The sequence below is a fragment of the Molothrus aeneus genome, chromosome 7, assembly GCF_037042795.1.
Source record: "Molothrus aeneus isolate 106 chromosome 7, BPBGC_Maene_1.0, whole genome shotgun sequence".
Taxonomy (NCBI): domain Eukaryota; kingdom Metazoa; phylum Chordata; class Aves; order Passeriformes; family Icteridae; genus Molothrus; species Molothrus aeneus.
This window is the reverse complement of record NC_089652.1, coordinates 16,855,333-16,927,421: the sequence shown is the minus strand read 5'-3', so window position 1 is coordinate 16,927,421 and position 72,089 is coordinate 16,855,333. Positions and strand designations below refer to the sequence as shown.

Below are 72,089 nucleotides of genomic sequence, written 5' to 3'. Positions count from 1 at the left end.
ATCCAGTGAACCATTAGAGAAGAACTTAACTCTACCCCAGGTGAAACCAGGGCACGTCTAAGCCTGTGGGTTTGGGCCTGCTTCCAAGTTTAGCTTCCAGCCATATTTTGGGGCATACATCCCAATAATTGTTCAAAAAAATCAACCCACACCAAAGGATATCCTTTGGATTCTATGAAGACATTGTCCCAGTCTTGCGAGTCTTCTTCGTGCTTGCAGTAATTCTTTGTAGTATCTTAGACACATGCATCATGCTTGGAAATAGATTTATAAACATACATTACAACTTTAACCAATGATTTGGGTAACCAGCTTTGGAGAACTGTAAATAACCTAATTTCCAAATTTGCTCTTCATCGCATGAACCCACCCCAAGGGGTCATGTTGAATGCTCAACTTGGACAACAAAAACAAAGGATCAGTAATTCTGCAGAGTTAAGGTCATAATCTATGGGCAAATATAGGGCAAATTCCAAAGCCTTCAAATAATACAAAACTCACCACCACTTTGTTTCAACAAGCACATCAGAATTTTATTACTTATATTAAAAAGATGTACAGGAGGTACCTGTTGCAACATGATCTTACATTTTCAGAGTATACTAAAAAAAGTGTTTCCCCTTGTAGAAAAATGATGCGATTAAAAAATTACACATTTGAGGATCACGTTTTGCAAGCAAAAAAATGGCAGCGTTCCTCAATTAAGATTCACAAAATATGGTCCTGATTGATTTGTAGAACAATAAACATAGCCATGGCTACAATTAGTGCCAAAGTCTTCTGTTGATTTGTTTCTTTCTCTCCTTTGGGATTTCTCCTTTTCATAATACACTTGCAAGAAACAATAACTCTTCAAAATGTCTGCATGGAGTTAATTCTAAACAATAAAGCAATCCAGTCCAGAAAGCAGCTAAGATTGAGCTCATGTCAACAGGTAGAATTTACAGTCCCACAAAAAGAAATGTTTAACAGTCAACTATTTAGTTGTAATAAATTAGACTTTCACTGTGTTCTTCTTATCACTGCAATCTATAGATGAAAAGCAGTATATAGTAGTTAATTTTTAATTTTATTTATTACCACAGGCAAGATTTTCTAGTAGTATTCTGTTTCTTAATGTGGAGTTAGGGATCAAAACTTTATGATTACCTGAAGCTGATTTCTTAACAGTTTTGATTTCCTGCTCTTCATAAGTCACCATAAATCATGTTTTCCTCCTCAAAACTTCAGATGTTTCTAACTTCTTATCTATCAGCCTCTAAAGTGCTTCCAGACTCCCACAAATGTTTTAGCAGACTCCACAGGCTTGCTTGCCACCCTGCTAAATGTCAGGCCATACATCTCCTTAGGGGAGTTCCCCACTGAAGAAGCCATACCCTGGGAAAAACATGTAAGCAGGGAGGACTCAGAGACACCCCAGCCGTGGCTGTACGTGAAGTCTGAACCCAGTGAGGTCTGAACCCATGCTGTCATCCCTCCCTGGCACACAAACTGCTTGGAGAAGACTGCTTAAATTCCCCAGGCTAAAGCAGGACACAGGCTCCAGCAATTGCCTGTGCCTGCCAGGCTCAGGCAAGGCTGTGCCCCCACCCTCAGCAGCTCCTCCTCTGCACTGGCACCGCACTGCTCTCCGCAGGAACGCGCCAGCCCTGCGCATGACCGCGCTGGGCTCTACCCAACACACCACCACGTGAGTTTCCAGCCTTCAAACTGCTTAATATAGGAGGGATGGGGACTGAGGAAGGACAGCACAGACACTGGAGAGCAGGGTGGTGAGGAAGCAAAAGGAGTTTACAAAAACATGCTTCATAATGGCTTAAGCATTTGAGAACTAGAATAATAGAAAAGTATTTTGGATCTGCCATATCTTTGTTTTTTTACAGATCACAGCCACCAGAAGAGGCCAAGGGAACAGACACTGTTCTGTTCTAACTGACCTTGATACTTGGTTGAATGCCTTTCCACGGTTTTCAAACCAGGATTTTTTTTCCCCAGATTCACTATGATCTGTCAGGAATTGTCATATTTCTAGGGAAACAACAGGGCAAAGTCAAAAGAGAGGACAGGGAATTTAAAATGTATACATAGCTGTAAGAGCTGCTTCTGTGGTACAAAATGCTAACAGCAGTGGAGCTCAGCAAAGACATTCTTTTACCCAAAAGTAATCTTTAAAAAAACCCCCAAAAGCCATGTAATAAAGGATATCCTGATACTGAAAAACAAGCAGCGTAACATGAAAGGACAGTATGGTATAGAATAAGAAATCTTGTGTGACACACTGGCTCCTCATGTGAAAAATGGTCTAAGATGCCATTCATTACTTTGGGCTGCAGTTCTTAAAGAATACAAAGTGAATATAGAAAAGGCTTCTCTTCTTCGACAGCAGTATCCTTTCAAGGGTGGTTGTACGTTTGATTAATATCCAGCAACCTAAGGAATAAGGTGTCACTTCTCTGTTGCATGAAATGACAGTGGACTCATTGTCATGCTTCCTGATGGTGTTTTCATGTTCAATTATGTTTGTCTTTAAGCTGTTTGTTTTGCTTCTGCTGCTTGCATGGGCTTATGTGAATAGTTTTGGGTCACACTGCTTTTGTCACACGTGGCAGAGCTTATTGTATTTTATACCTACATAAGTAGGTAGTGAGAATATCCTGCCTTAGCACTGCACTTGTCTCCCAGATGCAGCATTCACAGAAGAAATTCTCTTGGCGAAGAGCTGAATGTCAACAGATGTGTCTGACAGAATTAGCTTTTCTGCTTCAAACTCTTTCCAAATCACATTTCTCTTACTAAAATGAGGGAGAGGTCATAAAATGGGAATCCATGTTTGATGTGAAACTCAATGCTAAGAAATATCATCATGTTGTGAAACAGAAAAAAAAGTGAAGTTATGTGATGTCATTGGAGACCATTATTTACCTCTACAAAATTAGAGGGGAAAAAGGAAAATCAATAGCATCCCTGTTTATTTAGCTTTTCCCACATCTAGGGCACCCTGTCTGTCAGATGTTCCACTAATGCAAGAAAAACAGACTATTTTTCCCGAGGAAAACCAGATACTTTTTAATGGGCATTAAAAAAAATGAAAATTAAGTGACCATTCTGTTCCACCTTCTGCCTTGTCACCAGGTGCCAGGGCTTCCTACTCTTGTCTCTGCTCCCTTTTCAACCTCAGGCAATGGGAATCTGCTGGGAAGCATAGGAATGAATCAATGTTCTCAGGATTTCTTCTCTCCCCACACACCCTCATGCAGCTCTTCCTGCTGATGTAAAGAGTTGCACTGACAGTTATAAAATTACTCTTCTGATTCCAATTATTTTTCCAGGCAGATGCTGCTAGGTTACATTCTATTTGGATGCATTCTTATTATTTACTCATTCACATTTCTCAAGGGCAGGACCTGCCTAGTATTAGCAAAGAGCAGAAACTCTACATCTGTTCTCAAGCACCTCCCCTCAATTGCTGCATGCTCCTTCCCCCTCTCCTAGATCTTCCTTGCCTTAATATTTTTGTCCACTTTGCCAAGTCCCTCAAACATCTGCTTCCTCCACCCCTGCTCTTGGGCTCAAGAATGTATCTGGCAAAAACCTGGAATGCCTTTCCTCATCAGAAACCTATTCTTCCCTCTTTCAGTCACACCCCAGCAGAACACCTCTCCCAGCACAAAGAAGTCTCTGGACTGCAGTTTTTAGTGATACCAATCTTCTTTGCCTTCCTCTGCTTTCCTTTTCACTGCACAGGGCTGTGGCAATCTCTCAACAGCAGCTTAACAGAGCATGACTTGATCTCTCATCAGTTTACCTTTGCTGTCAGTGATTGCTCCCAAGTCCCTTCCACGTGGTCTCTACTGCAGGTGTGCAAATTTCTCATCTTTTTTCCTCCAGCCAGTCCCTGACCACCTCCTGAACCTCCCCCTCAGGCTCTGCTGCATTCTTTTTTACTCTTTTCTTTTAAAATGGAAATACAGAACAAACGCTTCCTCCAGAAACACATACACAAAATCCAACCACACAAAACCACAGCAACCAACTTCTTCCATCTCTTGGCTCATTCTGTGATGTCAATACCATTGCATAGTTGTTTTTTTTTCCACACCGCTTCCTCTTTAGTGTGACTTTCCCCCTCACATTTCAATAAATATGCTGTCATTAGAGTTTCAAGGGACTGTTTCCTAGACAAATCTCACAATCATTTACTCAATTTTCATTCCCTCCATGTATCAATATTTTTAACACTCTCCAGTGCATATGTTCAAATAAATATTTACATCCTCATACCCCCTTAGTTTCAATGATAACCTCATATACCAAGCACCTTCTTTCTTCTACTGGTCCTTTAGAAGGACTCTCCCCTTCTTCTCCCACAGTTCCTGTGGGACTTCTGCTTTGTACCACACAAAATGTTACCCTTTAGATTGTTTTGGCCTAATTTGAAGACTAGAGACTTGTTTGTTGACTCTCCAGGCTCACAGCAGCAATCTCCATCAGCATCACTGAAACCTGATGGATACAGAACCAGCAGCTAAGGCCCAGTACAACTTCAGGATATTCTTCCTCCTTCCTCCACTCTAAGCACCTCCCACCCATCTCTTGATCTCAACCACAATGAGCTACACCACATGATCACTAGCCTGCTTGTGTTATAAATTTGGGACGATTCTTATTGTCTTGAGCTCTCTAGTCTTTGCATTCAGACCAGGTCTAATTTTCTCAGCTGAAATTCCCCATAGTTCTCATCTTTTTGTAGCTTGGCTGAAAATTCCTCTTTCTCCATCTAACTGAAGTAGCTTTGCCTCATCAAAAGCAAAGCACAAAAATCCTTTTTAGATTTAGCTCTGGGCCTTCTTTTAAGCATCTTTTGAGGCATCACTCCTTCCTTACTGCAATTTCTTTTTGAATTTTCTAATGGAACAAATACAGTACTGATTTGCTTTCTCAGGGTTTAGGAACATAGAGATTAAAACAAACATGGAAAACCAGACCAGAATTACTCACCCCTCTCCTCTTCCCCTTAAGTGAGCAGAGCTCCTGCACTAGGCAGGAAGGGGTAAAATAGCTTTGGAGACCAAGGCAGCTGGTCTCATCAGACAACCGCACCCAGCTGTTTTATATATGGAACAGGAAGAGGAAATTAGAAGCTAGAGTGGGAGGATAATTCCCTGTTCAGAACCTTAATGTGAAAAGACTGTTGTATTAAAGGCTGTATTTGCCACATAAAGATTTGAACAAATAGGAAGTATAGTCAATGTTGCATGGAAAAAAGAGGAAAGCATTTTTATTTATTTCTCCTATGGCTTATGCCTTTTTTTCCTTAACATGACAGCTTTTCCTTGAATATGTTTTACCAGGATACTGAAAATTGAAGCTGGTTTTGTTGGATTTACCTTTCCAATTTTTTGCTACATTCATACGTGTTTTTCTTTATGCATTCATTTGTCATAAATGACAAACGATGAAAATTAATATATTTTATTTTATCATTTCTAAGAAAGTTTTAGCCTTGAATCTGTGCCAATTTAAACAGTTCTCCCAGTACTAACTTTACCCCCAGGATGCATGTTTGGTGTCCAAAATAATCGTATCAAATTCCTATGGCCTATCAAACAGCTGGTTTCAACTATTAAAGGTCATTGGAGCAAGCAGGGGTTTCTGCTTCTTCTTTCAGTTTGTGAAACATTTTGGGAAAATACTGTAAATAAATTTAACTTTTAACCCACATATTATCAGAATATGCAAAAAGAATGACATACCTGTTCTTCCCTTGCTCTTACTCTCTGAATAATTCATATATTTATTACAGTGGTAATATCTTTCTTTTAATACCTAAGTTAATTCATTAGTTTATGACATGAAGCCCTGCTCGTAAGGATAGAGAGGAATACTGAGTCTCAAAAACACAGCTTTTGTTTACATCATTTTTCTCATTAGGCATGGTTTGTATTACAAGCAATACACAACACAACTTAGACTTACCAGTCTTTTAATAATTTCCATGAGAACTACTTTAAAATGAAGCAAACATATTTCTAAACTTCATCACAATCTATATCTTCATTCTTATTTTTCCTTTCATTAATAAAAAGACACAGTCCATATCACATTTCCTATGAATCAGTGAAGACTAATGAAATCATACTTTACACACTTGAAAAGAGAACTAAGTAAAAAATAAATATGGAAAACAGTATAATGTATTTAGAAATTTACCATTACTGCAGTAAAAACTCCAGCAACATAATAAAAAAGACCCATAATGACTGCAGATCTATTTCATGGACTCATAGTTTCCCTTTTCATCATCAACTATAACTTCTAAAAATGAAAAGTCTAATTTCTTGGGTTTAGTTACTAAACTGTTGCATAATGTGTTTATTGCATAATGACAAAGTTTTAATACTAAGACCATTTGGCTTATGTGAGCAACAAGCATCACTATTTTTACCTCGTTCTCATAATCATTGAGTTCAATGGATGAAAATTCCCATATTTTTCTCTTTTAATTCATTGTCATCCTTAAAGAACATATTGTGAAGAAAAAAATATCCCTGCTGACAGTGGATATTGCTAGAATGTTTTCAGTTCCAGAACATTTGTGGACTGGGGTTTTCTTCAGCTGCAGGTGCCATCTGTAGTGATGATGTTTCTCTCAAGTTTGGGAATACCAAACAGCACACTAAGTGGCTCTAGTTATCTAGAGAAGTCACTTGCTGCAAACACCTCACAGTGGCTCCACACCAGCTGAGTGTTGGTGGCCTTCCCCCTTCTGTAGGAAGACTTAGGCATATGGTAGATTCCCAGATTTAATCTCAACTTGTCTCAAAGCACAGAACCCTGTGCTTGGAATCCCAATATTTTCCTGCCAGTGTTTTTTATACTACATCACTACAATGCCAAAGAAGTGCATTACTTCCAAGTGTTTGGCATCCCTGGAATATAAATGGAGCAAGTGAGTTGCAAATGAGTTTTTTTCCACATAAAAGATTGACTTCTCCGAGTAACCCTGCTGAAACCACTTGAATGACTTGTTTTCTAAGATTTCCAGAGGCTTACATACATAGTAGAAAGTAGAAACTTACTTACATAGTGTAAGTAGAAACTTACACTAAATATTCTTCAGATTATTGATCTCTGATGAATACATATTAAATATGGGACAAGGAAGAAAAATCATTACAGTCACTTTAGCCACCAATGCCTATTATGATATTAAAATAGATACTCGCACTGATTTTTGCATGCAAAAATACAAAGGCTTAAAACCTGAAGCAACGTTCTTAAATGCGACTTCATGGAGCAGCCACAGCTTTGTGCAAGAGCACCTCGGCAGTGTTACAGACTTTCCTCTGGGAATGAGTGGGAATCCATACAGGCCTCTGAAGGGGATGGGAAGAAATGTACTCCATTACACCTTCATTGCAAACTTCCAATAATATTTATCTTCTTTTGGCAAACGTCAGTAGAAAGAAAATTTCTTTGCCCAAATATATAAATTAGCATGTTGACTTTGCTATGCTGCTTTTCCTGCCTCTTTTTAACATGGAAAAATACTGGAACAGATGGGCTATTTAATGAAGAATGCAGGAAACTGTTAATATTCTAGATATATGTGTGTAAAATTCAGTAAAAAAAAGGTTAACTCTAACAGAACCTACGTTCCAGGCACCCATGTGTTGTATCTTCAATCTAAAAACCAGAGTTAAGTTGTAAAGTGGAAGCAAACAGAATCTATATTAAAAACTAATGATGTAAAAAATGTCTTCAGTAATAATAATTTAAAATGTGAGTAACCTCAGACATTCTGCCTTATTCCATTATGGAAATTTAAAATATATTTTCTCAATTCAACTGTATTCCACACTGTTAGCAGTACCTCCTTATCCTATTACATAAAGCAAACCTTGTCATGTGCAATGTGGAGCTGCTGCCTATGCAATAAAGATGTATTTGTTTGTCTTTATGACAGAATTTTCTCAATTTATCTTCATTCAGATTTGTTAAATATTCATTTATTCATTGCAGAATATTGTGTATTTCCTTACTCTGCACTCAGTCAAAGTGTTAATAAGGGACCTTAACTACAACCCGTATTTTCTGTCATTTGGTTGTTTCTAAATATACCAGGAAGCACTTCAGTATACACTAAATATACCAGAAAGCACAGCTTGATGGAGGCATTTTCTCACTTGTCCTTTCTAATACTGACACAAAACAGCCAATTTCATAAAAATGGGTCTGATGCTTTGTGTTACTTACTCTGCTGTCTTTCTGATTCTGGACACAAGGCCATTACTGAGCAGCAGGAATGGAAATTAATTTTTATGTAGCTTTTTCTATATCATTAGGTGGTTATTTCTCATTATTCCTTTTAAAATGAAGACTCCCTGTCTGAGGGACCCTCTCCATACCCTTTATATGGTTCAGGGCTAAACAGTTTAGGGAATATGGTGTCATGCAAATTCACACAGATCAAGTTATTTCTGTGAAACACTCTGCTGCTACAGAAGCAGAAGACAGAGGGGAAAAAAAATGCCCATCATGTTTGATGCTGGAGCCCCTGTGTGAGTGGAAAACACATGCTTTAGCAGCTGCCTCTTTGTAGGAGCTGAGGCAGGCCAGTTCCGGCTGGCAGGCAACTCAGAATTTGGACATGTTTGTTAATGTAAGGAAAAGCTCTCAAAAATTTCATGAGTGGGGGTAGGATCAGAACTGAGCCACAAGCATGCATCTCATCAGACTTTAACACGGCAACGATTCATGTTTAAGTCCTAGTATTCCTCTGCTGTCTCACGCATGGCCTCAGTTCCCCAAGGAGGCCTCTCTCCTTTGGTCTGAGAGCTGTTCTCATCTCTGGGTTACATCACATAACCAGGACTCAGCAATTATTGATTAACCTGAACCCTTGTAACTGGAGGGAGACAAGGAAAGGCCCAGCCTATCTGAGCCCTACTCAGTGGCTGGTAGGACACCCAGGACATCTTGTCATGTGCCACTTGTGAACCTCTTCATGAGGTCCTCATCCCCTCTTTGCGGTCTTGGCTCAGTGAATATTTGTGTAGATGGTTCCAAGGATAAGGGAGGTTGGACTGCTGCATTCCTACACATTGGATTTTACCTGTGGTTTTCAAAAAGGTTATGTCACTTTTTTGGAAAAAATCTTTTATTCAAAACAACACATAGAATTCCTTCCCACTCACATGAAACACAGAGTTAGTAGATGGGAACCACGGATGAAAACAATTGTAAATATCCCAGAATAGCTGGGAAACAAATGGAATAAAGTAGGAAAAAAAAAACAAGCAACACAGCCCATTTGAAGCCTCCTTAATCCTGTAAGGGTTTTTGTATGAATGAACTGCAATTGCTTTAGGAATACAGGTGATGCCAAGATCTTTGCCAGCCTTAAGTAAAATTATGAGAAATTAATGGGAAGGGACTGGAAAGTTGGGTGTAGTTTGGAAAATTTCCCTGGTGCCCACAGTCTGAGTTATTTTGAAGCCTCTGGTAAGTCTGCTGAGCCACTGAAGTCGTGTGGAGGACTGCTCAAGCCCCCACTCCCCTGAGTCACTGGAGGGGCCAGGCCACTGCTTGGACTCACTCCACAGCCCCTCCATCTAGAACCCCTGCCTGTCAGCACACATACCCTGCACTGGAATCTGCAAGGTCTCTACAAAGCGTACTCCACATTCTCTACATCAAAGGAATCCTTTTGCTGCAGAACTGGGACTTTTACAACTCCATCCCGCTACATTAAAAGGACTGTATTGAGGATCTTCGTCATTTGTGCAAAAGACTTCCTTCTTGTGTGCTTACTTGGGGTTAAGCAAACAACTTATTTTTATATGGCTCTCAAAACCAGCTTGAAAGCGCCAGAAAATCAGCTGCAGCAAGCTGTGTTCTGCTACCAGCAGCAAAACAGAGGGAGACTTCAACATCTGTGATTTTATTTACAACAACTGTGCCTAGGACAATGACAATTACTACAACTGCTGGATGACAAGCACAGAAATCTCATTTGCCTGTTCAAATTCAGTTCAGCAGTCCAAAAGGACTGGTGTGATCATCGGATGGTCACCCACATAAACGAGGTGTGCAGCTCTAACAGAGACTCTCCACCACGCAGACTGCTGTCACCAGTACATCCTTCCTGGCTGTGTGGGTAGCAGGGAGCATCCCTGCCACAGCTGCAGGGCTTTTTCCTTTGGGATGGACACACCTTGGGTGATTACTCACAACACTGCTTTATTTTGTTTATTTATTCCACAGCTAAATTCACCAACAAGGTTGGGAATAGTATTCATAAGAAAGAAAACAACTCCCTGATGAACTCCAACCTCATCTGTCTAGTAGAGAAACATATGTTCTTGGGGATGGGGATTGGCTTCAATATGTCCCCCTTTGCAGCAGCAGAAAGATCTCTTTTGTTCTTTAGGTCTTAATTGATGTCAGGCTATGACACAAACTGCACACCACAGGTTTTGGGACCCAACACCTCTTCTATACCAGGATTTAGAATGTTTATAAAACATGGGATTGCTCATTCCTAAAATCAAGGATATTAGTAGAACTTTTAAATGCGAAAGATTAACTAAAACATAAAAAAGAAAGAAAAACCTTGTATTCATTAACTCCTTCTGGTGTTTGTTTGATGTCTTTCCCAAGACCTGTTCTGGCTGTCTGTGCTTTCTGATTCATGTTAAGCAGCAAAGACACTCAGTCTAGATGCCCAAGGTTAGCAGGCTGAGGGTCACCAACTCCAGTTTAACAGTCTTGGTTTTCTAAAGAATTTTTTGAGTTGCAGATATTCCAGCTAAATTCTACCTGGAACTGGCGAATTCCCAACTTTGGATGAGAAGTGCAGGTTTTGCACTTTGCTTTGCAGGGCAAAGCCATGAGAATGATTTAAACCTGTCTAGAAATGATTGTTTCACACTTGTCAGCAATCTGCAGCCAGGGTAGACTGGACTGAGTGAGTGTGCCTGGGTGTGTGTTCAAGGTGGAAAAACCACACAAAACACAACTGGCTCCCAAAGTGTCCCTGCTGCTGTTCTCATGGACTGACAAAGCTTCTTGCATCAGTGCTGCCACTATTGATGGATGCTGGCTTGTCATTTGAACTGCAACATTTTTAAAGCTGAATTTACACAGCTCTTGGCTGTGATGAGGAGTCTTCCAAAGGCCCCCTCAGTCCAAAGGGGGTTTGCAGAGCTCTTGAAATGCCTTGTTTTATTAGACAGATACAAGATACTGCTCCCTGTAAACTCAGGCAAGTGCCATAATCAGCTCTTTAGGAAAGTTCATAGACTAGGGAGGAAAGGAGATGGGCACAAAAGGAACACGTTCTTGTTTATGTTGTAGTAACAAACTGCCAGTAGTTCCTTTTACAACTTGCTAAGGCATCACAGACCAGCAGCCCTGCAGGGCTTGGCTGGTGACAGCTGTGGCTGTGTAATGACCTACTAGGGCATGAATGAGGGGCTGCATTTTGCTCCCCTCCACCTTAGTTCTGGAGGAAAGTGTTAAATCCAAGAATCTCTCCCATCTCTGTTCTTTAATGGCAGCAGCAGCACCCCCAGAGGAAAAAAAATCCTACATAGCAGAGATGGGAACCTGCCTCAAAAGGCTGCTTGAGCTGAAATATGAGATTTGCTGTGGGTGTTCAGCAACTTTCACAAAATCACAGAATTTCAGAAAAAGACAGTATCTTACTCTTCCATATACCCTCATTCAGATCGAATAATTTTCCTGTAGCAGCCCAAAAACTTGATTCTGTGCTGTTTTTCATTGAGTCTGCCTTTCAAAATCAACAGCCTGTGTCAGAGCAGTACTGGGCCCTCTACTTGCCTAAGGCATTGAGCATCTTTCACCTCGGCACACACTTGTCATGACAAATCATTCTTATTACAAGCTTCTCATCTCCTAATCTGCATTCTTCTCCACTTTCTTTTATTAAGTGTTCAGACTACTCCTGCACACAGGAGGGGCTCCAAGTGGTGGTGCCAGAGGGATCCATCTCAAGAGGGCCTGCTGCTGAATGGTGGCCCTGACCAGAAGGGCTCCTGGCATATTCCTGGAGAGGGATCACCCTGTGTGACATGGATTGCTGTGACAGACCCAGCCCGGGCTCCTTGTCCCTCCTTGTCCCCCTTGCAGTGGAGTGTCCCCGGTGGGGGAGTGTTACCCCGGCACTTGGGATTGCCCGGGGGATGGGAAACATCTCCATCTGGAACCAGATGATGCCATCAAACGTGTACATGGACACCGTGGCCTAAATCAATCTCCAGGGACAAAATCCAGGGATAAAGGGGAGGAAGGCATAAGTTCCATGATGAAAAATGTCCCTCAATGTGACCTGTCCCTAAAAAGGGACCAGGAATGGGTGTCCATTTCCACAGCTCTGACTTCCCCATAAACCCGACTCCAGGTTTAAGGAGGGATAAAACCCAAAGGCACCTGCACTGGGCATTTGTACCTTACACCACCTCCAACATCCTCCCTGAATGTCAGGCAGCTCAGCCTGATCGGCCTTTTCTACAGCTGCAAAACCTCGACAAACCATTGTTCAGCATTCTTATCACTTTTCTGTCCCTAATTTGATTTTCTCTTTGCCCCGAAATTCAATTTTACAGCAAATTATCCCAGCTGCTTGCAAACATCTCCGAGCCCTGGCAACGAGGTGCGTTCCTTTGTGGCACACGCCGCTCAGCGAGGAGCGACGGACACGCGGCGGCGGGGCCGCCCTGTCTGCGAGGGAGCTGCTACACTGGGCCCGGCGGCAGCCGACCAGGGCCACCCGAGGGCGGCAGCGCCGGGGCCGCTCGGGCCCCGGAGGGTGCGATCCGGGCCGGGCAGCGCCGCGCCTGAAGAAGCCGCGGGGCCGGGCGGAGCCGCGCAAGATGGCGGCGGCCTCCCCGCACCGCCCCGGCTTTGTACCGCGCTCCGCCGCCCGGCAACAGCGACACCCAGCGGCGCCTCAGCGCCACCGCCGCCGCGCCCGTGCCTCACACCGCGCGTGACGTCACGGCCGGGCCCCGTGCGGGGTCTGGGGCGGGCCCGGCAGCCGCCCGTGAGGGCCGCGGGAGAGCGGCCGGCAGTGCGGGGCTGCGGGCCCGACACCGGGCACCGGGCACCGGAGAAGGGCCCGTCGTCACCGGGGCGCTGGGCGTTTGGTTGGAAGGGAGCTTTAAAGCCCCTCGAGCCCAACCCCCGTGCAGTTTCCACTAGACCAGCGTGACCACCCTGAATGTTTCCAGGGATGGGACGTTCAGCACCTCTCTGGCCAACCTGTTCTAGTGCTTCACCACCCTCATCATAAAAACGTCCTTATATCTAATCTAGATCGACCCTCCTTTTGAACCATTATCCTTTGTTCCTTTGTTCTTCACTACAACAGGCCCTGCTAAAAAGTTTGGCCCATCACAATCTGCTGCTTTGAAGTGCAGTAGGTGGTGGCCTATGACAATGTGACAAGCACGTGATTATTTTCTGTGCTTTTTACAATTCTGTTCCTTCCACTGACAGTTTTGGAATTCTCTATATTTGAAAGCCTAAGACCTTTGATAGGAGGACTATATTCTTTCATATGTTTAGGTATTTGCATATTTTGCCCAACAAAAATATGTTTACAGTTGCATATTTCTAACACTGCACATTTCATGTTTGCATTTGCCTGACCCTATTTGTGTAACATAAAATGAAGACCAGTGCTGTAATACAAGTCGATCTAATGGATCAGGTCAGGGATAATAACCATTGAAGGCTGATGAGTCTGCAGAGAGTATTAAGAGGATGTTGCAAGAAAATTAAAGGATCACTTATATAGCAATTACTGTAAAAAATACACATCTTCAATTTCCAGGAAACTCAGAATCCCCATGAAGTATAGTACCAGCTCTCATTCCAGGATGAGATGGATTTGACAGCACTGAGTTTGACTGAAGAGTTTGCTTTGCTGTCTCAGCCTCCATTTTACAAGTCCCCAGTGTCTAATAATGCAGCTAGTCTGGGTTTCTGTTTTCTGTTGGAAAAAGTGTCCTCAGGTGACAGCTCCATGCATGCTCTGAAACTCAGTTGTTCTAAATACAGATCAAGCTCTGATTCTGTGTGCTTTTCAATAAGGTCTTTATTGGCACCTTTTCCTACTGAAGTATTAGTGTGGGAACTTTATTGTCATCAGCTGCAATATTGTCTCTGTCATGCCAGAGACTTTACTTGGAATTTTAGTTTTTATCTTCTCACATGTGTCCCGCCAATGGCTCCACACACATTTTCCTGGACTGGCACCTCCCTTATCGTCTGCTGCTCGTGTCAGAGCAATCACTCCTGTAAAATTGCCTTTGGATGAAGTGTTCTCTTTTTCTTCATGATAAATTATAATTTAAAACATTTAAATAATTTTTGTACTGTTCCACTGAGATTTTTGTTCCAATTCACAACGTTGAAGTCTTACCAGTGACTCACCCCAATTAGTCTTCTGTACCAAATCGCCACAAACTTTTGCAACAAACCTTTTTCATTCCCCTCAGAGGTATGCACAGTCTGAAGGAAACCAGTTTTCCCTTCAGCCCGTGCTAGGTCCTCTGTTACACAGGCAAATCTCCAGCATATGTTTGCTTCTGCAACATCCAGCACCCTGAGCTGAGGCACTAAGGTGGACCCATGGCATGGCAGTAATGGATGAGGTTCCACAACTGCAGCACAGGGATGCAGGATAGGGATTAATGGAGGGGAGTGATGGAGGCCATCATGTCACATGGTGAATCCATGACTGATTTTTATAACACTTTCTTCTTATGATATCCTTATGAAAAATTGTAGCCTGTGTCCTGGTCTCTTGGTGGAGTGTGCAGTCTTCACTGTCTGTCTGTGTGGGTCATAATTAGCCGTCTTCACCTAGAGTGAAAGGAAAGCTGTTAAGAGTATAGGAGACCAAACTCAGAAATAAAGCCAGCCTGTCTTCCCTGTACTAGCAGAGAAAATTTACTCTGTTTCAGTAAATTTGCATGTGTGGGGAGATGCTCATTGCTCCAGTGCTTCAAGCTGAACGCTTTTCTTAATTCCCTTTTACTCGTGTAACCATGGCTATTTAAGCCCAACTGACAGCAGTCTTTACACCCCTTGGTTTCATGGGGAATAAACCCCCAGCCCTGTTGGAAGGCTGAGGTGTGACCTGTGGGTGGTTTGCTGCAGCCTCACTCTCAGTGCCAGGTTCCCACTGCAGTGGTGGGGAATTGCTGGGATCACAGGCTCGGGGCAGCTCACCCTGTACCCCTGAGTGCTCATCACCCCTCTGCACAGCACAGCACAGCACAGCTCCTGCAGCTCCTCCTCAGCCCAGAGCCTGCTCCAGCCTTGCTGCCAACACTGAGAGTGAGGGATAACAGTGTCTAGTTCTGGTAACTGGTGCTAGCTCTCTAAAAACTATTTTAGTACAATGGGACTTGATGCTACTGCAACTTGATAATAATAGAAACCAGTGATACATGCAAGTGCTTGAATTATAGGAATTATTTCAGAACAGTAGGACAGAAATGGTCCTTTTCTCAGCCCCTCCAGCTTATTGAAACTGGGTGTCTTTTCTGGCTTTTCTTAGTACACCATAACTGCTATTTACATATAATTTATTATAAGCACATGTTGAGTAATAGACCATCAAGCTTTTGGAGCTTCTATTTTCAGTTACATTGTACCGCTGCTGAATAAGAAATGCAACTGCTGAAATTTGTTTTCAATGGTATGTTGATTAAAAGCTGCTTGAGTTTAAAATTTCCAACCATCAAAAATGAGAACCCTTCATATGCTTCATGTCCCTGGCGAGCCAGAGAGTTTATTTCCTACAGTGTATAAATTATGGATTTTGCTGTTTATATGTATCCATCATCAAACTAGGTTAAATTCTCAATTGGCAGTGTGAATTGTCATGCAGTGAAGCTAACTAGCTGGAACTAATTTTGAAATGGGTATAGTGCATAATTATGGTAACCTAGTGTACAGGGACTGATCTACCTGAATCAGTCATGTCTGATGAAGAAAAACATGAATAAAAATTGCATTGAAAACATAGTTGCCTGCTTATAAACTAAATCATTTTTTTTTAGGGATTTAAATTCCTTTACTAGCAGAAAACAAGTGTCAAAGTCGAATATATTTCACAGGTTCTTCAGTGAACACTTTAAGCAAAACCATTGGCAGCAGTTTATGGATAATTTTGCCTCTGGAGAGGGGAAAAAGATGTCCATGGAAAAAGTGAAAACCTTTGAACAAACTTCATGGTTTTAAAATTGAGTTGGTCAATTCTTTATTCTTGGTTATTCTTTAAATAATTTAGGTTTCCAGTACTGGGGAAATATTTAGCGGGAAAGAAAGTAGCAATGTTGATTTCCATAATGGGGAAGTTTTTGATAGAAAGGAGGTTGCCAGCAGAAGGATTCAGCAAGGATGAACTTAGCAGCGAAGCACTGGAAGGAAATAGGTGAAAGACATAGAAGGAAGTATGAAGGGGAAGATAATTTAAGGGGATTAAATACAGAGAGATTTGCCAGTCGTGCTGGAGTTTGTGGATATCTGAACTAGGGAGGGACTGGGGGAAGGGATGAAGCCTTTGAACACAGAGAAATTTATGGACCTCTGAAAGCAGAGATAAAGATAAGACCTTTCAGAGATGGCTGAAGATGAAAGATACACAATTAATCTAACTTTGGGAGATATATCTAGCTAAGGGAGCTGCAAGATTTAAAACTTCTGCTGCTGCTGCATGACACGTGTTACGGCGTTGTGTCTCCCTGGGAAACACTCTGTGGCTAGAAGAAGAAGGATTCCAGTTACCTTCCAGCTCCATGCTTTGCCAGGTTCATACTGTTTTTCCAGTGTTATTGGCCAACTATGAGCTTTCTGACAAACCAGAGTAGTCAGGCTTTGCTATACTGTTATTTTTTCACCTTAAAAAGAAAGGAAGAAGCACTTGCATCTAATATTTACCACGAATGTAGCTCATCAAGAGCCCAGTCACTGAAAGGCTCTGTAGGTGTCTGACTGCTGGTTTGTTATTTGCAGGCAGTGGTAAGACAGGTGCTGAGACTTTCACTGGCCCTCAAGTAACAAAAGTACTTCTCTAACAGCAGCTCCTGTTTATTTTCATTTTATGAATGCCAGGGTAGCAAACAGCATGGGAAGAAACACAAATCAGAATGTAACAACTGTACAAATATGCTGAAATCATCTTGGGGAAGAGGGAATTACAGACTGCACATGGCTTGGCTGAGCTGGAATGGATAGGAGTTCAAAGTTTTGCTCTTGTGGGTACATAGGTTTCTTAAGGAATTCTTCAAGTTTGTGTTTGAAAGCCACAAGTAAAAGCCATATTCCTCTCCTACAGAGGAAATTATTCCTCACATTATGATAATTCATGATCAGTAGGCATTTCTTGATACTCAGTATATGTTTTTGCTTCTCAGTTGCTCTCTGAACTCTGATGTTCCATGAGAATACTGCTGAAAAATGCCTTTCCTTCACCGGTGGTCTTCTTCAAATATTAGTAGGCTGTCATCATGTCCCCCATTAATCATTTCTTAGCCAAGCAATTTATATTTTTAACTCTTCTAATGTCTCCTCATAAATCAATCCTCTTAGTCTTTGGATCATGTTTGGTGCACTTCTCTGAACTCTCAAATTTGTCAATATCCACAAATGTGTATGATATTCCAGATGGAGCTGTACCAGCAGCATGCAGAAAGTGGTATTTGTTCCTTTCTCAGTGATATGACACTATTTACCCTGTCCCATACTGTTCTGGCCTTTTCACACCACAGCACGTTACCAATTCACGTCATCTAGAATGAGCTATCTCCCTACATCTCTTTCATCATTATTGCATTTGAGATTTGATCATTTGATCTTCCTGTAATTCCTTCTCAGATGCATTCCCAGGCTGCATTATTTTTTAAGTTGAGTCTCCTTTGATTATTTTGTTTCCATGGTTCTATCTTTAGGAAATTCTCTATTATTTTCTTTGTACACTGTCTTTCACACTCATACCTGTGAGTTTCATCAAAGTGCTGTGCATTCTCTTTTCCAGATCATTAATAAAGAAGTCCAACAGTCTGTTCCTAGCAGTCATCCACATGGCAGCCAGGAGACAGTTCCCACCACCTTGCTACATTGCAGCTTATTTCCTGTCATTTCATTACCTCAGCAACTTGAAAGCCACATGGAAATGGCTGAGCCAATGTGAATTACTTTTTGAGCTACAACATTGTGCCCCTATTAAAGCTCATCTGCACTAGGATAGTCCTCTGTCCTTGCTCAAGGCCCTGCACCCAAGGCTCACTGAAGACAGAGTGACCATTAGGGACAGAAACTGGATTTACAAGTCTGTCTGCAGTACCCTTGCTGTTGGTTAAGGTGGTAATGTTAATATTTCCCTCTACTTTAATTTTTCAGTTATTTGTCTTGTGAAGATGAAGGAGTTTAGCTAATTCTTTAAAGTCCTGTAGAATGCATGTTGTCTAGGTTTTTTACTTTGTTCACATTTCCCCAATGTGTTTCCCTATATGTCCTTCATTAGTTGTTGCAGTTTCTTTCACAGGATCCTCATCCCACTCTCCCTCAGTGATTCTGGATTTCTCCCTTTTTCTTTCCCACTGAGGAAATACTTGAAAAGGAACTGAATGTCAGAGCCATTTCTTAATCTTTAATTTACTCTTCTCATGTGTGAAAGGATCTGTTCTCACTAGCATTCCTTTTCTTCAAAGAATAGTTATTATAGCCTTTGAAAGAACCAAGGTCAATCTCCTTGAACTCTTTGCATAACATGAGATTTTTGTAATATGTTTTTTTCAATTGGTTTGGGAGGGCTGAAGATTTTGGGAAAGGGTGTCTTTTGGGTTTGGGATTGTGTTTAAGGTGTGTTTATATTTGACTAGCAATTCTTGATTGATCAGATAGAAGAGAAAAATTTGTCTTTTTATTTAGCTCCACTGTTTTTGTGAGGAAAATTAAATTCATGTTGTGAACAAACTTTTGCTCCATAACTTGATAGCAGTATTACTTTTCTGAAGCACTGGTGAACTTACATGGTTTGAAATTAGCATAACCGACCCAGATTTCTTAGACTAGACCCTGAAAGTGGATTAGAGTATATCTAGGTTTTCTTCATTTCATAATTTCCATGTATAATTACAGTTAGTGATCTCCAGAATAAGATGAAATTGAATGATTTTGCACTCTTTAAATTACACAGCTAAAAAAAATCATTAGAAACATAGCCTTGGATGACAGTAACTGCTTCAAATAATTGATGAGAGAGGGAGTAGAACATGATAGCTATCAGAAACGAGTCTTGGCTCTCAACACAAAAAGGAAGTAAGAAACACAGTGAAAGGCAAATTTATGTCTCATATTGCCTCTGTGACACTTCTTTCAGTTTGAAAGATTTTGGTAAGTGATAAGTAATCAGCATAAATGTCTTAAGGAGTAGACAGGTATTACTATGTCTCCTATTAAAGGTGGGAAAGCAAAGGGATGGCAGTGAGGCAAACTGACCACGTGGCATGAACAAGACCTATAGTGAGGTAAAAAAAAATCTCTTTCTTATTCTGTTTACCCAAAATTCTTTGCTACTTAGTGTGATATATTTAAAATAAAACAAGCACACAAAAGAACTAGGAAATAATATTGCAGGAGATTCTCCTGCTGTCAGGAGAAATGCATGAGACTGATCTAATAATTCACATTTCCAATACTTAAAATTCTGAGTTATATGCCTGGATAGAGCAATTTTTTTGAAATGCTGTCTGGTTCTATCAACATCTAAGTTTAAGTTGTTAGGAATATTCTTACAGTGACTAATTTGATCACAGGTAGGGCTTATTCTCTCAGAAGTTCATGGAACATGCTGCAATGATTGCCTGTAGTCCTCCCAGATGTGGTAGCAGTGCACTGTAGCTGGGTTAATTGACAGAACCATTGTTTCAGCCCAATGCATGTTGTCCTTTTCCCATACTGCTGGATGCAGCTCAAGTTCAATACTGTCTATGCAAAGTCTGCTCTTGATTTCAGTGTGCTATGAATCCACTCTGCTTAGGCAGAAGGGACTCAGAGCAGCATGTTTATTCTAAGTGTCTCATCTGATGTTCTGCTACAGCTTTGTGCCTTAAATGTGAATCTTACCAAAGAAATTGATAAAAAGTGTGAAAAGTACCACATTGAGCAGGTCAGGTCTCTGGCATTCATTTGATTCCTTTTAAACAGAGGAATGTCTAATTTTATATGGAATGCAGTAAATAGCAATGTTGAGTTAGAAATACAATTAAAAAAAAGTATTCTTGTCTTACTCAGAGATGAGAAGGAAAGAGATGTTAATAGTAGTTAAGAGCCTACATGTAATGAATGGCTAATTTCAGTAATGTTGTTAGAAAATAGGTGACTTCCTTATAAAACTTTATCATAGTTGGCACTCTTTCTCTTATTGGAAAGAAACAAAAGAATGGTCTGGCATGAAGCCTATGCTGCATTTTGCCTTTAATGGAGATCTCTTCAGATCTAACTTTTAGGCAGACTCGTGAGTTATATTGCAGCAAACTTCCATTTTTATTGCTTGTTATGAATGTGAGTTTTATGGAAAACAGGACTCTAGCTAACAGCTTTTTGATCTTATAAAAATTTAAATTTTTTTTTAAACCTAGGACTAGCAGAGTATTATTTTCTCACAGTGTGCAAGCTTGAGAAATTAAAGCACCTGAAGAACAGCCTGCATTTAGGTGACTAACAGCAAATGTGTGTGGTCTGAAGGTGGAGCAGGCAACATTTAGGTGTTGGCTGTTTTGCTGGCTGCCTTCATTCGGAATAGGTGTTGTGGGGGGCTCCTCTGCCTTTCCCCTGCACAGCTGCTCAGGAGATGCCATTGGTGTGTACATAGCCATAAAGGTTTAATGCCTCCCAGTTGTGGACTGCTCGAACCTCATGGTTGATTGGTGCCAGCAGCAATATTTCAGCCTTGTTCTCTGCTGGGTTGGGGTTGGTGGTGGCTGTGGGCATGAGGAGCAGCTGGGGGCAGAGCGAAGGGGTCCTGCCTGGCCCCAGCCCAGCAGCACAGCTCTCATGGAGGTGTGCCAAGCTGATTTTGTAGGTCTGCAGTGGCTCTTCTCTTCTAGTCTTCATACAGTTGCCTATGAGTTATCTGAATTTATTGTTAGAAAAACCCCTCTGTTACTTGAAACATGTTCTTCATGCTTTCTGATGTTTTTTCATTACGCTGGAAAGGAATGTGGTTATATTAACATTTGATTATCTCTGGTGGTTTGCCTTTCTGTAGCCATCGCATTTCTGTAGCCGATGTTTTCCTTTTTTGGGCTGAAACGCTTTTCCCCTGGTTGTGCGGCCGCTGTCCCTCGCTGTCTGTGCAGTAACCCCTGGCAACACGCGGGACCTCAGCACAAACACGACGGCTGGAGCTGCCCGCGCTCCAGCGCACGTCTGCGGCGCCCGTCCGGCTGGGACACCGCTCTGGGCTGTGTGGCCTGACACGCTCCCTCACGAGCTGCCAGGAGCCCTTGTCCCTGGCTGGGCTCTGTTCCTCAGCAGCAATGCAGCCAATGAAGGTGCTGTGAGGCTCTTCGTGGTTCACACCATGTGTGGTTTTCAGACTCGTCCATCACTGGGCTTATTTTGTTTCAGCAGGTTTTGCTGACATCAATAATGACACAATGAGGTCAGCACTGAATTCTTCTGCAAATCTGTCCTCTAAGGAATTTGTTTTTCTCCAGTAAACCAGTAAATAAATAATCTGGTACTCTACAGTGATTTAGCTTCTTGAGACACTTCAGCTCAGCAGTGCTGTGTGGCTTTCAGAGAAGATCTGGTTTTGCCTGGTTGGGTGGCTGGGTTGGCAGAGGAGCAGCAAAGTTTGGCCATCTGTCAAAGGGCTTCACCAGGAAAAGGATGGATTTGAGTTGGACCCAAGCATGTCCTGGATCTGCAAATCCAATTCAGTGAGAAGCATTATTTTGCTTTTCCCCTTATGCTTACGCATCCAGAATGTACTGAAGAGCCATGCTGGTTTCCACTAATGCTTCTGATAGTGAGGCAAGGAAAAATGTGGTGATCTTAAGGAAGGGTGGGTGGTGATTTCTGTTGTTGTCTATGTCTGTGCAGAGACAACTCGAATTAGTGGAAACCCCTGGGAGTGTCTGAAGACAAAAGTTGACCCACTGAGTATTTTGCCATCTGCTTTCTTTTGGAAGAAATATTCCAGAGAAAGTTGGGAAAAAGTCATGAGTGCTTTAGAGCTAGCATTGTGATATTATTTCCTGAAGATTTATTGCCTTTTGATGGCAGTCTTTCAGCAGAAACCCATGAGTAGTTATGTTGTGAAGGAATTAGGAACTTTTGTGGCTTGTCTTTAATTTACAAATCAGCAAGAGTATATCTCTCTGAGGTGACATGTGATCTTGAGTAATTTACATTATATGACACGGCAACTTTCTCCTGTGTGCAAATTGCCTTCCAGGAACGTGACAAAATGGCAGTCACTCACATTTAAATGTTGGCTTATAGCACAAAATTTAGAGCCAACTCAAAAGTTTTTTGGACTAGTGAGTGGTCCCATTAGAAAAGAAGAGATCCAAAAACTGAATTTGAATCAAACTGGAGTATCGTCTGTAATTTCAATTTGTTTGCTCATCTTGTCTTTCAATACAACTTATATTTTAAAAGGCCTTTTTGTGTTCAGCATTTCTTTGTTTAGAAGCACCCTTTTGCATATTTATATCCTTCCATATGTCTGTGCACATTTAATTTTTGTTACATTTTTTGTCTTATTTTATTTTCCTTCAGGATTGGAACAATATGTTAAATATGCATATTCGTGCTGTTTCTCTCTACCCTTATTGCCTAATTAGGAGAATATTTTCCTATTTGTGCCTGGAAATAGAAGATTTCTAAAACAATTCAATAGATCTAGACTTACTGTTAGGTTCTTTTTTGGAAGGAATTATTCTCCTGATGAAAATACAACCATTGTATCAATTTATTATTCAGTCTAACTCCCTGAATCCAATGTTTATGGCAAAGGATCAAGTCAATAAGGCTTTATGACTTTGTCACAGTAGAGTCCTTTCCTCATTCAAGGAATAAATCCCAGGCCACACAGAAACCCATTATGTATTCTTGATATGTAAACCATTTCAGAATAAAATTTAATAACAGTAATGAAACTAAATCAACGTGACAAATTTCAAATAATGCAGTGGAACATTTTTTTATCCTCCAGCTGTTAAGACTAACTGAAATGGCAGAATTATGATGTGCAGAGTCCTGCAGAAAAACGCTATGGATTTTGCTGCTGCTTCTGCAACAAGAAACAACCTTTATCAAGAAAACATCTGCTGAGTTCCTGTTGCAGTCACTGGCAGCTGAAACTACTGCACAGTAAATTATTCTCCCTGTTCCATCAGCGCTGTTCTTTATTCCTCTGATAGAGCATGCAGTGCACCACCAGTAGTTGTTAGAATATCTGTGGTGCATATATGCTTGCTCTTATAAATAGAGGTAAACAACAACAGGCAAAAGTCCACATCCATAAGGTTTCTGTTTCCTGCTCCTTGCATATGTTTAAAAGGAGATAAAACCTAGATTTTAGCTGTATCAATATAATTTTAATTGTGAAGATAATCTGCCTCAGATTCTATGGCAAGAAAGATCATCTCTATAATAAGCAAATATTTTTGGACACATTTTTGATTGGTTCAAATCAGTTTATAGTTTGGACCTGGCTTAGTTTTGGTAAGTTCTTTCTTGTCTATTGTTGTTGGCAATTTTGTGAAAGGTGTAGATCTCCACCGGTGTATGCTACTGGAGAGTGAGCTAACAAAGCCTGTGTTAACTAACAAATCATGCTCCCAGAGCTGTGGAGGTTGCTGACATGATGGATGGTGCTGCAGTGTCAGGTAGGGCCCTGCTTAGCCCCCCTTCAGGGGCTCCTGAGACTTTGGAAGGCATTGGTTCCATGTCAGGACTTCCTATAAAGTCAAGTCAATCCCAGTATGACCGGCCCATAAAAAGAGCCAATTGAAGCACAGCCTTCCCCTTGCTGTCAGATAATCTGCTCCAATCAGACCTGGCTGCTGTTGCAGAGGGCTGGTACATGTGGCTGGGTTTGCTCCACCTGTGGGAGTGTGGAGAAACCAGATCCTCTGGAAATAAAGCAGTCATGGTATAGGTAATGGTATAGTAAGTAAGTAAATAAATATATAAGGGAGTGGGGACTTCATCCACATGTCCACCCCATGCCCATCATTCTGGCAGCACTTGGTCCACTGCAGAGGGACTGGAGGAGGCAAGAGCCACCTGGGACTGGATGGCTTAGGCACACGATGCTGCTGGATCTGCAGCTGTAGGAAGAGGACACATGGCTTACGTGCTTTTAGAAGGGTGACAAAAGTTTGTTCCTTCCTTGAGGGGAAATGGGGAAGGTGGACTGGCCTCAGGGAGAGTTTTGCATGTGGACCCTTGTGCATTTACCCTTCCTGTTTATGCATTACTCCCATTGGCACGACAGTTAAAAACAACTCAGATCCTGGTAGTGTTTTTAATATATATGTCCTGCAACTGTAAAGGGATATTCCCTACTTATATGATTCAGTATTTTTTAATTACTTGATGTACTTTTGCCTCTGTGGAGCCTTCAGCTTGTTGTGCTTGCAGAGCTATTTATATTCTGTCTTGCCTTGGGACTACTTTCAGAACAGTTGGTATTCAACCTTTCTGAAGAAAAGCCTTTAGGCTCTGGAAGCAGGCAATAAAAAACTAGAAGGCACACAACACAACAAATAATACTAGTTGCACCAAATCCTATTAATTATTTTTAAGTGTCCTTCAGCTCAATTACAGAGGAAATTATTGCCTCTTGGCTTAGAATAAAAGCAGAGAGGCTGCATGATGGGCTGCTGTAACCCTTCCCCTGTGCCCTGATGGGAATGGAGAACAGGCTTGTGTTCACTGCCCTCACTGTGTACATAAGGTCAATGTATCAGAAAATAGCCAGTCAAGCTGCTAGTTTCAAGGGCTTTCATGCCCTGATTATGATTTTTATTTAACTGTTAATTTTCCTTTTAAGATTGATATTAATCTCCTTATTGCATTACACACAAATCACAATTTTATTTATTAATTTATTTTTAAAATATATAAAGGAAGAATTAAAATACTCCTGAACCATCTACCCAGTTCACAGAAATGTTGAGCAATGGACCCAAATGTATGACAGGATGGGAATCTGCTCTCTCTAGGATTTCACAAGGGGATAGGGAGTCACGTGTAGTCACAATGTTTTCTCATAAAACTAGTGAGTCATTGCAACCAAAATTATTTCAAGGAAGGGTCATAGTTTTAAAATTGTTTGATTGAGAAAGTAGTGGGAAAATGTTTTAATTTTTGAAGAACTTGTGTCAACATTTTATAATGGAAAATAAAAATTGTTTGAGGTTACATTTTCCTTTGAAACTGAGGCTAACTCAAGACAAGTTTAAATATCCAAAAAGGAAATGTTAGCATTTTGAAAATAGTAAAGACACTGTCATGTTTTATTTTAAATTTTGTGAATTTTGACAGCTGATATTTTTTTAACACAATGAAGCCTTTCTTGACTTGTTTGTGCTTATACATAATTTCAGACAAATTCATTTGGAGTAAACATTCAAATGTTATTAACCTGACTGTGCTTTGAGTGAGGTCTCCTATGACTGACCACAAAGTAAGAGATATTTGTTAGTCACGTTGTCTGCCTCTTTCCTGGGTTATCTCTGAGATAGCCCATGGTCTCATGCACACATGTTACCCATCCCTCAATGACATTTTAGAAAAAAATGAATTCTCAATGAATATTTTTGGAGAGTTCTAAATATCCTGGACTTCCTACATCATCTCTTGGTTAGCAGAAGCTGAGAAGCTGAGAAGCTGCTGTCCAGCTCTCTTGCTTTCACTCTTTCACTAGATAGGCTTCTATTTTGGGAGATGAAACAGGCAGCACCTGGTATATTGTAGATCAAGTAGTAGGAAGTCTAAGAAAAGGTTGGGTTTAACTGTTTTGAAACAGATATAAATCTTAAAAAATATGTTTAAAATGAGAAAAAAAATTCACCTGTTATGTGCCAGTGTTCTCACCAGTCTAACCTGGCAATTTTTAATATTCTACTTCTCTGTTTGCTTATAACTGTTATTCACTCAAACTTGTATTGCAGTGCCAGTATAATGCAAAATAAGCTGTGTGCAGGTACAGTGACCTCACTGTAACTGGTGTTCTGGCTGAAGTGTAAAAGGCTCTTGTGAGCTGGGCAATATCAAATTGCACTGTATATTTTGCAATCCTTTTTATAGCCCAGAACTTTGGTTTTATTAATCTTATTTTAATTTCCATGCCATAAATCCACAGGAAGGTGGGGCTGTGTTTTCAGGAGGTTGCCTGGGAGCTTTCCCATGCCACAGGAACCACCAAACCTCTGACCCAGTCACAGCATACTTGTGGTGGGGACTGTGTGTGACTGTGGCTTGTGACCAGGACAAAACTCGCCCTAAGTCCCACAGACAGCTTAAATTGCAGGTATTAAATTCCATTTTGGAGAAGCCTCCTTTAAATTTTGATTTTCAAAGATGTAGGATGACCAAAGTGTTTTGGGTGCAAGAGGGCATAACATCCCTGCCTGACAGTCCATCAGAAGAAGGACCATGCCCAGAAGAAGCATTCCTCTAACTATGAACCATGAGGCCAGCAAAGCCAGGCATTGATTCCTGGACTCATGCAGCCCTGTTCTATAGAATGCCCAGGTTTGTCTTTAACTTACTGACCAGAAAGAGGTCTTTTATAATTTGTATTTAAAGCTGTGCCAGCTAGAACTTTCATTTATTTACCTTTTATGTAACAGTGAGGCCATGTGAATAATAAAGGTTAAGAAAGTCCTTATCATAGGAACTATTTGTATAGCTCATTCTATCAATTTCCCCAAAAGTATGAGGTAAGAATCACCCTCTTGGGACAGCTATGACTAAGAGGACTCATTTGTCGCAATGTCTGAACTGCTTTGCAGGTATAGCAAATCAGAATAATTTAGCAGACTCTGGTAATATTCAGCCTTTTCTTCAATGACCTTTTCTAGAGAAAATCAGGATTTCTGACTATACATTCTCATGTTTGAAAAATCCAGACTAATAGATTTTAAAATCCCCAAGTGTTATTTTTGTTATAATATTCATTAAAGAATGGCTTGAGGTTTTTTTGATAATTATACTGTTATTAATCTTTGAACTTTAATGTGGCTTTATTGTTCTCTAACCAACTGAGCTTATAATTCTATTGCTATATTTGTGGTTGGCCAGGCATGACACATTGTACCACACTAACTTAAATTTTTTTTTTCCATTCTGTTATTAACGGTCTACTGATTTTTTTTTAATAGCAAGAATCCTATAACATCTTGTAGTTGACTCTTAAAGTACAGAGGAGAATTAGTATGTGGTGGTAAAGTTCCAGCCTCTTGCAAAACCAGGAATATGAAATATGAAGGAAAACTAGTATTTCTTACTGACAGTCCTCTAAAACAAGGAGTTAATAATTGTTAAAAACATTAAGGAAAGTGAATAAATTTGTGGTTGACATTTAAATACGCTTGCCTAAGTAATGACTACATGCAGTTTAATGTAATTATATTAATTATAACAAATGTTTTTATTATTGCCATGATGACAAGTACACATTCTGAAGTGAGCTGAAGTTCTCAAGAACTTTCTTTTGTGATTTTCACTTTAGAGAACACTGGCACTAGTGTAGCAGTCAAATTTGCAGCAGTGACAATGCAGCTGGACATTTTAACATCAGTGTAAATGCCTGTATCTCTGATAACCTGTTCTTAGGTGCTCATGAAATTGCAGGGTTCTGCAGTCGCACAGAACCCCCTAGAGGCTGCTGAACAAATGATCACGGGTGGTGGCGGGTGCTTAAAAAATCAGTTACTTCCAATTGTCGTAAGAATTTAACATCCTGTTTTTGTCTTTCTACAGCCTCGGTTCTCTCAGTAGTTCCAAAGTTGCATTCCTGCATGTTTTTAACAGGATGCAACTGCCATTTCCTTATTTTGTATGGCTATTTTTATTAGATTACAATTACTTTACGTTATGATTGATTGAAGGCTAAAACTCAGCTATTCATTTGATGTTCGTATCATCAAAAATATTTCTTTGAAGTTAGAATTCTTCTAAAAACAATATTTCCCCTCAGTTTTGAACACAGTTTGTGAAATTAATGAACAGCCGTTGTAGTGGAGAAGAGTGCTGTGTTCTGTTTATGCTTCACATGAATTAAGCTCATGTTAGAAATGGATGAAATCACTTGAAATTGTGTAAAAAAAATCTGCTTTGTTAGAAAGACATGCTTGCTTTAAAGACTACATAATGCCATTGTATGCACACCTCATTTATTACTCCATGCTTTTCTGCTTCTGTAAAACTGCTGTCAAAACAGATCATGCTAGCAAAAATTTTCTCAGTTTCTCGGTAAAGCTAAATGAAATCAAATATAAAGTTTGTGATACATTAAATCACAAATATAAATATATTCTTTACAGCCAGCTGTTATGTCTAAATGTGCACATTTTAAAATGGAAACATTTATCCAACATGCTGATTAGCAATTTCAGTTCTGAAAAGCCTGATTACATTTAAGATGCAAAAGATTAAAATGACTAAACAGATAATGTTAATAGTTCATCTTCCTTGATGGGTTTATATGTTTAAAATCACAAAAGTTACACCAGAACTTCTCGCATAGTAAACTCACCAGAAATAGTGTGGTTGTAATGTCTCTCACTGCAGGTTGTAATCTCTTATGGCCACTGTTTGAAGGAAAGCTCCTGGCTGAGAATGCCTGTCTGTGTTTCTTTTATGATATTTACACACACACACACACATCTATATCTAATTTAAGCTACAAAACTGCATAATAAATGGTTGTACTAAAAATGCCTGAAAAGAATAATGAACAGTTATCTTAATTACTAGTAGAACTCTAACTCCTGTAGAAGTTCATATTTGCTGTTAATAATTAATTTTTTAACTATTCTGCTGCTCTATGAATACAATTAATTAAAAGAAAAAACAAAGTCTGGGTTTACATTTTGTCTAATCCAATTCTGGTTACAGCTTAATTCTCCCATTTTTGTTATCTATTTCTTATACAATTGAACATGCAAATGCAGAGGTAAAAATATTGCTAGCCTTTTTTTATATGTTGGCAATCAGTGGTTCAAAAGTTCATGCAATACCATATGTCCTAAGAATATTTATCTAAATCTAAAATAATATGGAACTGTCAAATAGGATCCTACACGGTAACAAATGATGGAATGCAGGGGAACTCTTAGATTTAGCCTTTTCTTTTTTGTCCTACAAGCTAATGCAATAAGACCAATAATAAAAGGTTGTATAGTAGGCCAAAAGTCTGTGACAGATAAAAAAGAAATGTTGGAAACTGATGAAGCTTTTGCACAATTAGATTTTTTGAGGCAGTGCTGTAAGGATTGTCCAGGGCCTGTTCAGTTCTGATTGATGGTAAAATCATAACTACATCATATTAGCTGTAGAGTTCACTGACAGGTTACTGCAGATTAATATTGCTACTGCTGCTCCCTTACCATCAAACTGGTGGAAATATGAATTGAGCTGCTCCTACAACAAACCCTGCATATTAAGAGGAAGAGTGTTTTACTGAACCATCTCCATTCTGTCCTTAGGGAAGGGGATGTGAACAACATTTATCTCCCAGGTATGCAGATATATAGTAATATACCAATTAGTTTTTCCAGGGGACTTTGATGATGCTGACCACTTAGCAATCATGCACACTAAGTGTTGCTTTGAGGTTTAGTTTATGATTAAAATGATAGTTGCAAATGATAATGAATGGTATTTTTCAGTGATTGAGATATGGAATCTCAAGCAAAAAAGCAATAGCATGTTGTAGATACATGCTTGTTGGGGAAGGTGAAATAAGAGATAATTTTAGGGCCCAGGCTGAGGGAGATGCTTCACCCCTTCAGTCCTGGCTGAAGAGACGAGGCTGGGGTGAACTGGAAGTCAGCCCAACGTGCCTGGCTCAGGACTGTGCATCCCCAGTTGCCATGGTAGAGGCAAAATTCTGTGGGTTTGAAGTCACAAAGAGCCCTCTGGTTTTTGTTTCTTTCTCTGTTGATATTGAGACTTTATTCTGCAGGATCTCCTCTCACCTGGCACCTCTGACACGCTCCAAATACCAACTGATATTTAGTCTCTGCCTCACAGGCCTTGAGAGATGCACACTTTTTCCTTGGAGGAAAACCCAAATCTGGCCATTTCCTCTGCACACCCTGTAGGTATTTTCTTCCCTTTCCCATTGCCAATGGGAAGTACTTGTGACAAGTACTGTGATGTCAGTATGCTTTTGTCACATCTGAAATGATGAGAAACAGTACTTGTGACAAGTACTGTTTCTCATCATTTCAGATGTGACAAAAGCATACTGACATCCCCTGGTAGGCACCTCTCACCTGCTCCTATCCCAACTGCTCCACATATTTAATAAAAATCTGCCTGAACCTGTTTCTTTCCTCATAGGCCAAAACTGTATCAGAATGCCTTTGGCTGGTGAAAAAGATACATTTCCATAAAAATAAAAAAATTTTAAAAGTCCACTGGCTTCTGCAAAAGGGCAGCTAGAGGAAAGGTACTGCTGCTGGGTAGTTGCAGAGGAAGCAAGGTACCTCTTGTTGGAGCTGGCTACCATGGGAAGCATGAGGCACCATCTGCCCAAAGCAGCATTTACTTCTGCCCTCTGCCTTGAGCTTTGAACTTTGCTTCTCCCCTGACCTCCTTACTGAGCTCCTCTGCCTCAGTTTTACCATGTGCAAAGTGAGAATAATGCTGCCAGGAGCATGGCAAGAAGCAACTGGTTAGTGCTTTCTGGGATTCGGAACAGGAAATGTACCACCAAAGTGCACAGGTCTACAAAAACAGTTCCCCAAGTGTAATGTAATAGTATTTGTGATTTTAAAAATGTAGGCATGAACCTTAACTGCAAATCTCAGCTGAGTTAAATGTATTTTTTGTCAAGGAGACATTGTTTTTTTTTTTTATGATAGCTACTCTGTGATTCATGAGTCAACATGCTATACAAATACCAGAAGGCATAAGTGAATTATAGACATTTCTCAGGAGTGGCACAGCAGTTCTCTATTACCCAATTCAGTTAAAATATCCTATTTATCATACTTTTTTTTTTTTTTTTAATGGATGAATCCTGCAGTTTTTAGTTAAGTGAAAAATCTGTGTGAGGGAACATGCTCTTTGGCTGGAAATGAGTTTGGATAAGAACTGCAGCTTATGTTATAAAAACAATTTAAGAAAATGATATATAATAGTCTCACTGTAAATTATATATCTTCAGTGACATTTAATAGCCTGTCATTTCTATCAGTTGTACATTTATTTTATAAGACATCTAGATTCTTATATCTATGTGGTTTTGAATATTGTTTCCCTTTGACACAAATAACATTTAAATTAAAGTGTACTAGTCTTTTAGAAAAGTTCTGAATCAGTTTTTCTGAGGGTATAGGAGGTTGGCAAATTTGTGATGAGGCACTGTTCATTGAAAAATACGTATCTGTCAATATGAAAAATGCTTTGTGAGTATGCAAAATCTTTCAGGGAAAAAGCCAGGTTCAGAACAGAATTGCTATTTCAGTCCTGAAAGAAGCCAGTGTGGGACCAGGAGCTGGCATATTTACCTGTCATATGTGGGAGACCCAGGTTCAAGTCCCTCCAGGAATTTGAACCTGGGCTTTCTGCATTCGGGTGGGTACCCTGGCAATGGGACAGGCTTAGACCATGTCTTGATGGGTTTTAGTCAGACTATTTTCCTTTTCTTTCTAGGGCAAAATGAGAATTCTTTGGTTACTTTGAAATTTTCCAGGACAGATAAAGCTGTTTCTTTGAAATCAGTTCCCTGCAGTACATATTTTCAAAAAATTTTAGGAGATTGGATAAGCAGAGTCTCTTACAAGTTAAATGCATCACAGGGACAAATTTATCCATGACATAAAACTTGTTGACTTCCAAGTTGGTCTTATTACCAGCAGGATTGAATTTGGCCAGTAGACAGTATTTATGCAATAAAGAGCAACATATTTAGTAAGGAGAGGATCAGATGTTCATGTGGGGACGGGGGGGAGGAGGACATATGGGGGTGAGCTGTAGAGAAGCAAGGGGAAGGCAGAGAAAGGAAAAGGTCATAGCGTGAAAGGGTGCTGTGAATTCCAAAAGTGTCTAATTAGGTTTCTGGCTGTGGAATTTGCCTTTGCCCCAAGCCAAGAAGCCCAGCTGTTTTACAACAGGGCTTTTGCCTCCTAGCAATGACTGCAGACAATGTGTGACCTAAACTGCAAGTGTATTTATAAGGACAACTTCCTTCACTCTTCTCAACAGATTCCATAAAATATGCTCAAATGTTATTTAGAAGGTTGCATAACTGTTTCAGTTTTTTATGCACTTTTCTTGCTTTTGTTGGGCATCTAAATGCAATTTGGAAAGGTCCTAAAAAGTGGGGAATGGCTCTCATTAAAGGCATTCTTCTGAACTTGTAGTCTATTGCATTATTTTAAAAAAGTGGCAGTCTTCAAAATTAAATGTTTGATGGAATATTAAATTTGATGAATCATTGCCAGTTTCCATGTTTGTTAGCTTTTATATACCACATTAAAGCATTCATTAATGTCACACAACACTGCTTTGATTGAGTCCTAAAAGGTTAATGACTTGATACGGCTGGTATTCTGAGCTTTACTGTTTGCAGGCGGGTTGTGGTGAATGCGAACTGCTTTGAAATTCTAACAAAGAGAAATCTTTCATTTTTTTCTCTGTTTCAAGTCCAGAAGGTGTTCTCAAATGATCTGAATGTGCTAGACAAACTAGAATTAGCACCATTAAACTACAATATTTTTTTGTTTCCTTTTTTTTCCCCCCCCTTACAGGACTTAAATTTAACGGTAAAAAGCTTCATATTCATATGACTCCTCAGAGAAGGGTGGAGCAAGGTACATACAGAGCCCATGTTAGCTGTCCATCTACTGTTGGTATATTTAAGCTGCCTTGTCAGTTGTTTCGGGGGGGCTGCAGCTATATTTTCCCCCTTTTGAAAGTGATGAGCCAGTCCAGAATTATTCCCTACTCTTAGATATGCCAAATATTTTACAAATTATCAGAAGATTTCAAAATAAAGTTATTTTAGTGTGGCTGCTGTGGACACATCCTTGAGGTTACACTTTGAACAAGTCAGAGTGCAGGTTGGAGATACAATTAATATTTTGCCCAGTGCCCTCTTGGCAATGGCCAAGCTGGATAACCTGGTCAAGTACAGGCATTTTTATACTCTTAAGAAAGCCTTTATGTCACCTGAAAAATCCTTGGGTGAGTGGCCAGTATGGGCAGCACAAAGAAGGAAATAACATTTCCAAAGTCTGTCCTCCTAACTACACTGTGTCCAGATTTCATGAAATTTGAACTCTCCTGAGATGGAAATAAGCTTCTTGACAAAGTCATGTGTGAAGTTAATTTTGCTTTAAGATGGTATTGAGGTTCTGCTCTGAGGGGAGTTGTTAGTAAAACAAATGACTCTAACTGTTTTAGTATGGAAGACAAATCAAAGCATTTCCATGAAGTAACAGGGGTGACCAGCTGTAACTTAACCATTTCCTGAGCAAATACAAGCTGCTCTATTGGAGGGGGGATAGTTCCCATGTTAGCCATTGTACAGAGAAAAATAAAAGTTCATATAAAAGAGCCCACCAAGGGTTATATGGCTGCAATTGTTTCCAAACTGAAACAACTTAGTATCTGTTTATGATTGTCAGTATCATGTTATATTGTTCTGGTAGTATCCATAAAACATAAAAGTCTGCAGTATTGCCTCTAAACACCCAGTGTCTGCAGCCAGGAGACTTCAGAGCCAATGCATTTAAACAGAGGGAGGATAAAAAGCAAAAGTTAATAAAAAGTGGACCTTGATTTTATTTATAATTGTAATGTAATTTTGATGAGGTGCTTCATTTGAACATAGAAGAGCAAAAAGCCAAGCCGAAGCTGATGAAATTAAGATACTTCAACTTGCGTCCTTTAAATGTTTCTTTCTTTTATTCAAGCATTGGAGATGAGAAGAAAGAAGCAATAAATCTGAATTCCAACTTTTCCACCATGGCTCATGTTTCCACAGTTCAAAATGGTGCCCATTAGTTTTCTGAGCCACTCAGATGTATAGCTATCATATTAGCACCACTTACATGAGAATATTCATTTGCATTTTCACAGTTACTTCCTTTGCATTGTGTATGGCAAGCGATGCAGAAAACAAATGGGCAAAAATGTGATTCTCCACACAACAAAACTATCCCTTGGAAGAAGCTACAAAACCATTCAGTGTCTTAGAGACAGGGATTTTGTCACTCAATACAAATATAAACTATTATCTTTTTTACAGATAATGCCAGTGTTTGAAAAACAATACATACTTGGACTTGAAAGCAAGGTGATGGAAATACAGAACATTCATTTCTTGGTAAATCAGATGTATTTTCAAGCACTGTCATACTGGCCAACTACAATGACTTTTTATTTTCTGATTTTAGCAGTTCCAGATTTCTCTATGTTATTTCTGGAAGTCCAAACATTTAGGTTTAAACACATTTAGTGTAAGATACAGACAAACTGCTCACAAGGTATACAGATACAACATGGGTATCTGCTGTCCACAAACATTTCTGTAGGAACAGGACCACGATGACAACACCACCACCATCAAGAGAGACAAAGAGGGAAAGAAAAAAAAGAATACATCATCTGGTTAATCCTATCTTAAAAGATACTTCAAAGCAAATTATGCAGATTAGCTCTTATCAACTGCAGCTGCTTAGTAGGAATGTCATGTGAGCAACACAGTTTGTAGGATAATGGATTTATGTCTAGCAGGAAGTGAAATGTGTGACGACTTCATGCAGATTCTGTTAGGAATCATGTTGCTAATATTTCTTCCCATCCTGACAATGTCATAGAAAAACAATGAAAATTTTATATTTGAAGCCCATATCAGATGACATGGGGAATGCAGATGAGAGGAAGCTTTATTTCAAGGGCAGATTGCATTAGGAATGATTCCTTTTAGAGTTGTCCTTGCCAGAAGCAAAGCTCTTAGCTTTCCTGATTCAAAAATAAGGGGCATATTTTCACATGGAGGAAGTGTCACTGTTCTCTAAAAGCCAACAGTAAGATGGTAATTTATGATTTGGCTCACATCCTGATGAGTCTGATAGATGAGTTTATATTGCTTGCTCATAAACAAACCCAGTTTGTTTCAGTTCTCAAATTATTAGTTCTATATAATCACAGGTGCTCCGAAAATGAAAGAGAAAAATAATCATACTTGCTGAACTTGGAAAACTCATCCCTTCCTATTTTAAACCAGTTGTTATGTCTCTCATAATGATTTAATATTTTATTATCCTTGCCTACAGTGGTCTTTTACCATGTCTATATAAACTTCATTTCTAATGGTCTCAAAGGACATACTTGGTATTTCCAGAACAAAACAAAATTAAAACATACACCCAGAAACCACACACATGCACACACAGTCCCAAAGTACTATAATGCTTAAGGCTTGATCCAAAGCCCATGGAGGTTTTTGTGTGGGATCTGGGCTGTGCTGACTGACAGATTGGTGATGTGACATGCTGAACAGCAGCTGAGCCTCTTGCCTTGCCCCGGCTCCTCCAGCCAGCAGCACTTGTGGGGTAATTCAGAGCTGTTCAGCCTCTGGAGATGGCACTTTGTGTCAGCCTGAAACAGCCTCATCTGGCGACCATCACTGGTGAAACACACACCCCAGGGGGTAAAAATGCTGCTCAGCCCAACAGCAGGCTTTAGAAAAAGCAAGACTAAGAATTACTTGTGTGGGGAGAAAAGCCATAGAAATTGTCTTAACTAATTGTTTGTTTTCATAAGCTTATGGAAAGAAAAGAAGTGATCCAACAATGTGAATGGCAAAGTATGTGAAATGGCTAATGAATTTAAAGATTTGACAGTAGGAACTGCATTGAATTGTTGCAACTGATTGTTATTTGTATTGCAGCAGGTTTTCCAGGAACAGTAGAGGCATGGGCCACTTACTCCAGAGAGGTCTGAGTTTTAACTGGGAATCTGTCCTGCTGCAGTGGGGGATGGGGTGCACATGTGGCACGCACGCTCCCAGAGCACGCACGCACACGCAGCTGTGTGCCTTGGCATGCAGATCATCAATTAGCAGGTATGTCCTATGCATTTTCATTTCCTTATGCCTGTCTCCAGCCATGCTACATGTATTACATATGCTTAGGTCACAGAAGGGTTAGGGACATAACTACTGGATCCCAAAGGACAGGTAGAGCAAAGCTAGCATAATCTCTGCATCCAGCTCTTTACTATTATTCTCTGATCATGAAAAGCCCAGTGAACTTGGAACACACACTTCTATCCAACAGCTGTTTGCATATCAGAGGCTAAAATCATAAAGTTTCAGAGAAAGACTTCATGCATGGTCAAAGCAGGCAGGAAACCAGTCCTTTTTTTGTCATGGCAGCAACTGGGAAAGACCAGCTCAAGTTTTCTGTGCAGGCTGCTGGAGGCTTTGGGCTGCAGCTCTCTTCCTGTGCATGGATTGTCTGCTCCTTGCCCTCTTCTGTTTGCAGCTCCCAGCACAAAGAAGTTCCTATCAAAGCAGAGCACTAGAATTGTATAAATGTTTAGTGCTATTAAATATGAGAAGTAGCAAATACCCTCATATACTCCTGTCCCTCCTCATGGGAGCTCTGCCTATAAACTTTAGTGTTCTGAACTCAAAAGTATAGCCCTGGAATTGCACCCTGTTTGCTCTTTTTGACATAAGAATTGTATTCTCTCCCGCAGGCTGGTATCTTCCTTTCTTCTCTGTAGGAAACTCAAAGTGCTTTTGTTTTACAGATATCTTTCAGACATGATTAAATTCACCTCAAAGGAATGGGATTTAACTGAAAGAAGGCCAACTGGTATTTTTTAACCATGCCCAAGAATCCATGCTTCATAAATAACAACTGGTTAGCCCATCACCATGTGCAGTCAGAATGCCACCAGATGAACTTCAAGGAAAAAGCATGTCTTTTTCACACTGTGTTTAAAGGACAGAAGACATATTTTAGAAAGAATACCTTTTTCCTTTCCTTTCTCTGCTTCTTTTCCATGAATTTGTCCATAAATTTTTTCCACTTAGCTGTTTTTTTTTAATTTAATATATTTTAAAGACTTTCACCTCAATCTTTGCACAATTCAGTTTCTGCATCAGATGCAGATTTTCTGTTTGAGAGAAGGAATTTCTTTTGTAAAGATGCAGTCCTGATTTAAAGACTTCAAATGATCTACCACATCCTGTGGTAGGTTGTTCCAATGATTAATGACCCATGCTAGAGAAAGTACGACAGCTTCCAACCATTGGATCTTATTGTGCCTTTTTCTGTTAGACTAAATAGCTATTTGTTATCAGAAATCTCTTCCTTATGTAGATACCTGCAGACATTGATTAAGTCACTTTTTAACTCCTTCTTGGATAACCTCAACAGATTAAGGCATGTTTTCCTGGCTCTTTTTTTCTTTCAATCTTGGGGGTTTTTTAAACGTTTTTTTTTTAGTTTCATAATGTACTTCAAGAACCAACCCAATATTCCCACGAGCATTTCCAAAAATGCTATTTTCAGGTATGGTAGCCCCTTCTGAAATCCAGTTAAGGCTGTGTATCTTCTTGCCTTCACATCCTCCTCTGTATATTGCATGAAAAGTCTGTGTTCCTTTGTTTATCTGCCGCAATTTCCAGATCCCAGCTGAGGCCCTGAGCTGCTCTGTGGGTTCTTCTCCTCAGCCCCACCATGGCTTTCACTGCTGCACCCCCTGATGCCACGCAGTTGCGGAGCCCTGGATCGAGCTGCTATGAAAGCAGCCAGGCTGTGAGAATGAGCTGCATGAGGAAGATCTGGAGAAGCCTTGTTGGGAGGCTTTTGTCCAGTGCCTTCCGAGCTGCATTTAAGGTCAGGCTTCCACCCCTGGTCCTTGCTGAAGTTACATTTTAGGTGTGTCTGTGCCTGCCTCCTACTGTGCCAAGCCCCACTTGGCCTTGCTGACCTGACTTCCTCGCTGGACCCCAGGCCAGCCTTGGCTCTGTGGACTTGTCTGGGATGTGAGGATTTGGCTGACTCTGGTTACTGTCACTGGACTGGCCCTGTTCCTGTATGGGTGGTGTGTTCCTGCCCCTGCCTTGCTGTTACCATCAGCTGTAGAGCAGGAGAGGAACGAGGCCTTTGATGGCTCAACAAAGCATGGTGACTTCTAGTTTTCAGTTACTCAATATCTCTTTGTTTGGTTTAGTCCATTCAATGTGACTGTGTGGCTTTGTTGGGGTTTTTATCACCAGAACTTGCTATTTCATAAATAAAAATAAGACCATGCTTGTCTGACAAGACTTAACTTCCCTGAAAATGTGCCAAGATGAATGTTCTGCTGCCATCATTTAATTATGTACTGATTGTCTCCAATGTTAAGCTTCCAAGACTGGGATGATGCCTCTTTTCATCTTAATAGTTGAATGTCTATTAGTCATCATGTTGACCATTTAAAAACATTAGCATGACTTTAGCTTCTTTTATAGTCCTCTCAGACTCTTCCAGCTTTTAAAAGAAGTCAGTGTATGTGGATCAGAGTGTTCCCTGGCAAGATGCTTTCATAGCCAAGTAGAAGTTGGCCAGCACCATTTATTTGCTGCCTGGTAATATTTCTCTGCTGGCTGATGGAACGAGAAGACGCTCCGCAGTCACTTCAGGATCTATGAGCACTCCCACACACAGAAGTGCTGGCACAAGCATGAAGTAAATGCAATCATCAGAAGGACTTTAAAAGGAGTTAAATATTTGCAGAGAGATTAAAAGATCGAGTTTTCCATTATTCTCCTCTGTAATGGAGACAGAAGAGTAGCCCTGGCTCTAAGTCCTCCCTGTATTATTATATTAAACACTGCCTGCCATGAACTTGTTTAATTTATGCCTTACTTTACTATCCCAGTGCAAGCCTCATCTAGAATTACCACTGAGCCCATAGTCCCCAGACCCCTTCATGAAGAAGCTGGAAGCTTCAGCCCAGCTCTGGTCCAGGTGGGAGCTCCCAGCTGCGAGGAGCTGCCTTTCCACTGCTCAGGCAGGCACAAAGCACCCTCAGTGCTCCTGACAGCTCCTGACCCTGTTCTGAAAAGCACTTCAGTTCTCAGTGACAGGGCAGGAAATGCTGCAGTTTTGCGTTCTGCAGAGACATTTTCACTCATATTCTAGTTCAAAAACTGGACAACAAACCCAACTGTTTTGTTTTGGATTTTGTTTGTTTTGGTTTGGTTTTTTTGTTTGTTTTGTTTTTTACAGTAAAACTAGCCCCAGAGTGAGCAATTATTGGTGAAATAATTTGCTTTAGGAGTTAAAAGATGTGAGGAAGTGGTCAAAATAATCCAGATGACTCTAAAAAAGAATAAGCATGAGAAATAATTGTAGTCACCAATAAGCCAATACAAGAAAAATATTTTACGTTCTTTTCCCTTTACTTTGTTTTACTTGGAAAACTTTCTGAGTTGAAGAATATATTGAGAGATTTCATAATATGTTAGATAAAAATGTATTCATTAACCACTTGCTGTTACTAAATTACAGTGTTAAGAACTCAAGGCATCTCTTTCCAATCCATAACCAAAATTTCACATCTCTGTAGTTTCATCTCTTCAGCTCCACACATCATTTTTCCTAAGTGGAACTTTACTATTAATTTATTAGACTGTGCCAGCGAGAAAAGCAGAGGCAAGGGGAAACAAAATAATGTTCCTAATACCTCATTTCTTAGAACAAAATCCTCCCAGCCTGCTGTAGTAAAGACAGTCATATGGTAGAGGTTTGTGCTTCTTCTGGGATACAGCCCTTGCTGTGTCTGGGTTCGATCAGAGTCCCGTTGCAGTCAATGGGAGTTTTGTGCTAAAATGTATCTTGTATGCTGTCACATGGGCAAATGTCCACCTCAGGCTACAGCAGAAGCAAAATCACCACATTTGTTTTCACTTCTGACCTGCTGAAAGTAGGATTATATTACTTGTATATTTCATTCTGATTATTTTTTTTTTTAAACTCTGATTTAAACAAAGATACCACTGTGGTATAATCTGATACCAAGTACTGTGTGAGAGGCTGGACAAGTCAATTATGACTGAAATTGCAGACTTCCTTTACTGTTGCCTTGCTTTTAACTCAATGTTTTTCTTCATAGGCAATCAACATGTAATTTCCTTTCTTCAGCTCATACTTTTGTGTCTCACGAACACCAGCAGTGGCACTGTTCATTCTGAATTACCAGATTTTTCTCACATTGTGCCACTTCCTTCATATTATTTAACTCCATCTTTCCCCTGCACAGATATATTACAGGAGAAAAGTGAACATAGCTTCTAACAAGTTGTCAAATGAGTGCAGCAACACTGAGACATGCTGAGACATTAAACACCGACTGAGTCAATTTTCCTCTATACAAAATGCAATTATTAGTATTTTGCTGAGATAACTCAAGGGGCAGAAACACTCTTCCAGTGTCTGGTTAGAACTGATTTTTGCTTGTGACCAGCATGAATGCTGACCTTTGGCTTCTTGACTGATCTTTGCATCTCCTAGAAAGTTCATGGAAAGGTCACAGAGCGGCACCAACTTCCTCCGTGTGTGCCTGTGTGCCTGCATGTGCATGGGGACACCCTCCTGACACTGGCTCCATGCAAGGCTGGCCTTGCCCACTGACAGCTTTGGTTTCATGTTTGTGGAAATCTGGACCCACTTATACTGACAGCAAACCAGGCTAAAGGGCACATAATCTTTTATTTACCAAGAACCTTTGTTTTCTTTTCGCTGGCAATTGCTCCCTATTTAGCTTTAACGTTTGTTTCAGTTCAGATACATCCTTAGCTTAGAAACGGTGCTACACAGAATTATCTTTTTTTTGTAAAAACAAAAGGGCTAAAACATGACTAAAAACAACTGCAAAAGAAATGGCTAAGATGTTTTTTTCTGAAATACACACATATTGAAGAGAATGAGTTCTTTCCTTAGATTGCTTTGTCATAGGCACATCAGAAAATTAAAAAAGATTTATTGTATATTCTTTAGCTGATTCCTTTCACTGAAAAGCTCAGTGCTGCCTGTCACTGCAAAAGAGAGCTATGAATCTCATGAAAGCTGCTTTGCTGACACCATCAGCTGTACAACATCCGCTTCCAAACCAGACCTCCGAAAGCAGCACTGTTAGAGGGTTTTAAATCTCTGCTCAGAAGCTGTATCTATTTCCAAACAGCAAGAATAGCTCTGAAATTGTGAAAAATGCACTCAAGTCATATTTAGAATGATTGTATGTGGGGGATATAACAATACTTTTCAAGACTGTAAGCACTGCGTATATTCATATCTTGTGCTATTTATCTTGCAGATATACAGCGCTGGAAGTTGCTGGCTGCAAGCTGGCAAGCTTGTAGCAGTGAGAAGGAAAGATCTCTCCGTTTGTCACTGGCCGTATATCACTGCAGCTGTGCCCTTTGATTACACAGAAGGCTCCTCCAGCCATTAATAATAGGAAACACTTTTTGTCTGCTGAATGCATCTCAACGCCATCCTCTAACACCTAGGCTTTGCAGTGAGGTAGAAGAGGCAAATTAAGGATGGAGCTTGTTCATTTTACATTCACACTGGATGTGTAAACAAGGATAACCTTTGTTTTCCTCAGAAAAGAAAATATGCTATACTTTTTCCTACCACCACAGTGACTGATTTTTTACAGAAACAATATGCACTGCCAATTACAACTTGCCGAGGAAGTGACACTAATGAATCACAATAATGCTGCCACAGCATCGCGGAAAGTCCTGTGACGCCAGCCTTCCAGATTAATTGCGTTACATATAATAGCCAAGCCACATCTGCTAACCAGGTGTATTAGTGCAAAAGATTTTCCCAAAAAAGCAAAGCTTAGAGGAAATCAATATACAGGGAATGAAGTCCTAGGTATGAATACTGCATTGCCAAAATTAGATAGCTATCTGAAATTGTCACAAATAATTGATGCTAAGATTGGAAAATTCTAAACTGGTGTAAATCGTTTAGCACCAGAGAGCACTACAAGAGGCATTTCATGCTTGACCTGCAAAATGAATCAAAATTAATGCTAAGCTCATGTGGCATGCTGTTGCTCTTACCTATTGCAGCACAGTGTATCCGAGCTGCTCCAGAGAGGTGTTTGCAGTGAGTGGAGCGTGGAATCTCTCTGGGCCTGGCCTACATTGATCATCTTCCACCGCATCTTTGACACAATAGGAGAAAGCTATAGACCATTTGTCTTAACACTGCTTTTAGTCATGTGTCAAAACCTTGCTTTAACCCATCCCAATTTTTATTAAGATTAGGCCTTTTGAGTAGTGAAAAACCCAGCAAGAAACAATTAACTCCCTCAAAACAAACCCTGCTCTTGCTAGCCATTATTTTACCTCCTCTGGTCTTCAATTGCTCAAGGTAGCCACCCCATCACCCAGGCCATGAATAGATTTGCACTGGGGGAAAGGATTCCACAAAATGCAGCTGTTTTGGAGGTATTCCAGATGTCACACAAAAGGTATCATTCCCATCTCTGTGTTTATCCCAAAACAGTGCCCTCTGTTTATATTTTGGTAGAACCCACAGTTGCTTCATTGATGATCCTGTGACTATGGTATGTTCCTCTTAAATCTGTGCTGACAACTTATTTAGGTCATGGAGTCAGAGTTTAATTTCCTCAGGTTAGATTTATTCCCTCAACTGCAAAGGAGTAAGAAAGAGCATGCTTGTTTCTGAGTCAAACATGGAGCTGAAAGTCTCCAAGGTGGAGTCTTTGGCCAACATGCTGTGCCTCTTTTTTCAGCCTCAGTTACTGGCTTGATGATATAAGAATTTGGAAGCTGAGGCTATTGCAGGATGCTCCCCAGCCTCAGCTGCAGGCCTGCCTGAGCACTGTTGCCCACCTTGCTCCATGGGTGTCTCTCTTTACTGGGTCCTTTCTCAGGTGGACAGGCAGTACATCATTCTGGGAATCACAGAAAAGCCTTTACAAGAGAACCCACCCTGAGTTATGTGACTGACATAACACCTAAAAAATAAAAAAAGGACTTTATATTTATATAGGGCTGTTCTTTCATGGACACATAACAGCCAAACACTACCATCTATCCATATGAATGCCCAAATAAGAATTATTTATATATGATTGGCTAAATTTCACCAAGAGAACAAACCTATCAGTCAGTTTATATTTTTCTAGGAATCCAAAAGTCATATTTTTCTAGAAATCCAAAAAGCTATAGCAAGCTCTTTTTTTTTGCTATTTTTATAAACTACCTGTCCCAAATACAGTTGTTATGTTGGTCACTGAATTTAAATGATGAATTTCCTTCTTTTAAGGCTAAGAGGAAAAGATCACTAAGTTTCTTATCAGGAGATAGTGATAGACTTTGCAAAAATGCATGGCATCTTGAAAGTTTTGTCTCATATCACCATTTATATTCCTGAGAAATAGACATGTCTCACATTCTCTAGCAGTGTTTTGTGACATTTGGATTTACAATGCTCAAGTTTAAGTCTCTAGCCCTTTGCAGTCTGTCAAAAACAGCTTCTCTGTCCATTTATTTTTGTCTTCTGTGCTCTGTCTGAATATCTTTTGTAAATTTATACTTGACAACCCTCGTATTTCAGCAGCTGGCTTTGTTTCACAATCTGCCTTGCTTGCTCTGTTGCATTAGCTGAAACAACAAATTTAATCCATGATGTCAATAGTAAATTATAGTGGAGATATAATATATGCCTGACATCACTAAGGTCAAGGCCATGGTGAAAATGTTGCAAATAGTTCCAAAGGATCTCCTCATTGTGGTAGGTGCTTGCTGCACATTTAATATTACGAGAAACAGATCAGTGCTGCGCACCACATTATGTTAGCCTTCTAGTTAGAGCTTGCATAAAACTCCAGCTAATGTGAGAGTGGTCCCTCAACATGAAAGGAGATTCCAGAGAAGTTTGCTATGTCATTATGTTTAATATTTTCTAACTGATAAATAATTAAAACAAGAATTACTTTACTGAAAAGATTCATTTAGAGCACACATTTTCCATTACTCTAACTGTTTGAAGGGGTTGGGGGAAACATTTATTGCATACCTTACCTAAACTACCTTGCCATTAAAGTATCTAAATTACCTCAGTGAATTCTGAGCACAGAAGTGGTTGATTAATTGCTTTTTGCATAAATGCACTTTCCCTTTGCTAGAATCTAATTCTGTGTATAAACATACACACACACACACACACACACACACACACACACACAGAGAATAAAGCAACTACTGAACTCTCTCAAGAAGAAAATTGAGGCCTGGAATTTTCTCTGTGCAATGAAGTTTTTCTAAATGTTGCTTGTATTATAACATCCTTGGACTCTCTGAGGACTAGCCAAAAATGGACTCTTCTACAATGGTGAAAGAACAGTTAATGAATCATTTTCTCCTGTGTGAAAGTGCTCATTGCTGTTAATTTGTCCATTTTTTACAGCAAGAGATTTCTTAAAGTAAAAATTAACTTTCAGCTTAAAAGTCCATTTATTGTCCAAGGGGAAAAAATTGTGCAAAGTGAACCATAAACAAATTCAGTATATAGCAGACTATGGCGATTTCCATTCCATTGAGCTCTGTTATTTGTTTTATCTGGCATAAAGAGCATCAACAACCCAAGGACTTTCAATCTGCAATTCATCCCTTTAACTTGGCTCGAAAGCATTTTCATTCCTAAACAAAAGGAAGAGCCAAATTTACAAAGCTGCAGCATATACCAGAGCACAGGTATGGCACTTGGCATTGCCCATGCCCTGGCTGGATGTATGGGATTTAATAGCTTCCTCCTCAGAAGATTGGTTACTTTTTGTGTCCCTAATGCTGAGTGGAGGAATGTGGGTGGTAACTTTTGGCTTCCATTTCAGCTTAGTTTTAAGAACGTGAGTAACCCCATGAGCTGCAGAAACATGCAGGGGAAAATACCTGAATCAAGATCTTTACATACAAATCCATACTTTTAAAAATAACCACCTCTGCAGGAGCTTTGATCTTCATGTACCTTTGTCTATATCCTTTACTCCTTCATTCAAATCTATGCCAGATCAGGGTGACCAACAGTAAATATCATTTATCTTATCACTGTATTTTGTGTTCTACATGCAATGGTTAATGGGTTTAGGTCAGTTCTTGTGGGCCAGGAGTCAACACCTTTGGCCCACTGTAGTGTCTGTTGGTCAAAGCAGCCAAGAAATGGAATGATCGACCACATGATAACCCTTTCCTGAGGTTGTCTGGCAAGCTTAAGTGAGGCAGCATGACCAAGTGAAATTACTGAATCTGAAGCTTCTGATCTTTGGACTGGTTTTTTTGGAAGGGCAGTTTTCATTATTGATAATTTAATGGTCAACTGCCATGAAGGTAGTTGCTTTATATCCATAAGTAATAATGAAAACTCCAAATCCTGTGATAGTCTCTTGTATGCAAACAAAAAATAGAAAATAGAAAATGGAGCCAGTGACTCAGTATGGGCTGCTTTAATGACTATTTAATCTCTCCCATAAAAGAAGTTTAAATAATGCTGTTACGGGCTGATACTCTTAGCACTTGCTTTGGTGCATGATGTATGGCCAGTGTCTGCTCCAAGAATCAACAAATGTGCATTATTCCATTAGCAGTTAGCTGTTTTCTACAAAGCTTTACAATTTATTAGTTATTTATGTTAATGTACTAGTGCCTTATTTTACATATTTGTAATATTTTCTTTCCTTTGCCATGAAAAGAATGAAAAGTTTAGGTATTGCAGATCAGTTCAGCTTACATAACATTTACAAAATGTTGTTTATAGAAACAGTTTCATAGATAATACTTTTTATGCTTGGGACTGCTGTTATAACTTATGTGAAACTCATACTGAGATCAAAACAAGACTGAGGCTATTCTAATACTCTGCTCCTTCTTTCCTTCTGCTTTCAGGAAGGGGGAGAAACTCAAGCTGTATGAACTGAAATGCCACGTTTTCCCCAGTAAAATCTGGGAGAAGTGTAGGACAACAAAGAACAACAAAAGGCTGAAGGTTTCAGTAGGGGGAAGAACTGATAAGGCAGAGTGTAGTGGAGCTCCAAAGGGTTTCTAGAAGCGTATCTATTCAACAAAAATGTTGACAGTATCACTGGCTACCCAGGAATTTATTCCTGTGCCTGTGTTATGCAGCAGGGGATCCTACAGCTTGGACACATATCAGTTACTTCTGGCTGATTGTCTTTCCTTCATTTCCATGGCACGTGGCCTTTACAGCACTTACCAACTCTGAACCTTGTCAGCATCACGGCTGCAGAACTTCTGAAATTCCTCCTTGGAAGATGTCTGTGTCACACTCAGCATCTCAGTTCTGCCTGTACAAGAGATTTAACACCATGATGTCACTCTGGGCTAAGTGCAAGCAAAGGCACTGGGTTAGTGTGATGCTTTTAGTTCTGGCTGCTGACTATGTGAGGTCAATACTGGAGCATCTCTATCCAGCACTGCAATTTAAAAGCACGTGGTGGGGTGTTAAGAGTTTCATATTTCAGGGTGCAAATTATCTGTTGATTCCTCATGTGTGACTTCAATTTGTATTTTTAGCCATGCTTATGTCCTCTAATCACACATTATCATTATCAATGCTTTTGAGTAAATCTACTAATTCAACTCAATGACCTATGCTACTACATCACCTCAGCAAAGGCTCGAGTTCATTAGCATCTGCTGTCTCCTCGGTGGCCTGTGTGAAGTGAGTGGCCTGTTGATGCAGTTCCTAGATATCTGAGTGCTGCATTTTTAGATGTTTTTAGTTGCATTTCTGCCTGTGCTAGTGAACATGTCCCTGAACACAATGACAGTGAAAGAATATTTTAATAAAAATGTTAATACACTGTTTCAGACACAAATCTACCTTATCTCTAGAGGAGTTTCAAAACCTTTTGATTAGCTGAAAACCACACCTGACTTCCCTTTTTGTGTCCCCACAATGTGACTCAGCTTAAGCCACATTGGTTCCTAAATCCCTGTGTAAAACAATGCAGGATGTCCTGTGTATGAGAATCCCTTTTTGACTAAAGTCTGCATCCACACTGACAACTCACTTTGCACAGCCCTCCTAACAGACATGAGAGGCAAACAGGTTTCAGCTCTGCTGAGGCGACATCAGTTCATCTCAGTGACAGAGACCTGGGCTTAGTTTCCAATGCTCCAAATGCTCCCAGTCACAGAAAGCAACTGTGAATCACATTTATGTCTTCCAACAAATTTTCAACTTGCTTTTTCAGAGATTTCTTTCTTGACATTTCTGAAAACATTTCTCAGTTGTAGAGAAATCCTTTTCTTCCCAAGAACATTTCCAAGGCTCTGGATTATTTAGGGTTCAGATCAGTTGCTTGTATGAATTTAAGGTTAATTTATCTAAATTAAAAAAAAAAACCACCAAAAAACCCAAATAGAGCTTGTAAATGATCTCTAAGCTTCAGCTGACATCAACTTGTCAGTTTGCCTTTTATGTTTCCAGCATGGTCAGAGAGGGAGAGAGAAATTTGATTCCAGAACCAACAGTTTTAAATGACCCATCTTATTCTACGTAACAATGAAAAAAATGACCATTATCTTATAACACCCACAATGTTCATGAATATCAGAAGCTTCTTAAGGGTCCTAATGGGATATATTGGGAGTGGTCAGGATCTGGTGGATGGGATGACAGGATTTTGTTGGTCAGATAAAAATCTGATATACAAGGGTTAATTAAAAATGCAGAGCAAAATATCCACCTTTACTGAAGAAAACGAATGCCTACATTGCTGTAATAATGCTGCTTCTACCATTTTAGCTAAATAGGAACACGTCTGTCCCTCCTGCCATAGCACCCCCACGCCACTGCACTTGCAGTGGGTTCACTCCAAAGATGCGTTGCAGTGAGAGCAGGTGCAGGAGCAGAGGATGAATTTTCAGCTGGGAAAGCAGTGTGTGCAAGTGTAATGCTTTTCAGAAGAACTTGTATCAGGACCCAGAATGCCCATGGCTTTTCTCATGCCAAGCAAGCCAAGGCTCATACTTCTGGTTCCTGAACAAGTGCTACAAATACACAACTGCCCCAATGACACATGCTGCAGCCTCCTCCTAGACCTTCCACTCTCTCCAAATGGCAGCCTTTCTGAATTAAAATATAAATGAATCCTTCTTTAAAAGGCCAAGAAAAGGAGAGTTCTGTTTTCTGCAGAAAACCCAGCTGATTTGAAAATAATATAGGGGAAATATATAGCAACCAAGAGTAAATGTTATTTCTCTTTGAACTTGTAAAACTCAAAAAATAAAATAGTCTTAAAATGTGCTCTCTGTCTCTGGTCTTCCAGCAGCAAGCTTACTCAGAGTTCAGAATGTTGACAGAAATAAATTACAAATCATTTTATAAGGAAAAAAACAGGAGCAATTTTTGTCTTGTTTGCAGGAATGTGTATCTTGCTAGGGCTTGAAGAAGAACACTGCTTTGGATTTCTCATATAGCAGGTAACTTTGGGGAAATTAAGAAGCAAATTAAAGTGCTCTTTATGGCTGCTGAATCACCCTGAAAGCATATATTAATTATTATGAACATGTTATTCCTACAGATGTATGTGCTACCATCATAAATTATCATTTGTACCACAGCAGCCCCTTAGGCCATATCTGAGAGAGGAAAGCCAGGGTGTCTGGAGTGTGCATCCAGCAGTGGGAGTGCCTGCTCCAGCCATCTCAGAGCCTCCTGCAGGTAAAACCCAGATGTGCTTGGATTTTCTGATCCCAGCTTCTCCCTCATCTTCCTACAGAAAGGACACTGAAGGGGATGGCTCTGACAGCCCTGAGTATCCCAAAGCTGCCTCAGGCTTCCCAGGTGCCTGCTCCCAGCAGGTACCATCAGCTGCCTGAAAAACACACTTGTGACCTGGACCCCTTGTACTGGGAACCACAAAAAACAAGACCAGTTTTCCAAGTTCCTGCATCATGCTTTACAGCTTTATGTACTAGATGCTTGACAGATGAAGCTCAGAGATCCACCCTCAAGAGTGTACAAGAGTCCAATGGAAGGAATAAATAAATTGAACTTCAGAAAAAATCTGTTATTTTTTAGAACTGGCTTAACACTTGGGAAGTTAGCAAAGCCACTTGAAGAAATTCTGGCAAAAAACCCAGTAAAAAAACTGTTTTGTACTATTATTTATCTAGACAAAATGGAATAGAAATTGCAAAATGCACAACCAAATGCTGAAAGTTTTGATCTTGCTCAGGCATAAATGGGTAGATTGTTTTCCATCATTGGGGATTTTCTGATTAGATAATTTGTTCATGCTTCTTGGTCAAATTGAGACATTTTCAAGGGAGAGTTTCAATGGCTCCTTTGTCAGGAAAAGTTTCTTAGCTTTGTTCTGCAGTTGAAAATATGGATCAAAGAGAACAGGCAAACCTGGTCTAGCCTAGTAGAAGAGTCACAGACTCAAAACAGGCGAGACCTGTCTGGGAAGTGGCTGATGCACTCAGTTCATACCATGACCTGCAGAACCAGGGTTCATGTCTACCATCTGTTGATCCATTTATTTGTTAATTTTGATTTTTTTTTTTTGTTTTTGTTTTTTGCTACAGTTTCTCCTTTCTACTAACATTTTACCAACATTGGTTTTTTTTAACCCCCACAAAGGTTCTTGCTCCCCTTCAAGTCATTCCCCTCACCTCCAAAAGCGAGGAATTGCATGTGCTCAATGCTGGGGTGCCACATCAGCTCCTGTATATTCAAACCTGTGTTTTGTGAGCTCTCTCTAGCACAGCTCACAAAGACAAAGAAACCCTCCAACCCTACTGAAAGTTGCAGCATGTTTTTGTAGCAGCTAGAAACAGGTATTTTCCCTCCCTTCCCTGCCAAAGTTTCACTTACAGAAAACCTCAGAAATTCAAGACAACTTACAGCGTGCACAAGACTTTATGAAAAAAACCCAAACAACCAAACCCTGTAAAGAGACCTTACATTTTGTTCATCTTAGCATTTGTGTCTGCTCTGCTGGCAGAGAGCTCTAATTGTCAGGGACACAATAGGCTGTGCTCTTATCTGTGATTAATAGACATGATCTTTCCAGAATGATAAATGCAGGTAGGTAAAGTCTCTGTGACTATATCTATGCTACATTGTAGATTATCAAAACCCCTACTATGTGAACATGATAATAAGTATCCATGGTATCTAAAAGTGCTGGCTAAGAGTTCCTAATGTCTAGAATTCAATTTTTATGATTTTTATGTGGCTTTGAGGGGGAATATCCTCCACATCATTGAAATTCAGTTACTTAGCTTTTGTTCAGCTCTCTTCTGGGGATTTGCCCCACATTCCTCTTTGAGATTCCCTTTAAACAGGAAGAGGGATCAGTGCCCTGCACAACAGGACAGTGAGGACCTACAGAAGTGTGCACCATCCCCAGTGTGGCTCTTTTGAGGGCAAAAGGGCACGAATGGATCTTACTCACAGAAACCAGCAACCCTCTCTTGCCTGTTTGCCATGGTGGCACCACAGCTACAGTCCCTCAAAAGAAGTGATGAAACACTCATGCCATTTATTTCTGATAGCAGTGTTTCAGAAGACTGAGGGCCTCTGACATCTGCTACAGAGATTAAATAACCACCATTATTAAATCTCATACCATCCAGTCATGACGGCAGTCATTGTGGTTGCAAATGATAACCAGCATGATTAGAACTACCCATTAAAGAGATTGAGAAACTGCAAATGCTGTGGTATGTGAGATGCACAGCATCACACTACTGTGCAGATGGAAACATCTGCAGCAGAGATGGGACATTCAGAAATGTGCTACAAATTTTTCAGACACTCTTTCAGCCCGAGACTCAGGCCACACACTGCGAGCAGATGGCTCCACCTTGCTTTGTCATACACAGAAACACTGCTCTGTTGTCATGCAACAGTGTAGATTTTTGTTGATAGCAGGTTCATGGCATTTGGCAGTAACCATTGTGGAGCTTTTCCCCCCTTTTTTTGGTGTTAGGGGTTATTTTTCCAGAGGAACACACAGTGGTGCTGAGATGTCGGCTCTGGTATTTCCTCAGACCACCAAGTCAGGATGGGAAAGGAGCAGCTCCTCTCTGTTTGCATGGGAGCCAATGACCAAGCAGGAGGTTTTGGCTTGCATACAGCTCTCTGAGGCAAGCTTGGAGATAAGGAGGTTCTTGATACTCAGATCCTGAGAAGTAGTTTTTTCTGTGTAAATATTATGTAGAAGGCTAAGAATATTATGTAGCAGGCTAAGAATTAACCATGGTGGAGAAACCTGTATGAGGTTTGTATTTGCTTTTTTACCTCAAGTTTGTGATAGACTTTCTGTCAGAGAAGAAATGGCCAGAAAAGGTGTCCAGTAAAGCCTGGTCATTAAATAGCTCTTAAATTTCTTTCTCTTAGAAATTTTCAGCTCTAAAACTACTGATAGTTTTTCTTGCAATCTGCTTAAGAGGGAAGCAGACTACCCAGAACTCAGGACTGTGTTAGCTGAAAACTCCAGCTAAGCTACAGTGAGCCTGCTTGTACTGCAGGCAGGCCTGATCTGCCCAGCTGCACCAAACCTCTGTTTTGGTGTTCCTGACAAGCAACATCCTTCTGGGGAGAGCTGACAGTTTTGTTCTGTGTCCTTGCAGCCTTATAACCCACCAAATCCTCTCTTCCACAGGAGCAACTCTGTTTTACCAAAGTACTTCACCTGGCAGACCCAAATTGGGAATATGCAAAAACAAGAAGCAAAAGATGGTCTGACAAAGGTCGTCCCTCAGAAAAATGTTTGAGCCCATGACTGACTATGTCTACTTTGTGTCTTAAGACCTTTTATTACATCAGGCTTTCTCTGTCTAATTGCTAAGTTTCCTCCAAGACTATGAGTTGCTACAGGTATCTACTTCCATTTCTGCATATCAACAACTTTTAATCTTCTAATGAATACCAACAAAATATGGGGAAGCTCATCTCCTAAATACTGATGATAATGATCAAGATGATAATGTTCAAAGCCATTTAATGAGCACATTTATTCCCACAAAGCACATAAGCCATGGTTTCCTGGGTGCAGAGATAGGATATATAAACACTTTTTTTTTTTTTAACATGAATGAAGAGTCTTCTATTTTTAAATAACAAAATATATAATGAGTGAGAAGAGAAATTATCAACAACTTGACAATTTTGCAGGCAGAAGTACTGTCAGAGAATCAACAGGGAGAGGAATCAAAATATGAAAGAAATCTTTGAAACAGGTGCAGGAAAATGCCCACTCAGTAGCCATGTGGGCATTTTTGGACGACATATGCATGGAAGACCAACATAATTAGTTTTTTATCACCTTGAGGAAATTTTAATAGGACAGGTGTAGAAGACATTTCAGGAGAAGCTTTAGACTGGTCACCTGATTAAACTAAGTTAAGCACATATTTAAGGGACTTGCTGCCTTGGGATCTTAATTATTACAGACAATTTCCATGTGTGTGTTTGCTTTAACATTGTCTCCTGCTGGAGAACAGCTGGCTGCAAATGGGCTGGCAAGGTAAACAGAAACAGGCCTGCAATGCCCAGCAACTCAGACAAGTCTCATCACCAGCACAAATTGGTTGCCAAGCTGACAGGCATGAAATGTCTCGGAAGGATCCACATTTCATAGCTGTTGTGCCTCGTGGACTGTGTCACAGGCAAGCAGCAAGACATTCAGTGACACAGTATTGGTGCATGTCAAATATTGAGAAAAGAACATAGATCCTAACCAATTCATTTTTCTTCTGAAACACATAGGTTAATTTGGTGTTTGGTGGTGCTCTGTTCATCTACAGCACAATTGTCTGGCTCTCCATTAGTAAACCTCAACAGCATATTATTTTCGAGTTAATTGCTAATTTTTCAACTCAAAGACTGATCCAAGTGATTCACACATTGACAGACCTACTGCTCTGTCTACCTGTCTAAATTTTAAATGACTGTTTGAGGTGAATCTCATTAAACAAATACAGAGTTATGTCAAGAAAAGGCTGCATAGAGCTGAGGCACTCCATAGCTTGAACAGTGAGAAGATGTACAGAAAGAGATGAAAACAGATATACTAGAGGGAAGGTTATCTATAATACTGAGTAGTGGAATAGATACTGGCAACAGAAAGCAAATATCTAATGATGGTGCCAAGGTTTTGAGCCTGACAAGATAAGAGAGTTGTGATGACCGAGGAGACAAATGGGATGTGATGGAGAAAATTAAGAAAAAAAACCACCATACTTTTCTTTTGGAGAATGATAGTATAATGTAGTCATCTAGAACAAACAGCAGAGAAAGGAGCAGGGGCAAGGATGCTGGATAAGGCAAAAAGACAAAATGACAAAACACAGGCTTTGAGGGGTAGTTGGAAAAGAAGAAACTGATAAATGTGTGTGGAAATACAATTAAAAAACCCTCCCAGAATCACAAGAACCACAGTGGGATAAAAGGGATCAGGAGATTGCAAGTACCTTACATTTCCCTTATCTACCTACTCATGAACTGACTGGAGTGTGTATTAGAGTACACAGGTAAGGATCTTGTCCCCACCTCCTCACTGATAAAAAGTGTAAGTGATGGAAGCCTGTTAAAAACAGCCTCAGATAGGTACTCAACAGATGAAATGCAGCAAAAATAAAAGTTAAAATATCACCCTTTGAGGAGTGGCTCAACCTATGAATTGCATGAACTGCCTGATGGTCCTGTCCATGCTTCTTCCATAGATGTCATACCGGGGAGGCACTGTCCTTGCAGCCTTCCATTTCACAGGCAGCAGGACACCTCTGACTGCATGAGTCTGGTCTCAAAAGTCATAAAGTTGCAATATACTGGCCTACTTTGCTGTCAGGACTGAACTATGAAGTGGAAAAATTTGAAATTATGTTCAAAGAGCAGAAATAGTGTTTTTGACCACCAGGGTTCACAGCATCTATATTGCAGTAATGAGACAAGTATAATTTTATGTTTTTCCTGTCTCATATTCCACAGAGACATAATACTTCCCAACTTCACTTAGTACCTACATGGAGAGAATGATTATCTACAAAGCATTCTTGAAACCACAAAATGCATGATGAAAATATTAAGTGTGCATTTTTTGGAGTAGTGAATGACACTGCAGCAATCCTAGCCCGACCATGCACTCGCAGACCTCTCGGTGACTGCGGGACTGTGCTGTGTAAGTACCAATTATGTTACTACAGCTCCTGAATGGCACCATTTTGTTGTTAAAGTGAACAAAGGATGCCTACGAGGCAGTGAAATGTAAGGTGCTGAGAGGAAAGTTTTCTGTGGCGTGCTGGGGGAATGTGGGCAGCAGGGCTAACATGACAGGACTTGATGAATGATGTTACACGAGGAGAGGCTGGGCCAGATGTGTGCATGCAGTGAACGTCTGTCCTCGGTGAGCCGGGTAACTCACTGGGAGTGAGCGAAGAAAAGCTCCTTTCTGTGACAGGATTTCATCCCCCTCTTTTGTCAGGACCTTTCATTTAGAAATGCTACTCTTGTAGCATGGTGGCCATGGGCTACACTGTGTTGACCCATTTTGACAGGAGGGTAACACAGTGGAACAGCTTCATCAGCAGACAGGAGTGACTTGGGCTCCGTCCAAACCAAACCTCAGGAACCAAGCCTGCTGATGATGAAATAATCATCACCTCAATTGTCAGCAATTAGCCCAAGCAAATTTGACTCTAGCTACACACTGTAAACTCAGTGTAAACTAGGAATTCAAAAATGTTGCACAATTAGAAGTGTCTTGATTGATCTTTTAGTGTTGAATCTAAAGACAAAAAAAGATTTATTACATTTGGGGAATTAAAAAAAAAATTGTTTATATAACATTCTGATAAATAAATTACTGGAGTCAAGTATTTTGCCCACCTCTGGTTAGCAATGCCATATCTGAAATCTTTTCTAAACAGGTAATATTTAGTTCCACAACACAACTAACATCCTACTCTGACTATTTGGAGGCATTGTTGACAGAAATGTGTGGGGAGAAGTAAGGTTACAGAGGTAACCAGGTAGAGTTTAGTCAGTTACCACAGCACTTTGAATACCAATCACCAGAAAAGAAGTTAAGGAAGTTAATAAAGTCTCCTCTGAGAGACTTCCTTTACACTGTAGTTTTTCCATCTTTGCAAATAAAATGTACAGAAACATGTGCCAATTGTAAGGTCTTTTTTGTGTAGTTTTGCACTGAAATCTCCTGTGTTGTAATCTTCCTGTACGGAGAAAATTTTTTTTTTATGTTACAGGCCATGTCCAACACTGTGGGAGAAAATATCTCATGAAGAAAGATGTTAGAGGTAGGTGGGCTCAGCATCATTGTAATGTAACACTGCAGCCCACAGTGGTATAATATAAATGTTTGAAGTGGCAATGTAAAATATAGACAGTCTTTGGCTTTATACAAAAGAAAAGTGTGTGTAAAAATTGCAAAGCATTCTGCAGCTTGCTGGTGATTGGATCTCTGGAAGAACAGCATTTTTTTTTACAGCTAAACACGATATAAAGTGGCTGATTGCATGTTTTTCAGTTTTTTTTTTTTTCCTCTTGACTTACAAAATTTCAAGCAGATTAACAATAAAATCAATTAATGTAAACTTTACGTGACTCTTCCTTGGCTGTCAAGGACAACTGGGATAATGGACCGACTAGAAAAAGAAGTATGTTCCACTCCTGAACCCATTTTTTATCTCAGTGTATTACAGTGAGTTGTCTTTTCAGTGGATATTTGATGAGAAATCATGTTTTTCCGAGCCCTTTTTAGGACAGACAAAAATGAATTGGTCCCTCTTTATCGACCTACATCAGGCAATTTATCTAAACATGGTAACATAGTCATACATAAAAGTTAGGGCAATTCCTTCTCTTAAACCATGAAGTGATTAACTTTACTTGTGTATTTATTTCAACATGCTAGAGATGTCAATCATGGGACTTAGTTAAAAGTGTTCTAACAGCTCCCTTTTCCAGGCTATTATACTTAAGAAACCTTAAATTTTGTTGTACCTTATCAAAAGAGGAAATTACTTTAACAGTATATGAAAATAGTTTGGATACATTAAAATCACATATAAGCACAAAATTGAAACAAAATATGTTATCAGGACAGTATTTTATTACAAAATCCTCATAAGCAGCTTTGTATTTTAGTATTCTTATGTGGGCATTTAAATGTCAGCAGTTTTCTTTCTATATTCTTGCTTTTCTCTGGGTCACTGGCAGAGTAACAGCTGAGATTTGTATTTCTTTTTCAACTACCATGCTGTTGTAGGCTCTTTCAGATACACCCTTGATTTCCAATTTATTACTTGATACCAACTGTTATAAACTGGTACTTGCACATACAAAGGATGGGAAATGTGGGGCAGTACCAGAAAAAAAAATAAACCCCTTGAAGTCCTTTTAGTGTTTTGAAACAGTGAAATAATAAAAACAGTGAAGTAGTATGTCAATCTTCCTCTTTCAGCTACAACACAAGCCAAGGCTTGTATCTCCCCCACCCTTTGATGGGAGCCAGTGGCCAGCCATGTGTAGCCACACTGTGTTCACTGGGCTTGCAGAGCTAAGTGCAGTACCAGGGTTTCTGCTGGCTCTGCTCATGCTGAAAAGTGACTTTCCTACTGCAGTCATCTGAAGAACCTGCATATTTAAGACAACAAAGCAGAAGCTGGCCTTTGGCATCCAGTCTTACTATTTCCCACGGAGTAAGTAAGAATCTACAATGCCCAATAAAACACAACTCTTCTGGAGTGAATGTTATGATTGTTACAAGGTCCAGATACACTATATCAGAGAGCAGGTGCAGCTTCAGGTGTTCCCAGGCTGCAGGAGTTGCAAGGTACCTTGTGTTAGCACTTGTTGGCATTACTCCAGGAGGAGCTTGTGTGCACTGAGTCAGAGCATCCGGCTCGGAAGGGGGTCTGCCGGCCCTGGGGTGCAGTCCTCCTCCCACACATGTCACACCCCAGAACTGAGAAACCCAGAACTCTTCCAAACTGGTATTTTCTCACACTGGCTGGCGAAACTGGCCAAGAAAAGCACTAAGGACTGTCCCTTAGACGGACATGGCAACATGCAGCCCCCAGTGTCCTGGCAAGGTCTGAGGAGTGAGCTCATTAAGGCTCAGTCCCCACTTTCTGGCCCTCTTTTGTATTGGAATAACAGCCATCTGATGGGAGTGGGAATAAAGTAAAAGTAGCAAACTTCTGATAGATTTGAAAGTGACAGTGTCGCTATCACTGAATGGATGATGCTGGAAAATGGTGTGGAACTTTAGAAATGCCCAGTCATCAGGCACACCATCAGCATTCATACAGAATAAGGTAAAAATGCTCTTCTGGAAATGCCTAAGTATGTTGGCCTTTGGCCTTTGACAAATACTATGTAGGGTGGTTTTTTTTTTTTTTTTCATCTCAGAAGTAAATAATGTATGTTTTATAACCATCAAAAAAATTCTCTGCTTTCCCTCTTCAGATCACCATAAGAATAAGTGACACAGACAACAATTGTCCAAATAAGTAGACTGACTGATGTTTTTAACATTGATATTCTTCCCCCCCCTCCCACATTTGGAAATCATAGAGAAGAAACAGCAGCTATGCAACTTCAAAGAACTTTCTAGCACTGGATGTCATTAGAGATACTACAGCTGTTCTTCTTACCCCGATGGCTCTGGCTTTCAGATGCAGCACATTCTAAACAACAGTGAGCAGGGAATGGATGATAGTTTACTCACTTTAAGCTTTGCTGTAAGTACATACCAGGAGGTATATATACCAATCTCTACCAGCAGGTTTGTGCCTTCTGATTTGATTTCAAAATTCTGCTGACCCTGCCCAAGCTAAACCATGGGAGCCTGGAGCTGACCAAGATGCTTTACTGGTTAATGGACTGAATGTGTAAACCATGAGGGAGGGGTGGATGTGTGCTTTTGGGTGCTGTGAAGAACCCTGAGAAAGGCAGAACTTCAGGGGGGTAGAGGGACTCCAGGCAGTGTGACAGGATCCATCCTAAGCCTTTGGTCCCAGGGACCAAAAGCATTTCAGGAGGAGTTATTCAGCTTGTCTGCCACAGGAACAGTGACACAAGATGGGACTTTACTGTGAGAGCACCCATGGCATCATGACTTTGGTTTCATTTCTGTGTTACGCTCTCAGGTACCCTGGTGTAACTGGCTGTACAGTTTATATAAAAAAAAACTTCCCAGACAAAAATGGGACTACTGGTCTTAGCATCACTCATACTAGTATAAGGCCAAAGCAGGTATCTGTCACTCAGTAACTTATTTTGTTTTTCTTGCTAATCATCAACATTTTAATGTATCAGTCCTTCCCATAGCATTCCACATCATCCTGTATTGCTTTCACAGAATCAGAGGGTATCTTGAATTGAAGAGACCCACCAAGATCATCATGCCCAGCTACTGATATGGGCCATAAGCCAGATCCTTCTGCTTATTCCCCATCTCACCTCCCTCACAGGGCACACCATGTACGTGCTGATTCAGCAAAATACACAATGCTACCAAGGGAGCAGAGTGACAAGAACAAGATGTCCCGGTACTGAACTGGGACATTCCTTTTGCTGGGGAATGCTCAAGCCCTGGTGAGTTTGCATTTCCTCTGCATATGAATGGACTCTCCCAGTGGGAGGAGCAGGTTAGCCAGTTATTTGTGTTACCATTGGGCTTGCCATTAATAGTTAATATTGCCTGCCACTGAATGCATTGTTATCAGGCCTCTAAGGTATCACATTTGATGGGCACAATTCACACTTCTCGGAACTATTATTCCAAGCTTCCTGCCAGTTCCTTAGTTTACTCAGGCTTCTTATTTCCAAGGTTATTTTTGCAGCAACAAAGGCTGAAATGTAAGACACGATTCTCTGCCAGACAGAACTGTGCCCTGCCTGCCTCTGCTGGGGCATCACAGGGCATTCCACAGGCTCCTGGAAAGCCATGGCCCCCCCAGCAGGGACTCCCCAGCTCTGATTACAAGCCTGGACTCAGCCAGTCACACTGATGTGTCTCTCCTTTAGGACCACAGTAAAGCACTTCTACCAGCCTGAAAGCCTGGTAGAAATGAATTTCCCTACCCAGCTTTTCATTATGAAAATCTGCAATTTCTTTTTCAGTTTGCTGTTGTAGCCAGGTGGGTGTGGGGCTTCCTCCATGACCTGCCCTCCACTGTACTACCAGAGCTTCATGTTTGGTATCTGCAGGCAGCAACTGGCAAATGAGAATCACCCAGCAGCTGATAATGCTTTATTAAAGTGTGTAAATATAAGGCCAAAGACACAAAGGATCATGAAACACAAACTGAAGGGAAGGTGGGAAACTGAACAGGAGACAAATACATTGCTCTGTACCTCCAAGTCAGGAAATAAGGACATTCTTTCAAAACAGCAGAAAATGAGTATGGAAAAATATCTACAACAAGAAAAATGTGAAATTAGTATTATCAGAATTATATTTAATGGAATGGACTCTATCTGGTACATATTAAAACAGTCCTAAGCAATACTTCTGTACTTAAAGACGGGTCAGGTTTTTTCATTGCAAACACAAATTTCAGGGTGTATAGTTCAGCCTTAGCATGTGATAGAACTGCTGTGTCTGGGTGTGGTTCCTCCTTCCCTACACAAGACTATCCAAACCAGCTATGTTGTTTCTACTTAGAACAACAAACACAAAGACTGGGGCTCCATCCAAATATGGCCGATTTTCCCTTTGACAAGAAAGAGGATTTAAAGCAGAGAGGGAATGTCAGAACAAGTTCTTGCTCTAAAAAGATTCACTGCTTGCAATGGATGAGGATTGACTCACTTCCATAATTATTTCCAACGTGGAGTTCTGTCAGCATCTGGCACTGTTGGTGGGATATTACTGGGATATACACAGTGAAGAGTTTAGTCCAATGAGGATATTAGCTCCTAAAAATGCTAGTGTGGCTTTCCACTTCAAGATATGCACAGTGCAGATTATGCTGAACAGTAGCAACCGATCTTGTCTACACTTGGAATTATTCCTCTAAAATCATGTCTGGATCCTCCTTTCCAAAATAAAAAAAAAAGTGTGTTTGATGCTGTGCTTAAGTAATTTTCACTGTAAATTAAAATAACTGAGAGGAAGAAGTTTTATTCTTCAGTAAGTGAGTCCATACACAGCGTTCTTTAAATATCTTTTGCATTATAAAGTCATATCCTACAACAACCTAGTTCCGAATTGCAGATAATATTGTATTTATAAAGTGTACACTCTCAGGGGATAAGAAATATTGCTCAAAATGCCATCCAAATGTTGAAAATGTAATATTTACACTGGATAGGTGCCATCCTTGTCTGGCAGGCTAATGGATCAGAAAAAACTGTCTGTGAAAAGACAACTGTGGCAGTGGCAGGGAGTCCAGCAGTTTCTTTTTCCCTCCCTCCCCTTTTAGCAAAACTGTACTTCCTGGTGCTATGGTTTAAATCAGATTTTGAGAAGTCCATTATAATGCATCTGTTTAAAATATCAAGGGGAAGCACAATTTAATAACACTAAATATATACAAAAGTGAGGGCTGTGAATTAATACTGTCCCTCCTGCTTAACTCACTGCCTCTCATGTTACAGCATCATTGACACACAGTTTCACGTCTTCTAAAACATGTCATGAACAGCAAATAGCCTATTGTGCCTTTGGATGTCTTCCTATGCCCTTGCATCGTCTACATCAGACCTGGTGGTCTTACATAGAGTAATCCAATCTTGTTGATTTTAAGATAATATTTTAGTTAAGTTATGCTGTAGTTACAGGAAATAAAAATGTTATATACCTATTTGTCTTTTTGGCAGTTTATACTTTGTGTTGCCATTTATATTACCTGGAGAAAAGCCCCCCAGATAACCCATGCAAATCATTTGTAGAGAAGCTAATTTCTATTTCTTCTAAAGCCAATTTTAAATCTCCTCCATATGGCTGATACAAAGTATTATGAGGCAGTTGATAAAAACGTGGCTCCAATGAAGTCAGTGAGTTTTGTGACTGACTTCAGGAGAGCCAAGATTTCATCCATTATCTCTTTCTGTAGCATAGGGTCCAGCTGTATTGCAGCTAAAAAAAAAAAAAAAGCAAAAATAAAAACCCATCGGCAAAAGACTGAAGCTATTAATCAACCTAGAAAGATCTGGTTAATGTATTGCAAGGTAGGCCTCTGTTGGACAGTGTGTGCCTTTAAATTCTGCAAGTATTTAAAGAAACCCTGCCAGAAAAGTGCCACATGTGCAGCCCCAGTCACGGGGCCCAGATAATTTCCATCCTGCCTACTGCAAGTACTGCACTCTGCCGTGACTGGGCTTTCCTTCCTCACCCTCTGAGCCCCTTCTGACAGGCAGCCTCAAACTTCCCCAGGCAGAGCTCCAGTGCTTGCTCGTGGCAGCTGGAATTGCAAGGCAGCGTCAGATACTGAACGGCCGGGGATGAAGCTGGATGTAAACAACAGGAGTTCCAGCCTTGTCTAGAGCAGTGTCAGACATTTGCACATTCAACCTTTACTATGTCCATTTAAACATAACCTACAGTCTCCTGGTGTATCTTTATCTTTTGAATTTTACATCACATTGAGCTGATATAAAAATTCCATTGTGGAAGTAATGCTGCCTACTCAAAACCACCCATCACAAACTAGAATGCTAAATTTAGGAAAAAAAGTTTCTCTTACCACTGAAACCTGGATGCTGCACACTTAAGCATGTACCCTGATTCCTGTCCATAAACCCCAGGGAGCAAATGGGATTCTCCATGTTGTGATATTGTACAAGTACTTGCTCAGGCAGAAAACAGCACAAAATAGCAAACAGCTGATCAGCCAGATGACAGAGTTATGTTTTTAAGACCATATTTAAAAATAAAAGTGTTCTGCACACCATAGACTAAAGAGGGAATTCCCAGGAATGTTTCCAAAATCCAACAAACATTACCATTGATCCTGGAAAGTCTTTCAGTAAAGCAAACTCATTCCAAACCCCTTCATTTCACTTAAAAACTCTTCAAAGTTATGCAGGCGTGCACACACCTTAGCCACATGTATGTGGAATTCTGTAGTGCTTTGCTGACTTTTTAATTCATCTAAGTTCAAAGCTTTGATCTGTGCTGCTACACTTTCTGTTTGCATTTTTGCAGCCTTTACATTATATTTGGTGAGAGAAGACTTAAAATTTAGAGAGAAAAGAAAATCATTATTTAGCTTTCATTGAAAACGTGTGTGTTTCCATGGATGGTGTAGAGCTCAGATTTTCAAAAAATGCAGTAGACAATGTGCCGTGGTTGTTTTCTTCTGCTTAAAAAGTACAACTTTCTGTAAGCATCAGTAACTGCAGTCACTACTGTAAAATTATGGAAGATTTATATAAAAATCTGAGATGGAAGAAAAATAAGGGCTTTGCTCCTTTTCCTAATGTATTTTATTTCTGTAATTTGTCAGGAAATGTATAGTGAATTACCAAGTAATATCCTCATTGTCTTAATCGGAGGTGATGAACACGAGGGTATACAAAACATTACAAGTTTTGAATCAGTGAGATAAATATGCATTTTAAGGCTGTATGGTCTGCACATGCACCGAGCCATTTATGTGCAAACAGAAATAGCTATTTTTAGAAACTAGCCTTAATTCAACGCAGCCGAGCTAAAGCAAGCACTGCTCTATACTCTACCTGCAACTTTCCCATTCATTCAGATGTCTCTGAATGAATGAAAATTAATAACCTGTTTCTGTTTTTTCTTTGTAACCCTGCCTTAATACACAGTGTAGAGATTTACAGTGACTAAAACGCACAGAGTTGTTAGAATTTCTACTAAAACTAACTTCATGGTTATTTTTTTTCCTCTTAGTGAGGTCGAGGCTCGCTGTTCCTGCTCATATATCGTCTGTTTTCCAGCCAGCTTTCCCTTATGGATCCCTCACTGCCCGCTCCCTGCCGGGGCTGCTCCGGCTGCACTTCAGCGAGCACCAGCTCAGGCTCAAAGACAAGCCAGGCTTAGGCACCGAGTCGCTATTTTTCGTACAGTGGCCTTGAACATCAGCCTTGTCACATGAGAAGCAGCTATCCTCTTCACCTGAACAAAACGAAACTTAAAATATCTTCTACCTACAATTTCCTTGTTTTATTACTATTACTCCCCTCCCTCCCTCGTTCCTCCCTCCCTCTCTCTCCCCCCTCCCGCATAAAGTTTCGGGCGGCTCTGGCAAAAGCAATTCCATGTGACGGCAGCGTCGTCGCTTCCTTCCCGGCCAGCCACGGGCAAATCCCGACGGAGCATCAGGGGACAGACATCCCGGGAGGGAAGCGATGCCCCGAGGACCTGGCATCGCCGCCTCGCCTGCTTCCTCAATGCCCGCACCCCAGCAACCGGGCGCTGCCGGCCCCGAAGCAGCCGGGACACAAGCGTAGCCCCTTCCCACGGGCAAGGACGGCCGGCACGGCACGGGGGGAGCACGGCGAGCGGCGGCAGCCCGTCCCGTCCCGTCCCGTCCCGTCCCGTCCCGTCCCGTCCCGTCCCGTCCCGTCCCGCCGCGGCCGTGTGCGGCAATGCTCGCCCGGTCCCCGTCCCGACCGTGCCTTCTCCCTGAGTAGCACCGACGGCGAGGAAAAGGCTGACCTTACCTGGCTCCTGCGGCGGCCTGGAGGCTCAGAGGGCGAGCAGCTCTCCCTGCAGCCTCGCCCGCCCCCGGCACGGGACGCCCTGCCCCGGGCGCGGAGGAGCCGGGGCGGCGGCGCGGCCGAAGCCGTCGGGAGCCCGCTCAGCGCTGCCTGCCCCTCCAGGAGCCTTCCAGCCCAGATATACCCGTATTGTTTTCCTCGCACCATTTTTTTTTTTTTTGATTTGCAAGAAGACGCCAAAATCCCCGTAAATGGCGCATTTCTGGGGCGGGGGGCGCTCCCGGCGGCCCGCGGGGGTCGCGGCGCGGAGCCCGGCGCATTCCCGCTCCCACAGCGCCGCCTGGCGGCGCGCCGCGCCCCGCGCCGCCGTCCCCGCGGCCCGCCGGGAACACGCGGGGATCGCCATAAACGAACCCCCCGTGACCCGTACGCAGTTCAAGTGCAATCTTTCTTTTTTTTTTTTTTCTTTTCCGCTCCCCCCTCCCCACCTTTTTTTTTTCCTCCTGGATCCTCTTTCAAGCCCACTCCACGCTGCTGCGCTATTACATGCTAATTTAATTTTACTATGGACGATATTTTCAGCATTTGCTGAGGACAGTAAATTTTGTAGTTTATGTTATTTCACTTTTTATGACTTTTTAACACTTAATAAAATTTTATTAGAGCACTTTTGTGTTTACAAGGCCACAAAACTCTTGGCAGGTTGTCAGAAGTCCTTTTTATTATGATCCTACTGATATACTGCGAGTAATGAAATAATCATGTCCAGAAATGTATCAAAGGCCAGAGGGATTATCCAATTTAATGGCTCTACAGATGCGCTGTGAGGAATACGGACAGGCAACGCGTCGACAGGCTAAAAGGCGTGTGCGAGGCGGAGGCAGCCCTGCTTAATTTCTTTCCCATTGCAGGCTGGTGCTGCGTTATCCTGGAGGCTCTGGGCTCGGTCAGGTGACTCCCGGTGCTTTCAAGAGAAATGGGTTTATTCTGGTGCAAAAAGCTCTTTTCTTTTTATTCTTCTTAGGTGTGCATCTAACGCTGACGCACTTGCTGTGGCGTTTCCACTGCTTGCGACACTCAGCGAAACACAATTTACTGGAGAACACCCAATGTCATCGTGCCATTGTGCAGCAAACAGTGGCTTTGGGCGTTAGGATTTAGTCATGCAGCCAACAAATAATTACACAGAAAAAAGAAAGACTACATTACAAACAAACATTAAAAAATCAAAAGCAGAATAAACTGCTGAGATCAAATACAAGTGAGATATTTAAGAGCATTCTGTGAAATTATTGTTTTTTGCTTTTGTCAAGAGCAAAGCTCTTGTCACAGCACAGGGTTGTAGGAGTGCTCTCATTTCTGCTTGTGCCTTTCTTCCACAATGGTCTGTTTTTCTGCGCTGCTGCAGTGCTACAGTCTGAGATACTGCAGCTGTTTTTAAGGCTATTTCCTTTTATTTTAAATAATTGTTCATTTAACATATGTTGTTAAGCTCATTCTTGCGTCAAAAGGAGGCGATTATACTTCCTGACCCTGACAGCGAGGTGGGTGGCTTTGTTTTATAATTAAATTTGCTGTGTTCAATTTCATATTTTTCTTTCTCTGCTCTTTCTTAAAGACATGCCAAGAAAAGATAAAAGGTACCAACAGTACCAGGAACACTCCAATGCCAGTTTGGTCTCTTTAACACACATTGTTCCAAATTTCACAGGGGCACTAGAAGTAAATTCCTTCACAATTTTACAATTACTTGTGTAATTCCCTGTGATTTTAACCCTACCCCATTAAAGTCTCCAACAAGAACACACTTCATAATTTTAAAAGCAGAAAGAGAACTTTTTCTCTTCCAGCACAAACATATGTATTATATTCCAATATCTCATGATACTCCCCAGTAGGGATTTCTTTTTAAGAAAACAGGCAGTATCTGTGTATTTTTAAAATATCCTTGAATAATTTGCAAGGACTCTACAAACAGGTCTGAAGACAAGGTTAGAAGTGATCAAAGAATTTATCTTCAAAATCATGACAATATATTAGAGGACCACATGTTTGTATATTTATTCTATTTGTGAATCTGCCTCACTTTGGAAGAGTGCCTCCAAAATCAACGGAGCTTCAGGAGGAGTTAAAATAATGTACAGTGTTAGTAACTATGCCAGAACTTGGCCCAGGAGCAGTAATATTAATCATTAAATGCAGTTTAGCTTCAGGACAGAAGTTTTGTTTTTTGAGAACAATATCATGTACTGTAAATCGCGTTTGCGGGTCAAGGTCAATTTAAACTTCTTAAACCTTTAACAGCAATCAAACTGGAAACCTGCAGGATGAAATGATGGCGTAAAAGAAGTGATGGACTGGAAATTTTAAATTTGGAAGAGGAGTTGTTGCTATTGTTTTTTTGAGAGAAAAAGCAAACTTTGAAATGCTTTGAATATAAATATGTAAACATGCCACACATTATTTAATCAATGAAGCATCTAACTAATTAACCCTTTTCTGAGGGGCTTCAGTTTTTTTCTGGAACGTCAGAAAAGGCCTGAGGAAGCAGCTCCCACCATCATGGAAACAGAGAGGTAGGATTCAGTAACTGGACCTGGACTGGTGCCTACAGGAGGTGTGCAAGGCCGGCAAGACAGTCCTGGCTGAAAGAGAACAACCTTTGTGCAATAATTCAAGGAAGCAGCACTACTAAGGATGGCCCTGTCCCCAGATGCACCAATGCCATGCCCTGGAGAAGTCCCTCAGACCCCAATGGGCATTTTCAGGGCAGTTATGTGGCTTGAGACATTCCCCTCCACGAAGGATGGCCAGAAGATGGTATGTGGAGAACGTGGATCCAGGGAGAAATCTGTGGATACAGAAATCTGTGACTGTTTCTGCAGATAATCCCTGATTCTGACTCAGTCATTCTCTAACAGCCCATCATCAGGTGCACCAGTGAAATGCAGCACACTTGGCACATGGGGCAGTGCCAACCCGACGGGTTCCCTGGTGAACGTGAGAAGATACATATTAATCATTTTAACAGGCCAAACCCTACTATTCAAGCCAGTGGAACTTGTGCCATTGTTCACAATGAGACTAAAAGTGCAGTCATGATGAATTAGTTATTAATAGGAAGTTACCTGTGAGCTTGGTAATGACTTTTTGCTAAGCACAAAGCTGGAGTACAGTGTTCTGTAGGCTGATGAACAAGCAACAGTAGATTAACAACTTATTTACGTGCAACATGCCAACAGCATGAAACTCAACCAAAAAGTCCTTAACTAAAGAAGATAAGGTGTTCTGTAAAAGCCATTTTTGGTTTAGCCATAGAACTCATATGCATAAGAGTGGGATTTGTGCAGCTAAAGGCCATTCAATTTCCTGAAAACAAATTTGGGGTTGATGAAGCCAGAAAGCCAAGTTCACTCCCTACTGAAATTTGTTAAGGGACTTTAATAAGGTCTTTAATTTTCCTTTTTCAAAACTGCTGGCAAAACAAGCAATAGGTACTTTTTAAGGGCTGTTTTTTATTTTTATTTTTTGGTTGGCAAATCATTTGCTTGTTGAAAAGCTGCCATTTCCCAAATCAGGAGAAAATGTAACAAAAAATATGGGTCCCTCAAAGTCATGAAAACATTCCCTAGGCCTTTTACTATTACTTGAGAAGGAAGATTATAGATTAGATATTAACATAGCCCCCTGCTATTCAGGAGACCATAAGACAATTCTTTCTCTGTAAATTAGAGCACAGACTGGAGTCCACATCTGCCATATCCCAAATGAGTGCCTAATGCCTAAGTGATGGGATCTTTCCAGTGAGGCTACTCCAGGGAGCTCAAGGGAAGACAGAAAATAACAGCAGAGTTTAATTAACCTGTCTTATGAATTTTTAATAAAATTCCTGAAGTTTGGGGAGTTTGTGGCTTGTGACTGAGGCTGGAACTCCAGCCTAGGTCATCAATTGAGAAAAACACACATTTCCTACCAAAACTCTATCCTTTTTTTTATGTAGTTATCTGCTACAAAGTTTAGTATGCTGCAGATGTATTAAAGAATGAAAGTACCTGAAGATAATGATATAAACTTAAAGTATATAAAAATAAGACAGTTGAAGTGCTACCTACATTGTAGTTTCATTACAGTTTAATGGACATACGCCGATGAGCATTGTGCCTCTGTGTCCAATCTGATAGATGTACCCCATAAAAGCTTTCCTCAGAAGAAAGTCAGATAAGTGAAACTCAGTAGAAAAATAGCTGTACTTTCTGCAGCTATAGATTATTCAATCAATGAAACTCCTATCTAACTCAATATTACCCACATCCTTGGATTTACTTTCTGAACTCTCATCTGAAGAACAAACTGTCTCCCTCAGTTTCCTCTTATGAGTGTGGTAATTTTGAAAGCCCAGAAACCCTTCCTGAGGAGTAAGCAGTAGCTCCAGACTATGGTTTTTGTGGCTGAGACCAGATAAAGAATAGCAGTTACAGTTCTCAAAACAGAGCTTTGGATTTCCTTGAACATAGTTATTGTTTATAGTGCAATGTCATTGAAGTTCTTAAACTGAGTGGTAGTTATGCAATCATTTAATGTTTTCTATAATTTTGGCTTAGTCCCATTTTTCTTCTCCTTTATTTTCACTCTATGGAACTATATATCATAGTTATATAGTTATCTATCTATCTATCTATCTATCTATCTATCTATCTATCTATCTATCTATCTATCTCATTACTAGCTCTCAAGAAATTAACATTTCTTTTACTGTCTCTTTCCTGGTAACTTATGGAGACAACTTTTACTAATGGTAACCATAGCAATAGAGAAATGGAGTCTAACATGACCGCCTTAAAACACACAACTCAGAATATCTACAAGGAATCTAACATGCAATCTTAGCTGGAGGAATTATAAACAGTAAACCCAGCGGGAGAACTTCCTACCTTATACTGGAAAATCCTGCCAAATTTCTATAGTCATCCTGGTGACCTGTTAGGGATCAGGGACTCCTATGTTATTTAACACCCCTGTACTTGTCTTGTGCCTTCTGCATGAGAAGCATTGGCACGAGTAACAAACATAGCAAGGGTGCTCCCAGAGCCACTGGGAAGGGTCTGGCTGCCCAAGTGCTGCTCTAGGTACTCTCACAGGACAACACCCTGTAACTTGCTGAGTACACCATCATCCTTATAACCATTTTCCAGAGGAGAAACTGAGGCACTTGGCTTGAAGGTATTTAGGTTCTTAGGGAAGTCCCTCCAGCTGCTCTGTTCTCACAGGATCTGCCTGACTCCTGTTTTTCATCTTTACCTGCCTAAAATATCCTGGTGAGCTTAAATAATATCTTAAAGGTTTTACAGATCTGAGAGGCAAATGAGGAAGATAAATTCATTCCCCTCAGGTTACCAGATTAGCCCTTAAGCATAGCAGGTAAGGCAGCATGAAATTGCAAAAGCAATCTGCCCTCACCTTTCTGAGTAAAACATGATGTGGCAGAGAAGGATACACAGGCGTCTCATGGGCAAGTGGGTGCCAGGGCAGCTCTGGCAAAGGGATTAATCTGGGGTGTAACATAGGTGCCAGGGGTTTAGGGTGTTCAGGAGCAGTGCCTGCCTAGCAGCCAGTGCACAGGGAAGCCTGGTCCAATGGCTTTCCTCTCCCTTTTACTCTGGGATGGAGAGAAAGGTCTGTTTTACCCTGGTGGGTGGGGACAAGGACCATTTCAAGCACCATTTTTTGACCCAAATTCTGCCTTTAAGAGAGCATTATGGAGCCTGTCTGCAGCCCAGCCTAGTCTCAGAACTTCTTCCTCTCTCCTTGCATAGTCCCAGCCATACTGCTGGGAAGTTTGCCAGGGGAGAGGGAGGGCTGATACAACTTGCAGACTTTTTTTTCATCTTGATCTGTGTGCATTTCTTTCCTGATGCACTCTGAGGCAAAGGTGAGGAGATATTTATATCTCTCTTATCAATGAGAATTACTAGGATCTTAAAATACCATTTAGAAGTGATGAAACAATGAAAGTTACACTGACAGTAGCTCTTCAAAGGTTTCTCATGTAAATAAAGTCTGTCTCCAAGAAGTGTCCCATACATAGTATTACACCGTAATCATTAACTTTAAAATTATTACAAACAAAATAAAATTCAACATGCCAAAATGGATTTGGATTGTGTGACGATTCAAACCTTATTAAAATGACAAACTCGAAAAAACTGGAATGCTTAAAAGTCAGCACTTGCTCATGTGCTAGTTTGATTTAAAGAAGACTCCAGAGGTTTTATTGAATTATATATTATTATATATTACATTCTCATGAATTATTCCCCAGACTTCAATGCTGGCTGAAATAGGGCCACCACTAGGCCCCAGGTCCCTCCCTCTGTGTGATCTGGCTTTTCACAGAAGATTCAAACCTGACAGTCCTTCCTCTCACATCTATATTCTTGGCAATTCTTTATTTTCCATGGGGAATTCTAGGGCCTTTATTCACACTTAAAAAAAGCTGTGGTTTGAAATGCTTTAACACTTCTACTAAAGCAGCAGTTTCTTGGTATATAGCATAAACCTGGGGCCTTTTCTCTTGGCCTGAAGGTGATTTGGGGCATGTTTGTGCAGTGCTGCAGCAGTGCTTGGGGGTGCCCCACTGCCCAGCCCGGCACCAGCCTGCCTGTGCCAGTTGGGGATGTCCAAACAAGCAGTGCCTGCTCTAGGAATGGGAGTCAGACAGGCACTGACAGCCAGGGCAGGAATGGAAGCTACAAAGACGGGTTTTGGTCATCCTTCACCATAAAGGCCATGCAGTCAGTCTGGCCCAAGGAATGTGCAGGGGTCTGGTCGGTTTTCAGGCTAGTTGAAATGAGTCTTCTGTGAGTAAAAGTTTTAGCAGTTCATCCAGCAGGACAACTTTGCACATCAGGTTGCTGTGATTTAAGTGACATCCTTTTTATCACAATGACATTGAACCAACCTGAAAAATGTTTCAAGATACTAAATCCTTCAAGCTTGATATTTGGAATGGTGTCCTCTTTCAAAATTGGAATTTTCCCATCACTGATGACATCTTTGTATTATGGAGTCTCTTATCTTTCATTCTAATAATATTGCACAGACCTGTCTTTGTGACACACTGAAGACCTGTGATAAAGTGATGCAGTGAATTTTCTCACTGGGATATAAGAAAGAGATGTTTCCTGGACAGCTTCTGTTCTTTTTTTCTTTTTTTTTTTCTTCATAAATTTTACAAAATCCTGTTACAAAACAGGAGATAATTCAAACCAGATAAACTTATTATCAGATATCAGATATTTTAAAGACAGTAACAATATCACAGGAAGAAGGTGATCATAAAGGCATATCAAATATATCAAATATCAAATATAATACTTATTTTTAAAGTGTCTAAATTTTTTCTTCACATTATTCACATGTCTTTACTGCTTCAAATTGTTACCATCCAAACACTCTTCAGCCATCTCCCTGTAGCTAACATTATTGTATGGTGATTGTAGGTCATTTTAACAGCAGATTCTTTTAAAAAAATCACCAGAACCAGGTAGGACCTGGTCTACTGCCCATGGAAAAACAATTAAAGCCTTGCACTTCTAAAGCCTCTGAGTTGGTTGGTCTCATAGTGAATATTAGTAAAAGATAGGAAGATAAGAGCTGCTTTCTTGAAAGCTTTGCACCATTCTCTGTGTACTCCCCAGGTAAACCTGTGCTTGCTAAGTCAGTAGGTCTGAGCACATGCTTCACAAAAGATACACAAAGTAGGATGCTGTATGGAGAGAGAGAGCGATCTAAAAATTCCTACAAGTACTATAAGAAACATACATTGACATGAAATGTACATAATAATCAATTGTATTGATTATTGTATACCATAATCTCTTGTATATAATAATCAATTCAGACTCTGGAAAGAGAAGAAGGTCCATTTTTAGTGTTCATTTAAAAATGTATTTAGTTGGCAATACACCTGGAATGGTCACCCTGAATTACAGAACTTGCTGCAAATGCTCCAAACATATAATTTAATAAAAATATCAAATATCTTTCACCACAGTCCAGTTAACCTCTATAAACTCAACAATTACTTAGGGGACTTTCCTCACAAGGTGA

The 72,089-nt window shown here is 40.6% G+C and overlaps 1 long non-coding RNA gene across 1 annotated transcript; it reads right to left on the bottom strand.

Moving 5' to 3' along the window:
• Positions 1–14,175: 14,175 nt before the first annotated feature.
• LOC136559077 (uncharacterized) lies at positions 14,176–64,077 on the bottom strand. Its single transcript, XR_010783964.1, has 3 exons — positions 63,984–64,077; positions 46,560–46,650; positions 14,176–14,892 (listed from the first exon to the last, which is right to left on the bottom strand). It is a non-coding gene; the product is annotated as an uncharacterized lncRNA (long non-coding RNA).
• Positions 64,078–72,089: the final 8,012 nt, after the last annotated feature.